At 51.9% G+C, this 70,147-nt stretch overlaps 2 protein-coding genes across 4 annotated transcripts in view; both read right to left on the minus strand.

Annotated features, from left to right (window-relative positions):
• Positions 1 to 265: 265 nt before the first annotated feature.
• On the minus strand, positions 266 to 17,753 carry PTTG1IP (PTTG1 interacting protein). The gene is made up of 6 exons (XM_070795887.1): positions 17,482 to 17,753; positions 9,883 to 9,935; positions 7,888 to 7,996; positions 4,491 to 4,662; positions 3,770 to 3,816; positions 266 to 1,980 (listed from the first exon to the last, which is right to left on the minus strand). Exons 1-6 carry the CDS (start codon positions 17,579 to 17,581, stop codon positions 1,934 to 1,936), a joined length of 528 nt encoding a protein of 175 aa, XP_070651988.1. The 5' UTR covers positions 17,582 to 17,753; the 3' UTR covers positions 266 to 1,933.
• A 28,826-nt stretch (positions 17,754 to 46,579) lies between these two features.
• The window catches only part of ITGB2 (integrin subunit beta 2), a 29,297-nt gene continuing 5,729 nt past the window's right edge, over positions 46,580 to 70,147 (minus strand). For 2 of the 3 annotated variants that reach the window (XM_019963288.2, XM_019963289.2), the window contains exons 2-16: positions 63,623 to 63,683; positions 63,198 to 63,286; positions 58,222 to 58,402; positions 57,073 to 57,243; positions 56,672 to 56,913; positions 55,663 to 55,818; positions 54,620 to 54,715; positions 52,811 to 52,900; positions 51,965 to 52,105; positions 50,317 to 50,504; positions 49,991 to 50,235; positions 49,595 to 49,814; positions 49,209 to 49,411; positions 47,233 to 47,399; positions 46,580 to 47,046 (exon numbers count right to left, since the gene is read on the minus strand). In XM_019963288.2, coding sequence (XP_019818847.2) covers positions 46,984 to 47,046; positions 47,233 to 47,399; positions 49,209 to 49,411; positions 49,595 to 49,814; positions 49,991 to 50,235; positions 50,317 to 50,504; positions 51,965 to 52,105; positions 52,811 to 52,900; positions 54,620 to 54,715; positions 55,663 to 55,818; positions 56,672 to 56,913; positions 57,073 to 57,243; positions 58,222 to 58,402; positions 63,198 to 63,286; positions 63,623 to 63,680 — 2,310 coding nt within the window. In that variant the 5' untranslated portion in view covers positions 63,681 to 63,683 and the 3' untranslated portion in view covers positions 46,580 to 46,983. The remainder of the gene's footprint in view (positions 47,047 to 47,232; positions 47,400 to 49,208; positions 49,412 to 49,594; positions 49,815 to 49,990; positions 50,236 to 50,316; positions 50,505 to 51,964; positions 52,106 to 52,810; positions 52,901 to 54,619; positions 54,716 to 55,662; positions 55,819 to 56,671; positions 56,914 to 57,072; positions 57,244 to 58,221; positions 58,403 to 63,197; positions 63,287 to 63,622; positions 63,684 to 70,147) is intronic. The other variant, XM_070795906.1, reaches the window with a different exon arrangement.

A 70,147-nucleotide genomic window follows, 5' to 3' on the forward strand; every position in this document is an offset into this window, starting at 1 on the left:
AGTGGGGGACGAGGCCAGGTGTCTGCGCTGGCCACATGTCTGAAGCAGGGGAGCTGCAGCGGGAATGAACGCATCGCAAGGCAGGGCCTGGGGACCACTCACCTCGTGGTGTGGAGGCTCCCTACCGGCCTGGCGTTAGGAGCACGCTGCGTACTCGTGCCAATGGGTCCTGAAGCCCGTCTTAGACTCCAGCAGCCCTGCTGCCCTTGCTCCCCAAGCACTCACGTCCACAGCCCCCAGAAATGAAACACAAGGACGCAAGGCATAGTCAACAAAAGCATGTATTAATCAGCTGATTGGAAACTGGTTAAAGATTAAGGCACTCAGACTCGTGGTTTCCTTGAGGTTACAATCTCTGGCTGCTCTTGGTGCTGCTTCAGAAGAATGTGAGACTGCGGAGCTGCTCCCAGGAGGGCTCTGTGCTGTGTGGGAGGGTGGCACGTGCACCAGCAACCCCGCTCTAACAACCCGTTTTATCTACAACCCGGCTCTGCTTTCAGCTCAGCAGCCTCAAGTCAGGAAAGAGTGATTTTACATCCATACTATCAAGTTAATACAAAGTTCATTAAAGTCTACTACAAAGTTTATGAACAAACAGCATAAAGTAAAAATTTGCAGACTGTTATATTTAGGAATGTTTCATAATACTTTCATTGCTATCAAATGCCCAAGAAATCAGAGAAATAAGACAAAAGGACTTTGTTAAAGGTTGTTTCTGGTCTGTGAAATGTGAGGGTGGAACTGAGGTCAAACACAGATCCATGTGGCTAACCAGGCACATGTGGCCGTGTGACAATGCCCTCTGACCCCTGGATCCGCATGGACGCCCCTACCTATTGTGCACGTTCACCTTCCTTCCCAAAGCTCAATGTTTTTCTCGTTTAAAACAATCTGGCAACTAGGACTATTTTCAGATTTTTTTTAAGAAAGGCTGTTCACAGTGACTTCACCATCTGCTGTCCCTGCCAGGAAGTGCAAGGGCTACTGACTGCAGGCTCGCATCTTGATCTGGAAAAAAGGAACCCCAAGGGCGGCACCACCGCACCCAGCGCCCGTGAGAAGCCGCCTCTGTGGGCGATTCCCAGGACAGGCCGAGACAGACGACGGGCAGGGAGCTAGGGTCGGTGGACAAGCGGAACAGCCGCCAGTGCCTATGTGTGGAGATCCCATCGGCAGCCCCTCCTCTCGAGGGAGGGCCTGTGGTCACCTGCAAGCCCTGAGTGACCACCAGAGACAGCAGGGAGGGTCTGACTCAGGAGACCCCGAGGCTGACGCTCAGTGGGGCTGAAGAGAAGGCAGGCAGAGCCTCAGGAGGCCCTCCCACCCCCAGGACACAATAGCACCTGACTGACGACTGCCTGACGACTGCCCATCGAAGGTTTTATAATTCAGATGAACACTAGAATATCTTGATGTACCGGTAAAGACACAAACTTGAAAAATCACCCCATAAGCAGTCTGAACTCTGACAATAAAGCTTTTTGGGAGAATCTTTTGGGTGGGAAAATAAAATCCAATAATAAAAAAAGGTTTACAGCTCAATGCTATTTGGTGTGGGTCAGGTCAGACTGCATCCTGGGCCCCGAGATGCAGGGGAAACGACAGGGGTTGGGGAAGTCCCAGGACGGACTGCACCGCTCTGCTTCCTGCACGTGGACCTCGTGGGCCTGGATGCAGGGCCGTCTGCACTGGCTCACAGACGAGCGGAGGCCTGAGGTGTGCCGCTTCCTCCCCAAGTGGACAACAGAACAACAGAGAAGCCCTGACAGCCTTCGTGTCTCAAGTGATTAAATACAGAAACGAGAGAAGAGGAAACAGAAGCTCCCAGGCCTCAGCCCGAGGCAGCTTCCTTCCCTAGGGCAGGAGGCGCACGGGCGGCGGGTCCCTGCTGACTACAGGCCTGGAGACTGCTCGCCGCGCCACCAAGTGCGTCTCAGTTGTTTTCGAATCTGGCATATGGGTTTTCTTCTTTAAACAAACCTGAAAACAAAACAAGCCTGATTAGAAATACACTCGGCCACAGGCAACAGGAGCCAGAAAACGGCACGTGAGGCTGTGTGTGAAGGTTTCCACAGAAGCCCGTATGAAGGTTTACTGAAGCCCCAAGGAAGACAGGTGTGCAAGGAGCTCAGACACTACCCTTCTGAGAAAGTCACACCACTGGCGACTTTAAAACCAAAGTGAAATTTATTGGAAACAATACTTCTAAGAAAAATAGGTCCTAAGCACAAAAGACTTGTTTGCTGATCCAGAAAGAAATAAGAAAGCAACTGTGTCATCCCTCTGTGGCTGGCTAAATTATATATAAGAAAACAAAAGCGCCATACTTGAGATGCTCTATATAAATCCTGATTAATTTTTAGAATTAAGATCACAGGCAGAAGGTGACTTATCAGTTCAAAAGTGAAGGAGCTAAACACTCGAAGACCAGGAGTTGCCTGTATGAGAAGCATCCTCTCCTCTTTAAACAGCTGGAGCCACTGCAAACCCTCCTCCCCGCAGGGCTTGGGGCGTGGGGGATAATGGGGCCAGGTGCGGGTAGAGGGAGGGTGCTGTGTGTCAGGGGAAGACAGTGAGCTCAGCTGGGGAGAAACGCACGGCTGGTTTGGGGTAGGGAACTGTCATGTGCCAAGTACAAGCAGTACTGTTAAGGTCCTGCTGGAAAAAATACCCAAACCAGCTCCTGGCGCTACTTCTAGTTTAGAGGGAAAAACAGACGGAAGCTGCCTTGTGAGAAGGAACCCAAAGGGGAGGGGGTTTCATCTGTGCTGTGTCTTGTGTGTCAATCAGGCTCAGCCCTAACCCCGCCCCAAATTCTTCCCGAGATCGAGGCTTTCCTTCCACAGTCCAGGCCATTCAGAGGGCTTCACACAAATGCGCACAAGTTAATTCCATCAGTGCAATTACAGGGCAACTGATCAGCTCCTTGAAAGGAATACAGGGAATCTCTGACTGCTCCAGAAAAGGCCTTGTGCAGGTTGGGCACAGGTCCAAGTGTGTGTGTGTGCTCGCATACACACGCATGCGAGCACACACCCACCTGTCTCTGTCTCTTATTTACATTAATTTTAATCAGATATCAAAAAGCTGAGTGTGTGTGTGCGTGTGTGTATGAGAGCACACACCCACCTTATTTACATTAATTTTAATCAGGGGTGTGTGTGTGTGTGTGTGTGTGTGTGTGTGTGTGTGCGCGCGTGCACACCCACCTGTCTCTTATTTCCATTAATTTTAATCAAATGTCAAAAAGCTCCTTTCTACAATTTCCAATTTCGTAGGAAACCAAGCGCAGAAAACACCAATGACCTTGGTGGTTTGCAAATCAGCACAGAACCAACTAAACACAGGAGCAGGGTCAATGCTCCTAACACCAAAGAAAACAGTCCCTCCATGGAAAACCTCGCCAAGCAAACACTGGAATAGAACAGGACACAGCTCCCAGGACAAGGCCTGAGTGTGGCCACTGCCGAGAGGGTGGGAAGTCAGGCCAGGAACAACTCCAGCATGAGGGTGGGGGACAAAGGGCCCCGCAGCTCAGGAGCTCCCCGACTGGAAGGCAAATCAGAGCAAAGGGGAAGGGAGGCAGCACTTCACAGGCACACAGGTGCCGGGAAGGCCAACGGATGCACAAACACTCGGGGGAACCAGTGGTCAACCGTGTGCTCCTGGAGAGCCACCGCACACACAGCAGAGACTGCCCGGCACTGAACGTGACCGGGAAGGCCGGGCCAGCCCCTGCCAACAGAAATGGGGAGCCCATTGCTCTTACCATATTTTTTTCTGATTTCATCATGTCTCAACTTCATCTCCACTCTCCTAAAACAGAGAAATCTGGTTTAGCACCAAACTACAGCGTAATTCTAACAGCTGTGCCTCTCACATCCTCTGGCCTGGAGCCAGACCGGGCAGGACAGCTTGGCTGTGGCCATCCCAACCAGGATGGGCAGGTGTTAAGCACGCACTCAAAGCTGCTTTGATGGCACATCATTCAACTCTTCCTTTCGATAAAACCAATTCCAGTGCCCCTTACTGTGATTTTAGAAAATGTTCTTTTCACATAAAAACAAATCAGCAAAGATCTTCTCCTTGGTTCTGAAGACAGTGGGGAGTACATGGGTCCTGGCCCCCAGCAGCCGCAGGCTGGCAGGTCAGCACCCCCAATCCTGGCCGTACTGCACACACTCGCCAAAGGGCTCCAGGACCAGGGACACATGGTCACCAGAGCACTGGCCACACAAGAGGCCCAGTTAGGCCTCAGACGGACAGGAGACCTAGTTAAATGCCTTCCTCCCGCTGAGCCTCTGCTGGCTCAGGACTGGACCACCCGCTAGAGGCCATGCCAGCCCAGCCCCCACACCCAGCTTCCCACCCTCCACACCACCCTGAGAAAACCCTGTGGGCACTCCATGTGGTCCTGCTCTTCAGACGTGGAGGAAGCTTGGGCAGCAGGAGCACCCCACCCTGCTGCCCCCAATCAGGCTGGGCCTCACCGCTCCTCCTGCCGGACCCGGCGCTCCTCGCGCTCCCGGATGGCCTTCTCCTCGCTCTTGTCTGGCCGTCGGCTCCGGCTCCTCCTGCAGCAGCAGCAGCAGCAGATGGCAACCCCCAGGAGGAGGGAGCCCCCGATCACCGACATGGCAATGATCAAGGCCTCGAAGTTCACTGCAAGTTCAAAGGCACAGAGTTAGGGCCTGACCGCTTCTGGCAGCACCCCTCCCTGTGGGGTCTCCAGAACCGGGGACGGCCCTCCTCGTGGGGTCTCCAGAACCGGGGATGCCCCTCCTCCTGGGGTCTCCAGAACCGGGGATGCCCCTCCTCCTGGGGTCTCCAGACCGAGGATGTCCCTCCCCAAAGGGTCTTCAGAATTGGGGACGGTCGTCCTCGTGGGGTCTCCAGAACCAGGAGCGCCCCTCCTTGTGGGGTCTCCAGAACCAGGGACGCCCCTCCTCATGGGGTCTCTAGAACTGGGGACACCCCTCCTAGTGAGGTCTGCAGAACTAGGAGCGCCCCTCCTTGTGGGGTCTCCAGAACCAGGGACGCCCCTCCTTGTGGGGTCTCCAGAACCGGGGATGTCCCTCCCCAAAGGGTTTCTAGAACTAGGGACGCTCCTCCCCCATGGGGTCTCCAGAACTAGGGACGCCCCTCCCCCACGGGGTCTCCAGAACCAGGGGTGTGGTGGCAATGCCCCACCTTCCTCCAGCCTGTTTCTGTGACTGAGTCACCAGTTTCCATCAACTTCAAGCAACAGGTAAGTTTCCTCACCACCTGATGCTGGAGAGATGTTTCCAACCTGAGGAAAGCTGACAAAACCAGGTAGACCGGCCCTGCTCTGACGACCTGAGTCAAAGGCCAGCAGGAGGCATGTCCGCCTGTGCAGGCCAAGGGCCCGCCAGAGCCACGGCCCAGGTCAAGGGACACCCAGGGGCTGCAAAGCGGCACTGCCGCCATCAGCTGACTGTGGTTTCCTGCCCAGACCTAACACAGTTAGGACAAATTCCAATTCTTCCCAGCTTCTCTTGAGGGTTTACAAATTAAAACCAGCCACTCAGTACTTTTCCACTTCATTCTCACACCAGAGCCTCTCAGAGGACAGCCTGGCACCGTCCAGTCAGCCCGGCCCCGCCCTGTACTCCTGGATGGTGGTGGGACCCTCCCAGGACAGCTTGCAGCACTGGGCTTGCCTCACAGAGCTGATCACCTTCGACCCTGCCAGTTTCTTGGCTGGCGGTGGGGGAGGCAGATGCCCACCGCCCCGGTGCCCCCACCCCAGAGCCACCTCAGGCTGCCAGCGTGACAGCACTGGCCATGAATCTTGTGGTTTTTTCTCCCCTGACCTATCCCGGAAGTGCCAGAAACACAAGAAATAGAAGTAACACAAGACCCTCGCAAGCAGAGGATGTAACTTTTGGATCAGAGAACTCCCAATCAATCAACTTTAGAAACCAGTCAGACTGAGAAGACCGTGGCCCTAAGACACACCTGCCCCCACCGGAGCCTTTCTTGTCAGCAGCTAGACCCAGTTATAAAGCAGAAACAGAAACCTCACCATGATGGGGAACAGGACGTATTAGACCTGAGCAGAGAGAGACCTGGTCCTGGACAAAGGGCCAAACGATAGAGACTTCGCTGTTCTCCAATTGAATGTATACACTTAAGGTTGTCACAGTCACAAGCCCATACGATTATGCCTAGAACTGAATAAGATGCCCCTACAGTCACCTCCAAGAACAGAAAGCACCTGCGGTGCAGGCCTGTGTGAGAGCGAGGCGTGCTGTGACCAGGTGAACCTGGAGTGTCTCCAGGGGCCCCTGCAAGGCTCCCCCAGATGAGATCCCAGCTCCCTGCCTGCCTGAGGATGAGCCCAAATCCAAACTGTGGGCACTCCACCCTCCTGTTACCACAAAGACTGCCCCCCAGCACCCCTCACCCAGTGCGAGCCTGCGTGGAGTGCAGAGCCCCCTCCCCAAACTGCCCAGAGCCAGATGTCCTGTGTCAGCCACACTCACAGCCCCAGGGCGGGAACCTCACGTCACAGAAAAGGACCGACCAAGGCCCCACCCTGCCTGAAGCAGCGTCCACTGGGGCGGCCACTTCTGAGAAACGTGTGGCCGACAGGCTAAACTGCTGGTGTGAGCCAGCAGTCTGCTCCTAAGGGCATGCCCAGAGCGGTGGGTAGCTGCGTTCAGCCCACACAGGAGCACATGGCAGCCCACATACAGCCCGATGTCCACCAGCGCGCCACAACAGCCGCCCGTGGGGTCCCAGGGGACAGGCAAGCACTGGATGTGGTCTGTGTCTTGCTGAGTGGCATTACCTGCAGGCTCCTGTGACAACCCACTGAGTACACAAGTGTGTGTATGTCTGTCCACACACGTGCATGCATGTGTGTTTGTCCTCTAGAGTACGAGTGTTTGCACACGCGTACGTGCATATGTGTGTGTGCCCTCTAGAATACGAGTGTCTGTACACACACACGTATGTGCACACACATGCATGTACTCTAGAGCTCAGGCCTGGAGGGGTGAGGGCTCAAGTGTGCACTGTGTTAGGAGTCACGCTTCCAACTGTTGAAAGCACTTTAACGGTTCAAGCCCAAGATGCCCACGGTTCCCTGGAGCCAGAGCCGTCCCTGCAGAACAGGTGAGAGGGAAGGTCCCGGGGAGACAGACACCAGGACGACACATACGCTGGCGAGGCCCAAGGAGCCTTTCCGGAGTGAGGGTGGCCAGGAGGGCAGCCAGCTGCGTGGACGTCAACAGGCACGTCTCCACGTGTACGTGCACACACACACACTCACACAGACACAAACTTCTGGGTCCCCGAGGTTTCAGCGGGTGAAATCAGAAGTGAGTTGTTCAGTTGAAGGCTGACAGATTCTGGGACAGAAATTGTTTAGAAAAAAGGTAACACAGAGAATAAATTGCAGATGAACCGAAAATGCAAACACACAAACAGACCATCACAACTCCCTGTGAGAGCATCAGCTCCTACAATCTGCAGCCAGGCGGGCCTCTGGAAGGCCCCAAGCCTGAGCCACTAAGCAAAGGATTAATAAGCCCAACTCATAAAAATGAGTTCCAGGTGGCAGCATGTACCACCCACCAACTGATATGGCCACTAGAAACCAGCCTGGGTCTCACCGAGTGCACGTCTCCCTAGGAGAAGCACCGCCACCCGGACAGGAGCTGACACCACCTGCATGGCCCTGGGATGTGGGGAGACGCCTGCAGAACAGAGGCCATGGCCGTCAAACCCGGGCCACCCCTTTCTCAGACACCAGCACTCTCACCGGCCATCCCCACTTCTGGCGTCTTCCCTTCATTGAGCACAACCAGAATGTTCAAAACGACACTGGTTTTGCAAGAAACAAAGAAAGTGGTGACTTACCCCAGCACACGCCCCAGCGTGCGGAGCTTAGCCGGCAGAGGGAGCTGGGCGGCAGGACTTTGGTCACTGGGTAGTCCAAGCACATCTTGTTCGCATTGCACCAAAGGCACTGGAAGAGGACGTCAGACGTCAGACGGGCCAGGGTCTGCCCTGCGCGGCCCCCACCACTGCTGTTCCCTCCTCAGCCCCCTCCCCAACACAGCAGCTCAACTCCACCCACCCACCAAGGCCCTCCTCACTCAAACCTCCTCCACCAGGCACCCACACGCCTCGTGGCTTCCTGCAGCACTGGCAGGAAGGCAGGCGCTCTGTGCTTCCCCACGTCCCTCACTGGAGGGTCCACATCCCCTGCAGGAGGGACCAAGCCAGGCAGTTGAGTGGTGTCCACCTAGGGTTATTACCCACTTGACCTCTACAACTCCACCGAGTGGTCCATTTTAAAGACAATGCAACTGAAGAGAAAGTGCTGCTAGTGAACCTGAAGCCATGTTGCCCGTGTCCCTGGAACACGTGGTGGGGACCTGGCTGGCACACCAGGCAGGGGCCTAGAGCCGGGCACGTGCTGGCTCAGATGGGAGGTTTGAGCCACCTAACAAGCCCACCCAGGTTGGAACATTGTGGGTATTTTTATGCTCAAAAGTAAAGATTTCACTAAGTTGTTTTTCTTACAGGTTTTAACAGGATAGAAAACAACGTTATTTTTCCATCCCAGGTTAGGGTGAGAGTCTGTTACCAAAAAAATGTCGCAATGAAACCTGGGGTCCCAGGACCACCGAGGCAGTGTACACTCTGGTGCCTCATGTTCAAAATGACAAACAGCAGCAAGGCCCTCTTCGTTTTTGCCATTTGAGGATTCCTTCCATTTCAGTGGTTCTTTCCTGAGTTAAAAATTGGGGGGAAATCCTCCATTTTAAAACCGTCAAGTTTTAAACATCTCATCTTCCATTCTTCCCCTGCAGTTTTACCAAGAGCCCCTGGAGCGCACTGCGCTAAGTTCTCCTCCACGGAAGTTCTGCCACCATCTCTCTCCTGTTTTTAGATAACGAGGTACAAGCACGCGGTGAACCACGCGGGCGCTGGCAGGCTGCAGGGGCCTATGGACCCTTCCAGCAGCTCCTGTGCTTCGAGGAGTCACACACTGAGGGCCTGGCTTTCCTCTGCACTCTTTATTCTTGGTTGCACTGGTCTTCACTGCTGTTCAGACGTTTTCTCTAGTTGCAGTGCGTGGGCTTCTCATTGTGGTGGCTTCTCTTGTCACAGAGCACAGGCTCCAGAGCACAGGCTCAGTCCTTACAGCGGAGGGACTTAGTTGCTCCGAGGCATATGGGATGTTCCCGGATCAGGGATCACACCCATGTCTCCTGCATTGAGCAGGTGGATTCTTCACCACTGAGCCACCAGGGAAGCCCTCCCCTGCCTGAGTTCAGAGCGGGAGTCAGGCCTTCAGAGGACGTGTGTACCCACTGTCATCTGGGCAAACCTAACCAGAGACGAGAAAGAACACGGGGAGCTCTGTCTCAAGGACCCCTCAGCAGGGGAGCTGACGCTCAGCACTGGGTAAGAATGGGGGGCTGGGAGGACCCCAGGCACGCCGGCCATGTCTCAGGGCCCATGTGTAGAACAGCCCAGCCCCTGTCCCAACAGGCCTGCAAGGTGGAATGACACCCAGGAAGCCCTGGACACAGGTCGACAGTCACAGACTAGGGGCTAAACATGTCCCCCCAACTTTCAAGCACCTGCCCTCACCCAACACCACACCTGCAGGCCCCAGGGCTCATATGCATTCATGGCCGTGAGCCAGGGGCTCAGGTTTGCTCTCAGGGGCTGAAGCAGCACGTTAATAACACTCAGTGGTGTGTGCAGCTCTCCTGACAGTTTAAATCGCCCAAGAAAAGCTGTTACTGACCGCCCTGAACCCCCTACCATGCACACGGCCCCTGGAGTCAGAGCTGGCCAGTGTGCTTCTGCATCATGCGCCGACCACATACCACTTACCGAGACGTTTTTCAGGCATTCTTCACAGGTTCTGCTTGTGTTCTGAGAGCAACCTGCAGGGAAAGAATGAACATCACTGAGAATCCTGCAGTGTCAACACCAGGAGGCCACAGCGAGTCATGCTCAGAACCTGGAGGGGGACACCCAGCCTTTAAGGTGCACAGCTGAGCCTCTGTAAGTGGAATCCTGTGGGGACATGCCAGCAGCGGGCGTGGTCCTGACCCCAGGGGTCTCCCGGGAGACGGTCACCTGCTTCTTGCCTGGGCACCAATGACCAGCTCCTCAGCAGACACTCTGGAGCCGAAGACCACAGCAGCTCCAGGCTGGGCTTGAGCCAGGCCTCAGCCCCTGGCTGGTTCCTCAGGCAGGAGGGAGAAGCCGTTTCAACCCCGTGGAGCACCCTGCACACCCCCTGCCTCTTGGGCATCTTCACGAGACAACCACTACAGGAAGGACTCAAAGCTGAGCAGCTAACAGCTCTGGAACTCAAGCCAGTCAGGGGAGAGCTGGTGCACGAACAGACTCTCCAACCCACCATCAAGCAGCTGCTCTTCACCCCAGGCTGCCTGACATGTGCGCACACTCAGAAGAGGCCTGAGTACAACCCTCAGCTACTAGCAACGGCTCAGGAGTCACAGTCGGGTCCCACTCCCCACCCACCAGAACTGAGGATGTGAAACCGCGGTGAGGTCAGGGGCTCTCAGCATGTCAGCAGGTGCGCACAACGGCTCAGCCACTTGAAACAAACAGATGCTGTCCGGGAGCGCTTAACAGGAGGATTCCTACACACTGTTTCTCACAAGTCCTTTGATTATCTTCACGAGGAGCAGCACGCTGCTCCCAGGAACTGAAGTCATTGTGTGAGACAGGCTTGAATCTCCTTCAGTAAACATTCTCTTTACGACAAAACTGCTTAGTCTCGATCCCCTTTCTTGAGATATGGATCGTCTCCTGACCTTGTGACCATGATTAATCCCTTGTTCCCTTGGTAACAGCTGCTGTATGTTTGGTTTTCTGATCTTTACCATTGTTGAAAGAAGGATCTTGTACAACAGCCTATATATACTCACAGAAAGACCATTAAAGCACCTTTGCTCCATCAGAGCTTAGGTCCCCGTGTCGTTTTTGTTTCTCTCTCTCTCCCCGCCCTGGCTAATTCTCTGGAGTGTAGAGACCCGCCATGCTCACTCTCCTGCCCGGGCTTCTCAGACCCCCTCGAGAAGGTGCCCTGTGCCTTCACTCCCTCGAGAGGGCACCTGGTGCCTTAGTGAGTGATGCAAGCTCTGTGTCAAGAGCTTTACTGGTTATCTGCGTAAACCAGGGAATATCAGCCTCTTTCTCTCTTTCACTTTCTTATCGTCAACTCCGGACCACCAGGTTCCAGTCCATTAAAGGACCCCAACAAGATGCTCCTCCGAGACTCAGCAATTCCACTCTCAGTCTTGTGTGTCCCAGACACACCAAGACCCCCGTGCACAGGAGAGCTGACAGCAAACTTTACATATGGTAACAGCTGAGAGTTGAACACGGCCCAGGGGTCCAGGCACCATGCGTGCCCCTCGGCCTCCCTGCAGGTCTGGAGAGCTGCCAGGTGGCTCCTCCTGCCTAGTGGGAGCATGCTCCCCTCCCAGCACCACCTCCTCCTCACGTGCAGTGCCTGGGGGGCAGGGGACAGAGGTGACTGGGGAGTCCTGCAGTGGGACACTCTTCAGCCCCCAAAGAAGCAGGCCTGCATACAGATGACTACAGACCACGAGGGCCAGGAGAGGCCCCCACAAAGGCCCACAGCACAGGGTTCAGGACAGGTGAGACTCAACTGCGGGGGGCAGGTCGGACTGGGTGGGGCCCCGACTGCTGGAGATGCCTGTTCTGAGGCTGGAAAGAGGTCAGGGTCGAACAGGTGGAATGCACTCCATAGCACAGGTAGGTTCCTGCATCTCACTGCACAAAGAATGAATGGATCTAAGAGGAGAGGAACACTGAGCTCTTGGTAATGACGTGTGCAGGGAGGCGTGGGGGCGGGGGTGTCTGTAATTTCAGAATGTGACAAACCCCACAGTGGGCAGAGGAGTGGTCACCACCTGGGTCCCACAGCTCCCTGGACTTCCTGAGATTCTCATGATGAAATGTGAGGAAAGGGAGCTTTAGGTCTAAGTCACAATCTCATTCATAACGTTTGCTGACCAGGACCTGTACTAAACTGCTACCTGAGAGGGCTGGGGAGCGCTTCTCTTCAATAGTGTAGCTCTTGTACATCCCATTTTTAAAAATAAAAGCCCATTTCTGTCACAACATACCATTCTAAGGCAATCACTATTAAATAGCATCCTTCTCAGAGCCTCCAGTAGCGTGCTGTTAGCTTTGTGTTGAAGCTGATTTTAGACTACTTTGACACATTCAGCCCAGGAGGGCAGAGAAAGCTGACAGCCCCCAAACGCCTCTCACAGCAGGGCCGAGAGGGCAGGGTTGCCACAGGTGTTCGGAGCCCCCTTACCCACAGGCCTTGGATGGCAGGAGGGGGAGCCCTGCGGGGCTGCCGTGAGGACGGCTTCACTTGAAAGCTGAATTCTGAGTTCTGTCCACCAAGGAGCCTAGGGTAGATGATACTGTCCCCACTACAAGGCACCAGGCTCCGTGCAGGACAACAGCTGGCCCCACAACTGGGGCAGAGACGACACGTTACCTCAGACAGCCTGTTGCCTCCGAGAGTGCCACAAAGGCCCAGAAGCCAGTGTGTGTGTGTGTGTTGGGGCGGGGGGGGGGGGTCCTCCTTGCCAAACGGCACGACTTAAACATCAGAGTAATGGACTCTCGCCTCCTGAATGTTCATGATTTCACACCAGCATGGAATAAACAAAGAAGGACAACCAGCTGAGAGTCTCCATCGCAATGGACGCCAAGACCACCGAGCCATCTGCGGAGGGACAAGAGATTACACACGGTCTCAGAGCACCCCCACCCTGTTCAACTGCACTCAGGAAGACAAAAGGCACCCGAAGAGTGATAAAACGTATTGCCACGACGACCTATGACCACAAGACCACAGGACCAGTGGCAGAAGGTGCCTCCGAGGGTGCAGGAAGGACAGTTATCCAGTGGCTGAACGCTCCCCACACGCACTCGAATCAGATCGGAGGAAACTGACAGGACCGCAAAGAGGCCTCTGAGCCCAAGGACAGGCTGAGGGGCTGCCCCAGGGGAAGGCAGGCTAAGAGATACCACAGCCAACAGCAACACATGCGTGCCCGGGGTCAGCGGCCGGAGGACGCCACTGGGTAACTGGTGATCTGTGTGCACGAGGTGTGTGTTAAATCAAGTGTTCAGCAGCATCCTAATGGTCACCATGCAGACCTGACTGTCACGTGCTGCTGATATCTTCCTTCTTAGGAGATACACCCTGGCGAACTTAGGGCAAACGGCCACATCACAACTTGCTCTCATTGGTTTGGGTAATCCAACTTTCCCGGCGGTCCAATGGATAGGACTTTGCACTTTCACTGCAGTGGCCTGGGTTCAGTCCCTGGTCAGGGAAGTACAGTCCCACAAGCCATGTCACACAGCCAAAATAAGCCATCCCAGGCAGACACAGACAGGAAGGCAGAGTACACATGGCCAAGGCTGCAAGAACAGACAGGGATTCTGGAGTTCACCGCATCATCTTTCCTTCAACTTTCTCTGCAGCTCTGAACTTTTTCTAATAAAGCGCTGGGCAGGGAGGCACGGTAGGGATCTATCTGCATGACACTCTCATCTGCATATCCACTCTCGATTCCTTCTGAAAAACTGAAGCAAGCCTGCACTTCCTTGTCGTCAATCTTAACAGCAGCCAAGACAGAAACAGTAATAAAGCACAGGAATTCTTCATGGAGAATTTCCAATGCAGAAGCCTGTGTGACAACTGGTCCTGCAGGAACTAGCAAACCCGTCCAGCCCAGCGTCTCCAGGTCACGGGCCAACACAAGTCAACAGAGAGGCCAGGAGCAGCAGGCTAAGGGGACTGCCTCGCCCTGCTGCTCCTAGCATGGCCTGGAACCACCGGGCAGGTTCTCGGTGCAGAAACACCAACGTTACACAGCCCTCACAAAGTCAGCACAAAGCCCTTGAAAACACCAGGGCACAGTAAGAAAGGGAAACATGTTAACTATTTACATCTGATTCAGAGACCAGGCACTCTTGGTCATTCAGGGCATTTTCTCTCATCACAGAAACAGGAAATCTGGAGCCAAAAAGCCCGCCCAAGATCCCAAGCTTGAAGGGGCAATGTCGCTGAGGCCGGGCTCTCCAGCTTGGACTCTGAGCCACTGACTAGAGAACTTTAAGTCTTGTGCTCTCAGGAAAACTAAACTAAAGAAAAAGGGTTCTCAAGACATACCAGCCATGATACATGTGATTTCTTTCCTACAGTTTCAGGTGAATCCTGCTTAACCATGGAAGAACACACACTACGTGTATGAAGAGGCATGTTTTCTAACAACAAGGAAACAAGTAAGCATATTGCCTGTGGAACATAACAGACCAGAGGGCTGCATTTGGCCATGCCGGCGGCAGTGGAAGGTCCCCAGAATCAGGCACTGTGGCCATGGCGCAGGGCAAAAGGACACGGGGGCAGGGGGTGCTGTGGCTGTCACCTTCCCAGGAGAAGTGCGGCGGCAAGTTCATGTAGACAGAAAGTCCTGGCTGTCTTACCACCTCGGCAGAAAAGGGGGAAGGAGAGTACAGAGCAAGGCAAAGGCTCAGACCCATGCACACACCCATTGCCCTGTGACCTGCTTGGGAGCCCCCCGTTTTCAGCAACAGGACCGCAGTGCTGCTGGACTGAAAGCGTGCTGAAGGAGCCCCACCTCCACCCCCACAGCTCCTCTGGACCCCTGTTTAGGACAACAGCCTGAGGTCCTTTCAGGGGTGGCCTTCCCTCCAAAGTAAAGATGAAACTCAGCTGGAGTCTGACCCCATACACAATTAAAGTGGGGTCCAAAGCCCATGAAACTTCTTCAATGAATTTCTCTCCAAAGCTCTTCAACACCTTGTGGGTTCCTGATGCCTCCCTTCTACCCAAGTGCACAGCAGAGAAGACATGGCTGGTTCTGGATTGCTGTGATGGTCTTTGAGTTCACACACCTGTGGTGCTTAATATTGTCCGTCAATTGTCTGCGCTAAGGGATGCCAAGAGAGCTGGTAAAACACCGTTTCTCTTTTCCTTTTTACGAAGATTTTTTTCTTCTTCTTGGCCATGCCTCATGGCTTGCAGGATCTTAGTTCTCCGAGCAGGGATGGAACCGGGGCCCCTAGCAGTGGAAGCACCGAGTCCTAACCACTTGACTGCCAGGTAATTCCCAAAAACACTTCTGGTAGTATCTGTGAAAGTGTTTCCAGAAGAGATTAGCATCTGAACGGGTGGACAGATGAAAGCACTGGCCCTCTCCAGGGAGGTGGGCATCTCCCAATCCACTGAGGCCCTGACAGAACAAACTGCAAGGCAGCACGAATCTGCCGTGTGATCTGAGATGTCATCTCCCCTTGCCAGTGAGGCTTAGACTGCGCCGTGACTCCCTGGCTCCCTGCTGCCTGGCCTTGAGGTGTGGACTAGACCACACGCCAGGTCTCCCTGGTTGAGCAGACAGCGGCTCGTGGGGCTCCTCAGCCTCACGGTCCTGTGAGCCAGTCTGTCATGTGAAGTGAAGTCCCTCAGTCGTGTCCGACTCTTTGTGACCCCATGGACTGTAGCCCACCAGGCTCCTCCATCCATGGAATTTTCTAGGCAAGAGTACTGGAGTGGGTTGCCATTTCCTTCTCCAGAGGATCTTCCCAACCCAGGGATCGAACCCGGTCTCCTACATTGCAGGCAGATGCTTTATGGTCTGAGCCAAATAACTCTACATATATCCTGCTGGTTCTGTTTCTTTAGGGTAATTTTTCCTGACTAATACGCACAGCATCCTTGCAAGGAATGCAAAGTATCATAGATGGTGTAGTCACATTCCTATGGCATGACAAGCAGTCAAACCACACAGCAAGCCCAGCCTCTGTGGGAAAGGGGCACCTCAGTGCTCAGTGTGGCTAGAAAAACTGCGGCCTTTCTCCTGAAATACTACGCCTGGTTTCATTCCCAAACTGTCACAGGACCCGCCCACTCAGCTCACAGGGGTCTCTGGTGGCTTCAGAAGTCCAGGGCCAAGCCAGCATGAAAGGCAAGCAGCCAAACACACAGGGGGCGTTTCCTGACACACCTACTCTAACAATGCAAGAGCGCAGGCCCTTCAGCCACCCAGGAGAGACTCTTGGGTGATAGCAGATTTGGTTCTCATCCAGCCTGTTTAGTAAAAAGCACTCCCAGGTCAAACAGACCAGCTCACAGGGCTCCTTGGACCCATGGTCGTGGGAGCCAGGTCTTCGTAACAACACTTTCTCTACAGCTACATATATCCTGTTGTGCTGAAAGTTCACATTTGTGCTGAAAAGTCAATTTCAACCAGAAGTTCCCTATTCTGTGCAACTCCACTGCTGCACTGACAGATAATGTCACAAGTGTGCACACAAGTATGTTTAGAAGGAGAATGAAGAGACTCACGCAGTGCTGCACGCAGACACCCGCTCAGGCCACATAGAGGAAAGGTGCCTTGCAGTGCTACAGAGTTGATGCAACTACAGCTGACCAGAGCTGAGAAACGCCCTGGCCCCTCAGGCTGGCCCAGGTGGGTGAGGTCACCAGCCAGAGGCTCTGTTTTCCACACTGGTGATTACCCACCCCCCCCCACCCCTTGCACGCCACACACAGCTCCCCCATCAAACCCTCCAAGATCTCCACCCACCTGCAGACCACCCACAGGACGCTGCCCTCCAGCAGCCCCTTTTCTGGAGCTTCTGAGCTCTTAGGTCATGCACTCTCCTCACCCCGCTATCTGCTATTTCCAGGTCAGGCAGCCCAGGAACTCAGCGCCTCCATCAGCCAGTCACCATGTAGGCTCAGCACCAGGCACAGGTGGTTACTGAGAAGTGGTGGGATAAACAAAGAGGGCCACCCAACCTACCCAAGTAGGGAAGGTCTGGAGAGCCTAGAATCTGCCCCAGCAGGGCAGGCCAAGTTCAAGCACTGGCCGCTGACCCTGGAGCTCCTCAGAGGGGTCTACTCTGCACAGTGGGCGTCGGTGGAAGGGCTGCACACAGGTCTCCTCGAGGGGAGCAAAGCCCCCCAACACACCAGCCGTGCCCACACAAGGGCCAGGCCCCTGGACTCCAGCCGCTGACCTGCTGTGGGTCAGGCAAGCTCTCCAGCTCTGCTTCTGACCCCGGGTCCACACTCGACAGCTCTTTCCCAGGGTAGCGGGGACATTAAAGAGGGGACAGCGCTCTCGGCCAGGCCGCCCCCGCGGTCCCGGACCACCCCGAATGCTGAGCCAGGACAAAGGGCCGGCCCAGGCCACCAACGGACACTCGGGTGGCCCCCGGCCGTCCCCGAAAACCGCGCGGGCCTGGAGCATCCACCCCGGGCGGCTGCGACCCCCTGCCCTCCGCACTCCTTGACCCCGACCCTGCTCCCCCTGTCCTCACCTCGCCCGGTCCCCTCGACCCCTTGACCCTGTGCCCCCCGACCGCCCTCACCCTGGGCGGCGGCCGCCGGGAGGAGCAGCAGGAACAGCGCAGCGCTGCCGAGTGTCGGTCCCCAGCGCGGCGTCGGCCCGCGGACTCCGCTGGACGCCATGGTCGCTGCAGCCTTGACGGTCGATCGTTGGCTCCTTCGTCGTCTGGACTAGCCACACCTCGGACCCAGGCCAGGCGCCTTCGCCCGGAAGAGCAGCACGCCGGAAGTGGGCGGGGCGACGGCCAAGCAACAGGGGCCCAGCCCATCGCCCTCCGGCCTGCTCCCAGCCGTTCGTGATCCCGCCTCCCGGTGCGCGGCTTAGTGCGCCTGCGCAGCAGGAAAGCGGCAGGCCGCAGGATCCGTGTGACCCAGTGCGCCTGCGCGACATCAAGGGCCTGTTCGGCTGCGGCGCCCCCGCGGCCTTGGCCCACAAGGGGTGCAGCAGCTTTCCAGGAGTCAGGAAGTGGCGCCGCTTCCTGGATTGGTCTCGCAGGAGGTGCAGAACCAGTGCGCTAGGCCCCCATTCCCGCCCCGACACCCAGATCCTCGCATGCCCCTCACCTCCCCGGAGCTCGGCCGCGGCTGGCTCTCTCCTGGGAGGTCTGCAGGCTGCAGCTCCGGCCCCGACGGCCTCAAGAAACGATAAAAAAAAATATGTATTGCAAGAGTCCAGTTGCTTTCTTGTGTTTGATTGTGTTCGAAAAAGTACAATGTGGCTTCGGGGATGGTACAGGGAAGCCAGAGACCCATCTCCTAAGCTTCCGGGGTCCCTGACTTGTGGCTTCCTGGACTAGTCTGGTAAGACCACCTCCCCTGGTAGAAGCAGTGCTGAGATCAGGGGTGGAGCTTCTGTCACGGGGTGGAGTGGGGGGTGTGTGGGGTAGGGTCTCTGTGAAAGAAAGAAAGTGAAAAGTCGCTTAGTCGTGTCTGATTGTTTGCCACCCCATGGACTCTAGTCCACGGAATTCTCCAGGCCTGAATACTGGAGTGAGTTCAGTTCAGTGTAGTCGCTCAGTCGTGTCCGACTCTTTGCTACCCCATGAATTGCAGCACGCCAGGCCTCCCTGTCCATCACCAACTCCCGGAGTTCATCCAAACTCTTGTTCATCGAGTCGGTGATGCCATCCAGCCATCTCATCCTCTGTCGTCCCCTTCTCCTCCTGCCCCTAATCCCTCCCAGCATCAGAGTCTTTTCCAATGAGTCAACTCTTCTCATGAGGTGGCCAAAGTATTGGAGTTTCAGCTTTAGCATAAGTCCTTCCAATGAACACCCAGGACTGATCTCCTTTAGAATGGACTGGTTGGATCTTCTTGCAGTCCAAGGGACTCTCAAGAGTCTTCTCCAACACCGCAGTTCAAAAGCATCAGTTCTTCGACTGGCTAGCTGTTCCCTTCTCCAGGGGATCTTCCCAACCTAGGGATTGAACCCAGGCCTCCCACACTGCGGGCGGATTCTTTACCAGCTGAGTCACCAGGCTAGCCTAAGAATACTGGAGTGGGTAGTCTATCCCTTCTCCAGCAGCTCTTCCCATCCCAGGGATTGAACCAGGGGTCTCCTGCATTGCAGGCAGATTCTTTACCAGCTGAGCTACCAGGGAAGCCCAGGGTCTCTGTGATCTTTGATCCAATTCAGGATCCAAGCATAGCTTACTGGGTCGTCTTCCACCACTGTCCCACACCTACCTCAACCCTGACTATTGCTGTGAAATCTGGGGCAGGGGCTTTGTAGTCCAGCTTGGAATCTAGCTGACACTGGGGAAATAGGTGGGATGCAGACAGATGGCCTGCTAGCATTTGAAGCAGGGTATATCTGTTTCCTGCCAAAGACTAAAATGGAGCCAGGAAGGAGGGAGCGCTGAGTTTTAGCCACTAGACCACCAGGGACAGCAACCAGTGACAGGGCCCTCGACCAGCAGCTGTGTAAAAGGAATTTCCACATAGAAACAGAAAATAGTGAAACAAGTCTTTATTAGAAGGAGAAAGAGTATGTGTGGATGGACACACAGGCAGGCTCAGAAGGAGATCTGTGGCCTTGAGGTAGCTTAAATCACTTTTATGAGTGTTTCTTCCTGAATTTCCTTTAGCCAATCATCTCGCTTTGCCTGCTGCTGAGTCCATATTGGGTTTACCTCAGGGTGCTCCCATGTGTGCACACCTCTTAACCAAAATGGATTCCAGCAAAGAGGCCTGTGGGTAGGTTGACATCACGTGCTATGGGTGGCACCCCCTCCCTTTTTGACCTCCACCGAGCCTTTCTGTACATGTCTAGTGGGAGAGTTCTTAACTTCGAGAATGAGGAATATGTGATCATTTATCTTGTCCTCCATCATCCTGCTGTTTTGCCAAAAGCTTCAACTTCCATTTCAGGTTCAAAGGATTTGTCAACCAAAGAAACTCGTTATACACAAATAAACAAATTAAATATTTATTATCTAACTTACTTTCAATATACTGTTGAATGAAAAGATGCACAATGTGAAAGTTATGAATTAAGTTTTATTTGGGGTAAAATGAGGACTATAGCCTAGAAGACAGCACCTCAGATAGCTCTGAGAGACTGCTCCAAAGACGTAGTTGGGGAAGGTCAGTACATAAGATTTTGGTGAATGAGGAGTTCAGTGCAGTCAAGTGCTTACTTTACAAAAGGTTTTCTACTAGGCACGAGGAGCCAATGTCACCATGAAGGGATTCAGTGCTTTTCTAAATATGAAGAGAGTCAAGGACTGGGATCATGAAATCAGTTTCTGGAAATACCTCACTATCTAAAGACCTGTTCCATCAATTTCCCTGGAGCCAGAGTGCCTCACTCTCCACTGTAATACCCTTCAGAGGGTGTTGAAGGTCAGCAGCTGCAGCAGCACAGGGTTCAATCTCTGCAGAGGTGGATGGCAAATGCCCTCATTGTTATCGTTGTTGCTCAGTTATGGCAAATGTTCTTGGCAAGTGCCAATTTGTAATTGACAGGGCTGTCTCATGGTCATGCTGCTGTTGCTGCTGCTAAGTCGCATCAGTCGTGTCCAACTCTGTGTGACCCCAAGACGGCAGCCCACCAGGCTCCTCTGTCCCTGGGATTCTCCAGGCAAGAACACTGGAGTGGGTTGCCATTGCCTTCTCCAATGCATGAAAGTGAAAATGGAAAGTGAAGTTGGCCAGTCGTGCCCAACTCTTCTCAACCCCATGGACTGCAGCCCACCAGGCTCCTCCATCCATGGAATTCTCCAGGCCAGAGTACTGGAGTGGGTTGCCATTGCCTTCTCCTTCTCATGGTCATAAATTGGACCATACTTTGGGAGGGATTTCATGATCATTTCACCCCCACGTTGCTAGGAAGCCTCATTCCTAGTTCTGGAGAAGATTTTGCTGACAGGCCACTCAATGTGCTTTTACTGGACTAGGTCTTAATAGTCAAAGATCTCTGAACACCTGTCTTCTAGTTATGGTCCAGGAAAGTATACCTTCTCTGCATCTTCCCATATTACGAGTTACCCTATTATAATCACTGATCACATATGTGAACCGTGAACTTCCAGATGTTCAAGCTGGTTTTAGAAAAGGCAGAGGAACCAGAGATCAAATTACCAACATCTGCTGGATCATCGAAAAACCAAGAGAGTTCCCGAAAAACATCTATTTCTGCTTTACTGACTATGCCAAAGCCTTTGACTATGTGGATCACAATAAACTGTGGAAAAGTCTTCAAGAGATGGGAATACCAGACCACCTGACCTGCCTCTTGAGAAACCTGTATGCAGGTCAGGAAGCAACAGTTAGAACTGGACATGGAACAACAGACTGGTTCCAAATAGGAAAAGGAGTACGTCAAGGCTGTATATTGTCACCCTGCTTATTTAACTTATATGCAGAGTACATCATGAGAAACACTGGACTGGAAGAAACACAAGCTGGAATCAAGATTGCCGGGCGAAATATCAATAACCTCAGATATGCAGATGATACCACCCTTATGGCAGAAAGTGAAGAGGAACTCAAAAGCCTCTTGATGAAAGTTTGAGAGTGAAAAAATTGGCTTAAAGCTCAACATTCAGAAAACGAAGATCATGGCATCCGGTCCCATCATTTCATGCCAAATAGATGGGGAAACAGTGGGTGACTTTATTTTTCTGGGCTCCAAAATCACTGTGGATGGTGATTGCAGCCATGAAATTAAAAGACACTTGCTCCTTGGAAGGAAAGTTATGACCAACCTAGACAGCATATTAAAGCAGAGACATTACTTTGCCAACAAAGTTCCGTCTAGTCAAGGCTATCATGTATGGATGTGAGAGTTGAACTATAAAGAAAGCTGAGCACCAAAGAATTGATGCTTTTGAACTGTGGTGTTGGAGAAGACTCTTGAGAGTCCCTTGGACTTCAAGGAGATCCAACAGGTCCATCCTAAAGGAGATCAGTCCTGGGTGTTCATTGGAGGGACTGATGATGAAGCTGAAACTCCAATACTTTGGCCACCTGATGCGGAGAGCTGACTCATTTGAAAAGACCCTGATGCTGGGAAAGATTGAGGGCAGGAGGAGAAGGGGGCAACAAAGGATGAGATGGTTGGATGGCATCACTGACACAATGGACATGAGTTTGGGTGAACTCTGGGAGTTGGTGATGGACAGGGAGGCCTGGCGTGCTGCGGTTCATGCGGTCGCAAAGAGTCAGACACGGCTGAACTGATCACATACCGAGTTATACATTTGATCAGCTTCTTCAAGTCTAGCCCTCGTTATTTTCATTTGTGGCTCAGTCATACACTTGGTAATACAAGAAAAAAATAATCTTGTAAAACAGGAAAGTTACAAATAATATAGCTAATAGCATTAGTGGAATTATAAGTAAATATTTCAGCCATGAGTCTCCCACACCAAACCTGTCATTTTGCTAATCTTTGTGAAGCTGTCAGGCATCCCATTAAAATATTTATCCAAAAGTCCTTTCTATAAATCTTCTTGAAGAGAAAGCATTTTTGCAAAAATTGGTTACCACTGTGACAGCACTTTTAAATAGTAACTAGAATTATGACTGATAACATTTTACGAGGACGTATCAGAATTTTAGAAACTAGGACTTCCTAGATGGTGCTAGTGGTAAAGAACCCACTTGTCAATGCAGGTAGGTGTAAGAGATGTGCGTTTGATCCTGGGTCAGGAAGATCCCCTGGAGGAGGTCATGCTAACCCACTCCAGTATTCTTGCCTGGAGAATTCCAAGGACAGAGGAGCCCAGCCGGCTACAGTCCATGGGGTTGCACAGAGTCAGATACGACTGAAGCGACTTAGCAGGAACATAATTTCTGGGATATTTGTATTAGTAATATTTACCACACTATAACCTGAGGAGATTTACTGCTCATTTGACAATACTTCCCATATAATTCGACATACCAAATGAACCTAATTAGTTTAATATCTCTCTTTGGCATGTTTCAGGGGCCCTCTGAAGCATCCCAAAGTTAGCGAGAAGTCAAAAGTGTTTTGTTAGTTTTTGATTTGGGAAGTTTTGTCCATAAATATCAAAAGAGTTTAGAACATTCGGTCAGATAGGATCATAGGTCATGGTGACAATAGCTATTTACTTGGCCAAAGTAACCAAAAAGGATTTCAAAGGCAAATAAAGAACAGATTATTTAAGAGGTAAAGAAACTTAAATCTGTTATCAAAGGTAGTTCAACATCTGAAGAAAGCATATCCTCTTAATGGAGGGAAAAGTCAAATTCAAGTTTTTACACCAACTTAGTTTTAAGTTCATTTAGAAGTAAACTTAATTAAATTTATTTTAAACTTAGCCGTCCTGACCCTGCCCAAAACTCTTTGCTCAGAGTCCACTATCCACAAACCTTCGTATCATTTTCAGTATACATTGATTGTTCTGACATCCTGAAACAGCCACTTGTAAGTCAGACATACTTCCTTTTCCCTTCATAAAATGTAATCCATTCCTCATACCCTCTTTACCAAAAACACACAACCTACTTTCCTTAAGCAACCCAAAACTGACCTTAATATTAGCATTCTATAGATTGGTGAGCATAAATGTTGTTGTTGTTCAGTCGCTCTGTCTTGTCCAACTCTTTGCAACCCCATGGACTGCAGCGCACCAGGCTTCCCTGTCCTTCACTGTCTCCAGGAGTTAGTTCAAACTCATGTCTATTGATTCAGTGATGCCACCCAACCACCTCATCCTGTGTTGCCACCTTCTCCTCCTGCCTTCAATCTTTCCCAGCATCAGGGTCTTTTATAATGAGTTGGCTCTTTGCATCAGGTGACCAAATTATTGGAGCTTAAGCTTCAGCATCAGTCCTTCCAATGAATATTCAGACTCGATATCCTTTAGGATTGACTGCTTTAACCTCCTTGCTGTCCAACAGACTCTAGAGAGTCTTCTCCAGCACCACAGTTCAAAAGCATCAATTCTTCGGTGCTCAGGCTTCTTGATGGTTCGATTCTCACATCCACACATGACTACTGGAAAAACCATAGTTTGATTATACAGACCTTTGTCAGTAAAGTGATGTCTCTGCTTTTCAATACATTGTCTAGGTTTCTCATTGCTTTTCTTCCAAGGAGCAAAGGCTTTTAATTTCATGTCTGCAGTCACTGTCTGCAGTGATTTTGGAGTTCAAGAAAATAAAATCTTTCACTGTTTCCACTTTCCCCCCATCTACTTGCCATGAAATGATGGGAGCAGATGCCATGATCTTAGTTTTTTGAATGTTGAGTTTTAAGCCAGCTTTTTCACTCTCTTCTTTCACCCTCATCAAGAGGCTCTTTAGTTCCTCTTCACTTTCTCACATTAGGGTGGTATCATCTGTATATCTGAGGTTGTTGATATTTCTCCCTGCAATCTTGATTATACATCTTGTGCTTCATACAACCTGGCATTTTGCATGATGTACTCTGCATATAAATGAAATAAGCAGGGTGCCAATATACAGCCTTGGCGTACTCCTTTCCCAATTTGGAACCAGTCCTTTTTTCCATGTCCAGTTCTAACTGTTGCTTCTTGTCCTTAATACAGGCTTCTTAGGAGATAGGTAAGGTGGTCTTGTATTCCCATCTCTTTAATTTGTTGTGATCCACACAGTCAAATACTTTAGCATAGTCAATGAAACAGAAGTAGACTTTTTTTTTTAAATTCCCTTGCTCTTTCTATGATCCAACGCATGTTGTCAATTAGATCTCTGGTTCCTCTGCCTTTTCTAAATCCAGCTTGTACGTCTTGAAGTTCTCAGTTCACTTACTGTTGAAGACTGTCCTGGAGAATTTTGAGCATGACCTTGCTAGCATGTGAAAAGAGTGCAGCTGTGCAGTAGTTTGAACATTCTTTGGCATTGTCTTTCTTTGGTATTGGAATGAAAATGGAACTTTTCCAGTCCTGTGGCTGAGTTTTCCAAGTTTGCTGGCATATTGAATGCAGCACTTTCACAGCCTCATCTTTTAGGAGTTGAAATAGCTCAGCTGGAATTCTGTCACCTCCACTAGCTTTGTTTGTAGTGATGCTTCCTAAGGCCCACTTGACTTCACACTCCAGGATGTCTGGCTCTAGGTGAGTGATCACACCATCATCATTATCTGGTTCATTAAGATCTTTTTTGTACAGTTATTTTGTGTATTCTTGCCACCTCTTCTTAATATCTTCTGCTTCTGTTAGGTCCATACTGTTTCTGTCCTTTACTGTGCCCATCTTTGTATGAAATGTTCCCTTAGGATCTCTATTTTCTTGAAGAGATCTCTAGTCTTTCCCATTCTACTGTTTTCCTCTATTTGTCTGCATTGATCACTGAGGAAGGCTTTCTTATCTCTCCTTGCTATTCTTTGAAGCTCTGCATTCAGATGGGTATATCTTTCCTTTTCTCTTTTTGCCTTTTGCTTCTCTTCTTTTCTCAGCTATTTGTAAGGCCTCCTCAGACAACCATTTTGCCTTTTGCATTTCTTTTTCTTGGGGATGGTTTTGATCACCACCTCCTGTACAATCTTACAAACCTCTGTCCATAGTTCTTTAGGCACTCTGTCTGTCAGATCTAATCCCTTGAATCTATTTGTCACTTCCACTGTATAATTGTAAGGGATTTGATTTAGGTCATACCTGAACAGTCTAGTGGTTCTCCCTACTTTCTTCAATTTAAGTCTGAATTTGGCAATAAGGAGTTCATGATCTGAGCCACAGTCAGCTCCCAGTCTTGTTTTTGCTGGCTGTATAAATGCTAGTGATAATTTCTAAAAAACCTTTGCTTTCTTATAGAAAGCGTCTCAGATGGCACCAAGCATTTTTCATCAATAGCTCAAAGTTTCTCTGTAAGAGGAAATTAGTTTTCAAGAATCAGTGTTTCAGAATCTTATTTTATTTGGAAATGACCTAGCTATTCAATAAGCTTTTATCACTCAGTTTAGCATAACCCTAGAAATTCAGGTTACCAAAATCTGCAGAGACCATTTTAGACAGATATTTCTAAAGTATAATTATTCTTAATAGAGTTTATCTAAAAGCTCCTATCTCATTTACATTCTTTCCTGAGAGGTTTCTTGAGTTACTTTCCTTGCTGATAAACTTGTAACAGATATAACAATATTTAACATATTAAACCTATGCACAATTAAAATATTGTGCTTAATGTTAATGACTCTTAGACATGTCTGTATTAGTTAGATCAACAAACTAACATTGACACCGGGTATTAACTTAATACTGAACATTTCCCAATTCACACGGACCTGAAATTCATTTAGGTTGATTTCTCTTATATTTAGAATTGTTTGATTGTGCTTACTTTTCTTTCTGCTGAGTAGATTGTAGCTCATTTACAAACTAACCTCAGCAATCACCAATATTATCCAAAGACAAAGCCACGAGCCGAGACACATGTACATCCAAACAGACACGAGAGACCTCATAACTTTGTTTTCCAAACCTGGCTATGAGTCAGGTATCACAATATAAAACGCACTACTTGTAAACAGCAGTTGGAATAAAAACATTTTTAAGGCTTCATTCCCTTTTTTTCCTTCAATTTCAGGAATTAGAGATGGTCTAGATAAGTGATCCAGAGAGCTCTGGTCTCAAGGCATAATAGGAGTTATTTCCTCAGGGCAAGGATTCTAAAGAGATAATTTTCCTTTCAAACTTTCTCTGGAGGCTAAAGACGATTGTGACCACACTGTCAAAAAGCATATTTATTTTCCTGTGGTCATAGTTTCAGAGCCAAATTTTAGGCCAGATAGTGCTCAAATTGGCCCTAACTGGCTGATAAAATGTCTGTCCCAGAAGGGATTGTCCCTCTGAGAGATGGGGGGTCTTAGTTAGATCAGCTCCAGGCTGTTGAATACAGGAGTAAAGTCTTAGACGTAAGGGAACTTCAGTCTATTTTCCCATCCTATGGCAATAAAGATCTAATATTAATAGGCCATTCTTCCTTGTCATTGGATCATAATGTATGGGGTGATCAGTCATTTAAAATCGTTCCCAAAAGGCTCCCAGGTGAGAGGTAGGCTTCCAGTTTTAACTTGAGCAGTTTGTACAGGGGTCTGTGTGCTCAAACCAAACCAGAAGCTTACCAACCAGAAGTCACACTTCAAACAAAACAAAAGGCAAAGAGATGCCCAAGAAGTCAATAGCCAAATGGCATAAATGTCAAATGTGAATTATCAGTCCCATTAGACCTGTGACCTGGCAGAGTCAGGGCTAGGTGGCATTTTTTAGTTCCGATATACTTTCAAGCAATTTCATTTGATTTCCTGCAAAGAAGTTACTCTGTTGTTCCCTCTTTTAGAACCTTCTAGATACTAAAGAAAGCATTCCATTCAGTCTGTTTGATCTTATGGCCAGCATTTTCTAAGTGTATGCAAAAATATCAATTTTGGAATATCAAAAGAACTCCAAGTTGGACATTTTTGTTGAGAAGTCCTTTAGTATGATTTCTCCAATTAACTACATCTGTTAGTCACCCAGTCATGTCCAACTCTTTGTGATCCCATAGACTGTAGCCCTCCAGGCTCCTCTGTCCATGGAATTCTCCAGGCAAGAATACTGGAGTGGGTTGCCATTCTCTTCTCCAGGGGGTCTTCCTGACCGAGGGATCAAACCTGGGTCTCCTGCACTGCAGGCGGATTCTTTACCATCTGAGTCACTAGGGAAGTTCAGTTAACTAGGTACTTGTAAGTATATAAGTCTGTATATATTGCACATAAATCTAGTTGGAATGTTAATCAGAAGTTGACTTTCTGATGCCCTTCATTTCTGTTTTTGAGATACTGTTTCCCATTTTAAGATGAATTTGTCAGGGACAAAAAGGAAAATTGTGTGATGGGCCTGTGTGCTGCTTGTTAGCTTAACTCCTCCAGGAGTCATCCCAAAGTTGTTTCAGCCCATCTTACTTGTCTCAGATTCTGCGTCTGGCAATCCAAGATGACTGTGGCTGCTCAGGTTGCTAAATGGCCAATTCTTATTGTGACCCCTGGACGAGCAAGTGTTTTAATCAATGAATGGGTTTCCCTAAGGGACCACTGCATGGTATGAGGACTAGGCCTCCACTACTTCTATAAATTTCTCAGTCACCTGAGAAAACTGTAACCAGCTGGGAGGAGACTTGTCCCTTTTCTTCATTCCCCTCACTTTTATCCTGACAAATTCTATAAAGGCAGCAGAATTGAGGAAAAGTGACAGATCAGCCTCTTACCTAACCACTCAGTCCTCTGCAGCAGAGCGATGTTGGTAACTTTCAGCCAAGCCCCCAGTATCCCTGAATTTTTTTCAGTTGAGCCCCCCGACCCAGTACCTTTCCACTGGGTGGGTATTCCCATGGTATCTTTCAACCAAGCCCCACACAGTGTCTGGACTATGAGTGGGTATTGTTCTTGTTCAGTTGCTAAGTCATGTCTGACTCTTTGCAATCCCATGAACCACAGCACACCAGTATTCCCTGTCCTTCACTATCTCCCAGAGTTTGCTCAAATTCATGTCCATTGAGTTGGCGATTCCATCCAACCATCTCATCCTCTGTCATCCCCTTCTCTTCCTGACTTCAATCTTTCCCAGCATCAGGGTCTTTTCCAATGAGTTGGCTCTTTGCATCAGGTGGCCAAAGCATTGGAGTTTCAGCTTCAGCATCAGTCTTTCCAATGAATATTCAGGGTTGATTTTCTTTAGGATTGACTGGTTTCATCTCCTTGCAGTCCAAGGGACTCTCAAGAATCTTCTCCAGCAGCCCAATTCAAAAACATCAGTTTTTGGGTGTTCAGCCTTCTTAATGGTCCAGCTCTCACATCCATACATGAATACTGGAAAAACCATATCTTTGACTATACAGACCTTTGGTGGCAAAGAGAACGTCTCTGATTCTTAATACACGTCTAGGTTTATCATAGCTTTCCTTCCAAGGATTGAGGGTCTTTTAATCTCGTGGTGGCAGTCATTGTCCACAGTGATTTTGGGTATTAGTGGATGTGCCCCAGCATATTTCAACTCCCCTCCCTCAGTATATTTCAGCTGGCAGGGGGATCAGGTAACCTGCTCCACCACCAAATAAAACTCATGATCTCAACCAATACAGGATATCTGAGAACCAGGAGAGTTCCCATCTGCACTCCCCAAGGAGGCGGATGGGCACAAGGGTCCCAGCTGCTGCTGGTACCAAAGCTCCAATTCCTCATGAAGTTCAGGCGGAGGAGGGAAGTCGACTTAGGTCATTTCATTGGCCACCATAACTGTTGACTAAAAAGGTGCACAATGTGAGCGTTGCAGGTTGAGTTTTACTGGGGATAAAATGAGGACTGCAGCCCAGGAGATAGTTCTGAGAGACTGCTTCATAGAGGTAGTAGGGATGTAAATATTTAAGATTTTGGTGAAGGAGGGATTCATTGCAATCAAGTGCTTACTTTACAAAAGGTTCTCTGCTAGTCATGAGGAGCTGATGTTACTATGAAGGGATTTAAGGATTCTCTAGACATGAAAAGATACAAGGATTGGGATCATGAAATCAGTTCCTGAAAATAATCTAACTATCCAAAGGCCTGTTACACCAGATTCTCTGGAGCACAGAGTCCCTCACTCTCCACCCTGATCTCCCTCAAGGGGTGTTGAAAGTTGGCAGCTGCAGCAGCACAGGCTTCAATCTCCACAGAGGTAGATGGGAAATGTCCTTGTTGCTGTTCAGTTGCTGGCAAGAGCTCTTGGCAAGTGCCAATTTGTGGCTGACAATACCATCATTGGAAAAGACCCTGATGCTGGGAAAGATTGAAGACAGGAGGAGAAGGGGATGACAGAGGATAAGATGGTTGGATGGCATCATCAACATGATGGATATGAGTTTGAGCAAGCTCCAGGAGTTGGTGATGGACAGGGAAGCCTGGCGTGCTGCAGTCCATAGGGTCACAAAGAGTCAGACATGACTGAGCAACTGAACTGATACAAACATTTAGAAAAGAGAGAAACTGTAGAGGAGAGTAAAAGCACATATATCACCAAACTGGGCCAACCAACATCCAGACGCAAACAGTGTGGGAAGTCCCATGTAGTAGCAATCTGGAGTCCCAATTGGGAAAGTTCTTCCACCCCATGGGTGAGACTTGAAAGTTGTAATTTAGGGGCTTCTGATTATAATCCCAGGCCACAAACTGATCAACAGTTTGCAAGCAGAAATGTAGCTCTGGTTTCATGTTAATCTTTTTACAATGCTATTTTTCTTTTATCTTGTAAGTGATAAGATTGCCAGACCATGGGGGATTGGCCAGATTCAGGGGCTCAAGAGAATTCCAGGACTCACTCCCAATCTTATCTACAGTGCCCCTGGCTTACAGGTAACAACTGGTGCCCTCAGGAGCAGACAGATAGTCAGGGTAGTGTCCAGGCAGGCCTGCAGCAAGGTTGGAGGCCTGCTCTGCTTCCTTGCTTCTGAAGCCTGAACAAGACTACTTCCATTAAATTCCCCTAATACCTGCTTTTATGGAGTTTCTGCTATTAGGGTGCTTCTAATTGTTCAGAAATTGTTCAGCCAGGGGCCCCATCTACCTCTTGCCTCGAAGGCATCTCCCCAGCACCCCAGCATGCTAGGACTCAGTGGCCTGGCCTTTAAAATCTTCCACATGCTCTCCCCAAGACAGTCCCATCTGGTTGGAATGTAACTGGCCCTCAACCCCTAGGGTCAGTGTGGAAAAACTTTTCTTAGTTAAGAGGACGTGGTTGGTGGCCTTGTATCTGTGCCTCTTCACGTACAGGGACTAAAGACACCATGACCTCATTGTGCCCACTGCCGGGTGGGGAAACCTGGGCCCAGCATGGTTCCTGCAGAAGGCCCCAAGCCAGGAGAACAGCGCATCAGGGCTGTGAGCCGACATCCCAGACCCGCCAGTTCCTGCCTCCATGACCTCAGCTGCCATGAACTTTAGTGCCACAGCTCAGCACACTCCTGACATCACAAGGTCACAGGGTCACACACTGAAAGGACCTGAGGGCCACAGGTCAGAGCCCAGAGTTCATGTCCCTGCCGGTCCCTTTCAGGACAGCCCTGAGCGAGCCTGGGTCCTGCCGCTGCTGCTCTTTGGTGCCAGGAAGGAGCCTGGCCCTCCCGCACACAGAGACCAGGTCACAGACCCGCACAGGTCTCTGAGGTCACATCAGTGTGACTGTCGAATGTTTTAACAAGACTGTCTTCAACTTTGCTCTGGCTCTTTGTAGAGGGGCAAGGTTCCTTCCTGCCCGTGTCAGGCAGCAAAGGGCCCTTGACTGCAGTAAGCTGTGTCTGCCCCACCTCTTCCAGTTGTCGATTTAAAGAAGATGCACAATGTGAGAGCTGCAAGTTAAGTTTTATTTGGGGCAAAATGAGGACTGCAGCCCAGGAGACTGCCAGAGATAGTGTTGCCAAAATCTTGGCTCTCTGTGCACCAGGGCCAAACAGAAATATGGAGACAGAGTTATGGAGGAGAAGGAGAGACTAGCTTTATAACTTTGCCAGGCAAAGGGGGAACAGAGTAGGCTAGTGCCTCAAGAACTGTGCCCTCCTCCCTGGTGAGCAGGGAGAGGTTATATAGTCAGGCAGGAGTATGTGATAAGAATTAAGACAGTAACAGGCTATTCATTCTTCTGCAAGATTTCAGGGGCTTCCCTGGTGGCTCAGATGGTCAAGAATATGCTTGCAATGTAGGAGACCTGGGTTCAGTCCCTGGGTTGGGAAGATCCCATGGAGGAGAGAATGGCTACCCACTCCAGTATTCTTGCCTGGAGAATTCCATGGACAGAGGAGCCGGGTGGGCTACAGTCCATGGGGGTCACACAGAGTTGGACACAACTGAGTGACTAAGCACAGCACAGCACAGCAGAGTTTAGAAAAGGCAATGTTGCTGACAAGATGAGGGGTGTGCAGGGTCTCAGGTGGTCTGTCTCCTGATCTTGATGAATCTCTCTGGCCCTTCAGTCTGGGCTCAGGTGGTTCATTGCTGATCCTCCTTTGATTAAGAACTGCTCTGCCTCTTGGAACTGAGAGGTCATGAAGGCTCAAGTCTTACCTATAGGAAAGGCGGGACAAAAAGGCCTCTGTGTCCAGGAGTCCCACAGGGCACTGCTTTGCATCAATAACTAAGAGAAACTGCTCCAAAGAGGTAGGTGGTAAGGTCAATATATGTGATTTTGGGAAAGGAGTAGTTTGGTGCAATCAAGCGCTTACTTTACAAAAGGTTTTCTGCTAGTCACATGGAGGTGATGTCACCATGAAGGGATTTAGCACTTTTCTATATATGAGCAATAGAATTCCAAAAAAACATTTACTTCTGCTTCATTGACTATGTTAAAGACTTTGACTGTATGGACCACAACAAACTGTGGAAAATCCTTTAAAGAGATGGGAATACCAGACCACCTGGTCTGCCTTCTGAGAAATCTGTATGCAGGTCAAGAAGCAACACTTAGAACCAGACATAGAACTGGTTCCAAACTGGGAAAGGAATGTGTCAAGGCTGCATATTGTCATCCTGCTTATTTAACTTATATGCAGGGTACATCATGAGAAACGCTGGGCTGGAGGAAGCACAAGCTGGAATCAAGACTGCTGGGAGAAATATCAATAACCTCAGATATGCAGATGACATCATCCTTATGGCAGAAAGTGAAGAAGAACTGAAGAGTCTCTTGATGATGATGAAAGAGGAGAGGGAAAAAAACTGGCTTAAAACCCAACATTCAGAAAATTAAGATCATGGCATTCAGTTTCATCACTTCATGGCAAATAGCGGAAACAATGGAAACAGTGACAGACTTTATTTTCTTGGGCTCCAAAATCACTGCAGATTGTGATTACAACCATGAAATGAAAAGATGCTTGCTCCTTGGAAGAAAAGCTATGACAAACCAAGACAACATATTAAAAAGCAGAGACATCACTTTGCCAACAAAGGTCCATCTAGTCAAAGCAATGGTTTTTCCAGTAGTTATGTATGGATATGAGAGTTGGACCATAAAGAAAGCTGAGCACTGAAGAATTGATGCCGTTGAACTGTGGTGTTGGAGAAGACTCTTGAGAGTCCCTTGGACTGCAAGGAGATCCAACCAGTCAATCCTAAAGGAAATCAATCCTGAATATTCATCGGAAGGACTGAGGCTGAAGCCAAAACTCCAATATTTTGGCCACCTCATGCAAAGAACGGACTCACTGGAAAAGACTCTGATGCTGGGAAAGATTGAAGGCAGGAGGAGAAGAGGACAACAGAGGATGAGATGGTTGGATGGCATCACCAACTCAATGGACATGAATTTAAGCAAACTCCAGGAGATGGTGAAGTACCAGGGTCCAGCCCCGGTAGGATCCAGGGATTCCCTCGGGAGGACGGCATTGGCGAAAGAATAGATAAAGAGATGAGGAAAGAATTTTGAAGTTAAGAAAACAGAAGAGAGAAAAGAGGCTGATATTCTTTGGTTTACGCAGAAAGCCAATAAAGTCCCAGCACGGGACTTGCTCTGTTCACGTAGGCCGCAGGCGCCCTCTCGAATAGCTGAAGGTGCCCCACATTAGGCACCTTCTCGAGTGGGTCTTAGAAGCCCAGGCAGGAAAGTGAACGCAGAGAGCCCCTGCGCTCCATGGAATCAGCCTGAATAGGAAAAGGAAAGAGAAAGAACGACATGGGGAGACCAAGCTTCAGTGAGCAAGGCCCGCACTTTATTTTCCAAAGTAGTTTTTATACCTTAAATTGTGCATAGAGGATAATGGGGGAAGGGGTAGAGTCATGCAAGGTCAGCAGTCCTTGACCCTTATCGAAGCCAGGCTTTCTTTCTGCAAACTTATCATATGCAAAAGTTTTTAGGTGATTTACATCATCTTCTGGCCAGGAGGCCTGTTAACATTTTATGACCCTTTCTTCAGAAAACTGATTTTTCTCTAAAGGTGATTATTCTAAAGTCAGGCGCCACCCTCCGAAAGCATGAGATAAAGTTGCATTCCTATAGGGTAAAAGTGTGGTGGGCTATAACAAGAAAAGAATTAACTCAAGGGTCCAAGGTTACAAACATTAAAGCTACTACTTACATTTCTATACACCAACTATATTAATCAATACACTCCCAGGGACACAGTAGGTAAGGGATATGGAAACTTGGCAGCAAGCATTAGCTCAATAAAGAAATCCTCTACTAGTTCTATTTTAACAATTTTAATTCTCTGAGAATCTGAACAAACCTGTCAGGCAAACTAGAAAGTCATCAGAAGGGTTTGAATTGAAACACTCCTATTATGCCCAGGAGATTTATTAACTAGAGTTTTAAGTTGATTTTCTTACAGAGAAAGGTGGTAGGGGATAGCCCCCCATTAATGTCAAAAGAGTTGGTGAAAGTTGTGAAATAGTAAAACAGATTCTGGTTTGGGGGTAGATGCTCAGGCAGGCCCAGAGGGGCACCCCTCGAGTTCTGGCTTGCCTTGCCCACCAGAACTCTCCCACATGACCTTGTCATGGGTGGGGACTCCCATGCTGGCTCCCTGCAGGGAAGGCTGGTGTGCTGCAGATCATGGGGTTGCAAAGACTTGGACACAACTGAGCGACTGAATGAAATATGAGCACCTCTGCATTCAGATGGGTGTATCTTTCCTTTTCTCCTTCGTCTTTCACTTCTCTTCTTTTCTCAGCACTTTGTAAGGCCTCCTCAGACAGCCATTTTGCCTTATTGCATTTCTTTTGTTTGGGGATGGTTTTGGTCACCGCTTCCTGTAGAATGTTACAAACCTCCGTCCATAGTTCTTCAGGCATTCTACCAGATCTAATCCTTTGAATCTATTTGTCACTTCCACTGTATAATCATAAGGGATTTGATTTAGGTCATACCTGAATGGCCTAGTGGTTTTCCCTACTTTCTTCAATATAAGTCTGAATTTTGCAATAACAGTGAGCTCCAGGTCTTCTTATTGCTGACTGAATAGCACTTCTCTGTCTTTGGCTACGAAGAATACAATCAGTCTAATTTCAGTATTGAGTATCCGGTGATGTCCATATGTAGAATTGTCTCCTGTGTTATTGGAAGAAGGTGTTTGCTATGACCAGTGTATTCTCTTGGCAGAACTCTGTTAGCCTTTGCCCTACATCATTTTGTACTCCAAGACCAAACTTGCCTGTTACTCCAAGTCAGGTTACTCTTGACTTCCCACTTTTGCATTCCAGTCCCCTATGATGAAAAGGACATCTTTTTTTCTGTTAGTTCTAGAAGGTCTTATAGGCCTTCATAGAACAGAAATAGAAGATATTAAAAAGAGGTGGCAAGAATACACAGAACTATACAAAAAAGATCTTTATGACCCAGATAATCACGATGGTGTGATCACTCATCTAGATGCAGACATCCTGGAATGCAAAGTCAAGTGGGCCTCAGGAAGCATCACTACAAACAAAGCTAGTGGAGGTGATGGAATTCCAGTTGAGCTATTTCAAATCTTAAAAGACGATGCTGTGAAAATGCTGCACTCAATATGCCAGCAAATTTGGAAAACTCAGCAGTGGCCACAGGACTGGAAAAGATCAATTTTCATTTCAATCCCAATGAAAGGCAGTGCCAAAGAATGCTCAAACTACTGCACAATTGCACTCATCTCACACTCTAGTAAAGTAATGCTCAAAATTCTCCAAGCTAGGCTTCAACAGTACGTGAACTGTGAACTTCCAGATGTTCAAGCAGGATTCAGAAAAGGCAGAGGAACCAGAGATCAAATTGCCAACATCTGTTGGATCATGGAAAAAGCAAGAAAGTTTCAGAAAAACATCTATTTCTGCTTTAGTGACTATGCCAAAGCCTTTGACCATGTGGATCACAATAAACTGTGGAAAATTCTGAAAGAGATGGGAATACCAGACCACCACCTTACCTGCCTCCTGAGAAATCTGTATTGCTCAATCTGTATTGCTCTAACTGTTGCTCAAGAAGCAACAGTTGCTCAAGAACCTGGAACAAGGGACTGGTTCCAAAGTGGGAAAGGAATACATCAAGGCTGTATATTGTCACCCTACTTATTTAACTTATATGCAGAGTACATCATGCAAAATGCCAGGCTAGATGAAGCACAAGCCGTAACCAAGATTCTCAGGAGAAATATCAATAATGTCAGGTTTGCAGATGACAAGACCCTTATGACAGAAAGTGAAGAGGAATCAAAGAATCTGTTGATGAAGGTGAAAGAGAAGAGTGAAAAATCTGGCTTAAAACTCAACATTTGGAAAACTAAGATCATGGCATCTGGTCCTATCACTTCATGACAGATAGATGGGGAAACAGTGGAAAACAGTGACAGACTTTATCTTCTTGGGCTCCAAAATCACTGCAGATGGTGACTGTGGCCATGAAATGAAAAGACGCTTGTTCCTTGGAAGAAAAACTATGACAATCCAAGACAGCATATTAAAAAGCAGGACATTAGTTTAGTGACAAAGTTACTTTACTGTCTAGTTAAAAGTATGGTTTTTCCAGTAGTCATGTATGGATGTGAGAGCTGAACCATCAAGAAGGCTGAGCACCAAAGAATTGATGCTTTTGAACTGTGGTGTTGGATAAGACCCTTGAGAGTCCCTTGGACTGCAAGGAGATCCAACCAGTCAATCCTAAAGGAAATCAATCCTGAATACTCATTGGAAGGACTCATGCTAAAGCTGAAGCTCCGATATTTTGGCCAACTGATGCAAAGAACTGACTCACTGGAAAAGACCCTGATGCTGGGAAAAATTGAAGGCAGGAGGAGAAGGGACAACAGAGGATGAAATGGTTGAATGGTATCACAAACTCAATGGACCTGAGTTTGAACAGGCTTGGGGAGTTGGTGGTGGACAGGGAAGCTTGGTGTGCTGCAATCCATGGGATTGCAAAGAGTTTGATATGACTGAGCAACTGAACTGAACTAACTTCCAATAAAAAATTTTAAAAAGCCACATTTGCATTCTTAGTGGAGTACATACCATCCTCGGCTTAGAACTATGTCCCCAGATAGCAACATTTAAAAAAATTTTATTTTATATTTTTGGCTGCACTGGGTGTTCATTGTGTCAGCAGCAGATTGCCAGCGCTTGCCAAGGGCACTTAGCATCTGCCTCTGTGGTTTACTGAACCCTGTGCTGCTGCAGCTGCTGACACCCTGTGAAGGGAGTTCGGGGAGGAGTGGGGCACTCTGTGCTCAGGAAACTGGTGGAATGCATCTTTAGATAGTTAGATATTTTCAAGAACTGATTTCCTGATCCCAATCCTTGCACCTCTTCATATCTAGAAAAGCACTGAATCCCTTCATGGTGACGTCAGCTCCTCATGACCAGCAGAGAACCTTTTGTAAGATAAGTGCTTGATTCCATGTACTCCCTCTTCACCAAAATCACGTATAATGGCCTTCCCCCCCTACCTCTTTGGAGCAGTCTCTCATAACCATCTGAGGTGCCGTCTCCTGGGCTGCAGTCCTCATCTTTTTAAGTCGACAGTTGCTGCACGTGAGTTTTCTCTAGTTGCACCGAGCTGGGGCCTCTCTCTAGTTGTGGTGCTCAGGCCTCTTCTTGTGCTAACTTCTTTTGTTGCGGAGCATGGGCTCTAGACTCCTGGGTTCGGTAATTGTGGCACACAGGCTTGGTTGCTCCTTGGCATGGGGGGGTCTTCCTGGACCAAGGATCGAACTGGTGTCCTCTACATTGGCAGGTGGATTCTTAACCACTGGATCACCAGGAAAGTCCAGAAGGCAACATTTTTTTTCATTCTAACAACCACAGGACAGCCATGTGCTGGCTCTTGAAAGACACTGGGCATTTGTCACATTAACCAAGACACAGTGTTCACGGCTGCATCTCAAACGCTGCCCTCAGCAAAGGCATTTAAAATCCAACTGAGGTTTTGGGATAATTAGATAATGAGGAAGTTTAAAAAATAGTAACTAGAGCCTTAGTCCCTGTTTGAAAAGGTGGAGGTGGTGACAGCATTATTAAACTTGACGCATTCAATTGTCAGAGAGCATCAAGCTGATGAAAAATGTGAAATACAGCACTTTCTGGAGAAACTGATTGTTGTTTGCAATGTGAAATCTGTTTTTGCAAGCACAATGGTTAAGGAATTATACTGACACAATCACAGTGGAGTCAGCTTGGGAGAAATAATTGCAGCACCCCAGCAAGATGGAGCAGGCTGTCCACAGACAGAGCAGACCAGTCCCAGTGGGCGGTGGCCTAAGCCCTGGTGGCTCTGGAGCGCCAAGGCCCCCTCCCCAGGAGTGTGCATGTGGGAGTCACTCAAGTTAGGCATTTTCACCTGAATTTCTTGCAGGAAAGGGGACCCCTCAGGGCCTGAGAGTGGGCAACACTCAGAAATGAATTGTCCAAGTAAACAATAGCTACCGACAAGCAAGAGACTGCGTTGAGAAGGGGCGCTCAGGCAGAGAGCAGCAGGGTAAGGGAACCCAGGAGGACCACTCTGCCATGTGGCTCAAAGTCTCAGGTTTAATGGTGATGGGATTAGTTGCCTGCTTGTCTCTGGCCAGTCATCTTGACTCAGGGTCCTTCCTGATGGTGCACACGGCACTCAGCCAACACGGTACCAGCAAGGAGAATTCTGGGAGATTGGTGGGACACGTGGGCTTGTGTGTCCTCTCTCCTTTTGACCTTTCCCGAATCCTTCCAGTTGGTGGTAGCTTGTTGGTTCCGAGTTCCTTATCGGGACCTCCTGTTGTAATATAACCCACGCAAGTGGTTACTATCAGGCCTGGTCAGGACGGACGACTTCCATCAGTGATTCCTGTAACATGTCGTTTTTATTAGGTGGTCGAGCGTGCCATTGATTTTCTCATCATTGTTAGTATATTCTATAGAAAGTTAAAGAATGACTTCCAGAAAGGCTGTGTGAAAAGATGAAAGCTTCTACCCAGACAGGTCGCATTTTAACCCCTGGGATTATTTTCAGTTCAGCTGAGGACAAGGGAACCCTTGAGCACTGGGAGGGATCTGGGAAGGTCTGCAGGGCTCTTAGATAGGCAGGGGTCATTGGGAGGGATGGACAGAGGCAGAAGACTGTGCTGAGTGCCTGGAGCCCACTTTCCATGGCTGGATTGAGAGACGGTATGGGCCATGCATGCACCCCCAGGTATGAGGATGGCTCCAAGGAGGGCTGCAAGCAGGAAGGCTCCCCAGGCCCTGGCAGGTCGGGCCTCTCAGGGCCCTAGGATTTGTCCTGGACTGAAGCAGGGGTACTCTGCTACCCATCTCTTCCCACGTGGGCAGTCAGGATCCTTAAAGCAAGGATTTAAGGATTTGTCCTGGACCAAGGCAGGGGTACTCTGCCACCCATCTCTTCCCACGTGGACAGTCAGGATCCTTAAAGCACTTCCTCTCAGGGACAGGAAGGGGGCGCTATGGACCCCTCCACCAGTACCTCTTTCTTTTTCAATTGAAAAAAATTAGAGGGCCATGCTATGTGGCATGCACACAACACTTCTCTGACCAGGGATGGAACCCGAGCCCCTGCATTGGAAGTGCGGAGTCGTAACCACTGGACTGCCAGGGAAGTCCTCCGCCTGCACTTTGACAAAGCAGAAAACAACTTTTTCCCAGGTCATGCCAGGGAGGCAGGTTGGGCCTGAACCTAAGGGTTCACCCCGAGGGTCCACTCTCCTTCCTGGGGTCTCCATCCTACCAGGAGAAGGTGGAAACATTTCAAAAGGATTATTTGCAAACTAGCCGAAATAAGTCACAAAAACAGGAAATGGACTGAGTCTGCTGTTCATAGTCCTTCAGGCTCCTGATCCTAGCCACTAGACCAGTGGTCAGTGACCAGGGCCCTGGCCCTTTAGCTTGGCTGAGAAGAATTGCCATAGAGATGGAAAGAGGTGAAGTAAGTATTTACTAAGCGGAAAAAGAGTGCAGTACAGGGGGTAGACACACAGGAGTTCTGTACGTGTGGGTGGACACACAGGGGTGTGATACGTGTGGACAGACACACAAGATACAGTTCAGGTGGACAGACACACAGGCCGACTCAGAGGGAGAGCCCTTGAGATGCAGACTTGCACCCTCGTGGCAGATTAGGTTACTTTTATGAGGCATTTCTTCTGGGCTTCCTCTGACCAGTCATTCTGGTTTCTCTAGTTCAGTTCTTTTCTGGTATATCTCAGGGCGCTCCCACGTGTGCACACATCTCTCAGCCAAGACGGATTCTATCACAGAGGCATATGGGTGGAACATCCCATGACATCCCTCCCCTTTGACCTCCCAGGAGCCTTTCTGAGCGTGTGTGGTCAGGGAGGTCTCCTGACCTCAGGAGTGAGAGATCTGTGGCCTGGGCAGGGCCCAGCCTCCTCTTTTAATTGTCCTGCTATTCTCATCCTGAAGTTTCAGTCTACAGGGAAAGAACGTTCAAGGGCTTTACCCTGGTGGGGGTGGCATCTACCTCCCGCCTCAAAGGCATCCACTATTCTAGTTCCTCACCTGCCCAGGTCCTAGGTCTCAACAGTAAGAGGCCCTCAGCAGTTAGAGTTTAAAATAAAAGTAGATGACTCAATGGACCTGAGTTTGAGCAAACTCAGGGAGATAGTGAAGGACAGGGAAGCCTGGCGTGCTTCTTGGGTTTGCAAAGACTTGAAGACGACTTTGCAACTGAACAAAAGGGACCAAAAGCCAGATGCCCTCTACATGTGTCCCTTTGCAGGTCTGCTTGGGATCCCGAGGATTCTGTGATACTGTGATATAGTAAGAAATATATGTTTGTTCAAGGCACAGAGCTCCTAGAACTCTTGGAATTTCCTGAGTGATGAGTGAAAAAATATGTGTCTTGGTTACTCACAACAATCCCCTTTCAACCACATCAGAGTTTGTTCAAGCTGTGACCTTTGAAAAGTAGCTGTGGATGGGGGCTGGTTGCCAGGAGAATTTCCAGTCCCCTTGGCAGTCCGACCTCCAGGGAGGGGAGAGGGGCCCAAGTGATATGATCAACCATGCCTAGGCCTATATAATAGAAATATTATGGGAACCACCTATCAAAACTGCCTGCCCTGGCCAGACCTGAGAGTAACCACTTGTGTGAGTTATCTTACAATGGGAGGTCCTAGTAAGGAATGCAGAACTAACAAGATACCACCAATCAGAAGAATTTAGGAAGATTAAAAGGAGAGAGGAGTCACTAGCCCACATGCCCTACCAATCTCCCAGAATTTTCCTCGCTGGTACCATCTTGGCTGAGCATGCGTGGGCCACCAAGAAGGACCCTGAGTCAGAATGACTGATCAGAGACAACCCGGAAACTATGCCCATCACCATAAAACCCGAGACTTCAAGCCATATGGCAGAGCAGTCCTCCTGGTTTCCCTTAACCTGCTGCTCTCCGGCTGGGTGTCCTTTCTCAATAAAGTCTCTTGCTTTGTCAGCACATGTGTCTCCTAAGACAATTCATTTCTGAGGGTTACACATGCAGGTCCCCCCTTCCTGCAACAGAACCTCCATAGAAACCCCAAAAGGGCAGGGTTCGGGGGGCTTCCAGGGCGAGGAGAGTGGGCTCAGAGAGCACAGAAACCCTGCAGCCCTTCTGGCTGTTCATTCATTACAAAAATAAACTGGTAATCTAGTGAATAAATTATTTTCCAGTTCTGTGAGCCCCTCTGGCAAATTAACCAGATCTCAGAGCGATATAGCTGGTCCATCAGAAGCACAGGTGGCCTGGGACGGGCAAGGATGGGGGCGGTCTGGTGGGACTGAGCCCTTATATCTGTGAGATCTCCAGGCAGATGGAATCAGAATTAAGTAAAATTTGTGGGACGCTGGTCAGTGTCCTCAGGGAACTGAGTTAATTGCTTGGTTGTGTGGGAAAGTGCAGATAGCAGAAGTGGCCCACTGTCCAAACTTGCCCAGATGCAGGATTTCCCAGGATAAGGAAATCTGAAGGTTAAACCGGGTAATCCCTTTGGACATCCCTGGTGGTTCAGTGGTTGGGACCCCGTACTTCCACTCCAGGGCACTCAGGTTCATCCCTTGTTGGGGAACTAAGATCCCACATGCCATGTGGCTCGGCCAAAAAAAAAAAAAAAAAACCCCGGACATTCCAGGCCACCCTGGATAGTTGGTCACTGGGCCTGGCTATGAACCATGCCCCCACATCATTCTGATACCCTCCCTCCCCCCTTTTCTCCTCCCTCCCCACCCTGTGTGTGCCACCTGCCAAGGGTCACGACCTGCCTGTATGGGAACCCAATCCTAAATTATCCATTTGGGCTGTGTGCTTGCTCTGCCATGGTTCAGAGCTTTTCATAGCACAATCCCCTGGTAGGGGCAGGGGGGCAGAGGTTGAGGGAGGGCCCCCCTGACCTGTGGTCCTAGCAGCATCTAGCTCCTTCCCCGGTGGTATCGGTGCTGGGATGGACTGGCCTAAGGAGACAGGATGGTGCACGATGGAGGTGACATTGTTAAAGGATAAAACAAACCCACAAAATTAGCTTGTTGAAATGCACCCACAGTCTAGAAACAAACATCTGAAAGGTTGTCGTTGAATGAAAAGACTGCTGGGATTCTTGGCCTCCAGAGGAGAAGAATTCAATCCGGGGCCAGAGACTTGATCTGAGGCTTGATCGCTCAGAGCTTTGCGTAATAAAGTTTTATTAAAGTATAAAGGAGATAGAGAAAGCTTCTGACATAGGCATCAGAAGGGGGCAGAAAGAGTACCCCTCTGCTAGTCTTCAGCTGGATGTTATATAGTCACTAGCAGTCTGTTAATGAAAGAAAGGAATGTCTTAAAACTCAGAATGGCACCAGGCTCCTCACCCATAAGATGCATTTTGGGATAATCTTGGCACCAAATGGTTCATCCTGGGCCATAAAATGATTAACTTGAATCTTGTAGAAGGACAGATTACCATACAAATAGCTTTGTTTACATAAATTGGGGGAACAATATCTGAGTATAACATACTGGTTTGTCAAGTAGGTTCTGAGCCATTAGGCAGAACGACTTGAAGAAAGAGTCTGGAGTAAATGCATAGCACGTTAACATAGCTTAAGACAAACATTTCCATAAGAAAAATGCATTGGTTATCTCAAGGTTTGAGAATAGTTAACTTCAGGTGAAACCAGGTGTCATTTTGGCAACACAGTATTTTAAGAGAAACCTCCTTTTAAATTTGTATAGAGAAGAAAAAAATATGCTAGTTTGTTTCCTCCTGCCGCTTAAGAGAGATAAAAATGTCTGACACTTGCAGGCTATTTCCTCCATTTGGAGACCCCTGGCCTTCCTGCCTGTTACCCTCTCACATCCGCGGAGTTGCTTGTATAAGCGAGGTAGGATTGTGACCCTATCTGAGTCTAAACCTGTGTTTAAAGCAGAGAGTGAAGGAGAACACTACAGGATCTGGAGGGTGAGGCTCCAGCTGTTTTTTTCTGGTCCACAGGCTTGTGCTGCCAGGAGGAGGTTTAGCTGGAGGTTTGGGGACCAAATACCCATAAGGGACAGCACCCTTATGGCAGAAAGTGAAGAGGAACTAAAAAGCCTCTTGATGAAAGTGAGAGTGAAAAAGTTGGCTTAAAGCTCAACATTCAGAAAATGAAGATCATGGCATCTGGTCCCATCACTTCATGGGAAATAGATGGGGAAACAGTGGAAACAGTGTCAGACTTTATTTTGGGGGGCTCCAAAATCACTGCAGATGGTGACTGCAGCCATGAAATTAAAAGACACTTACTCCTTGGAAGGAAAGTTATGACCAATCTAGATAGCATATTGAAAAGCAGAGACATTACTCTGCCAACAAAGGTCCGTCTAGTCAAGGCTATGGTTTTTCCAGTGGTCATGTATGGATGTGAGAGTTGGACTGTGAAGAAAGCTGAGCACCGAAGAATTGATGCTTTTGAACTGTGGTGTTGGAGAAGACTCTTGAGAGTCCCTTGGACTGCAAGGAGATCCAACCAGTCCATTCTGAAGGAGATCAGCCCTGGGATTTCTTTGGAAGGAATGATGCTAAAGCTGAAACTCCAGTACTTTGGCCATCTCATGCGAAGAGTTGACTCATTGGAAAAGACTCTGATGCTGGGAGGGATTGGGGGCAGGAGGAGAAGGGGACAACAGAGGATGAGATGGCTGGATGGCATCACTGACTCGATGGACGTGAGTCTGAGTGAACTCCGGGAGTTGGTGATGGACAGGGAGGCCTGGCGTGCCGTGATTCATGGGGTCGCAAAGAGTCAGACACGACTGAGCGACTGAACTGAACTTGGGGACCAAGGGGTCACAGCGTGGAGAGGACTGCACCTTGTTGTGAGACAGGGAATAAGATCACGACTGCCTGCCTGTGTAGATGCCAATGCGCAGCAAGGGCAGGGGGACCCCACCCAGGAGGGCCCCAGAGGAAGGAGCCACTTGGGGGAGATGCCAGACGGACTTGCCTGTCTGACACTGGGGGGTGGGGGTGGGGGCGTCTGCAGGGCCTCGAGGCTGGAGTGGGGCCCCTCAGTGTGCAGACCAGGTGTGAGGAGGGGCTTGCCTGCCAGGGTGGCAGGGAGCGTAAGGTCAAGACCAGGCACACGCAGAGCCACCCACATAAACCAGGTGGGGAGCCGGGGTGACCTCCGGCCCAGCGTTGTCTGCAAGAGAGTTCATGTTGTTCAATTGGGTTTTAACATTTTGGAAAACCAGCGCCCGGTTCTCCTGGGCGCGGAAGGATGCAGCACCACGAAGGTGGTAGAAGGTTGACCTTGGGCTGCTCTGTATCAAGCCCTCGTACTTATGAACAGGGTAGGAAGGAGAGACGCCTGGGCGCTGGAGCGAAGGCTTCGAGGCGGGAGCGCGCCTGCGCCCTCGGCCACGTTCTGTGATTGGCGGCCGGATGGCGAGGCGGCAGAGGCACTAGGTGGGAGGGGGAGCTCCCCCTGCAGGAGAACAGGCAGCAGTGCAGGTTACTAGCGGCAGAAGCCTAGTGGGTGAAATGTGCGTGTGTGCTCAGTCGCGTGCAACTCTATGCAACCTGATGGACTGTAGTCCGCCAGTTTCCTCCATCCAAGGGATTCTCCAGGCAAGAATACTGGAGTGGGTTGCCGTTTCCTCCTTCAGGGGATCTTCCGGACTCAGGGATCGAATCGGTGTCTACTGAGGCGCCTGCACAGGAACCCTCCCTCTAGTGCCACCTGGTGGGCGACATGGGCACTTTTATTTCTTTAAACCTTGCTCATTAGAAAAGACCCTGACGCTGGGAAAGATTGAAGGCAGAAGGGGACGACCCACTCCAGTGTTTTTGCCTGGAGAATCCCAGGGACTGCGGAGCCTGGTGGGCTGCCGTCTATGTGGTCTCACAGAATCGGACACGACTGAAGCGACTTAGCAGCAGCAGAAGGGGACGACAGAGGACGAGACGGTTGGATGGCATCACCTACTCAACAGACAGTGAGTTTAAGCAAGCTCTGAGAGATGGTGAAGGACAGGAAAGACAGGTGTGCTGCAGACCATGGGGTTGCGAAGAGTTGGACACGAGTGAGTGACTGAACTCAGTTCTGGACTGCGTGCCCTTCCCTCTCAGCGTGCATCCTTTATCATTTCATACCGGCAGGGAGGCTACCCTGCGTGTACCTTCGTGAAGGCAGTGAGCGTCTCTCCTTTGCCCAATCTTCTCTGCAGTGACTGGCAAAGGCAGAACTTCATAAGTGCTGTTTGAATAAACAGGATGTTCTTTTTAACAAAGCATTATGCTGGGGTTTTAATAAAGAATTATATATTTTAGGGAAAAATAAGGACAAATTTCATCTGAAACTATGTCTAGGCATTTGAATATATATCACAAACATGCACTCCATACTCAACATCTGTCTGCCTCTCTTAGGCCTGTGTAACATGAAGAGAGCCAGCACCAGCCGGGTTTCAGAGGATGTATTTTTTTTTGCTGTTTTTCATTTTTGGCTGTGCTGGGTCGTTGTTGCTGCCCAAGGGCTTTCTCTGGTTGCCCTGAGCAGGGGCTGCTCTCTCTCTGCAGTGAGCTTGCTTCTCTTGTTGCACAGGCTCTAGGGTGACCAGGCTTCAGTAGTTGCGGTGCACGGGCTCAGCTGCCCTTTGGCATGTGGGATCTTCCTGGAGCAGGGAAGGAACCCGTGTCCCCTGCACTGGCAGGCGGACTCCCAACTCCGTGACCAGAGAAGTCCCAGAAAATCTTAGTTTACGGGAGTACGGCCCTTCCTTGGGGATCCAAGGACTGCCCCATCCTCACGGGCTCTCACTGGCCACACCTGGACCCTGACCCATACCAAGCGTACTGAGACTGGCAGATACACACAGGTCTCAGTGATCACGGTGGGACCTTCCCTCTGCTGTCATCACACATCGGATCAACGTGACCTCCAGGTCACTCTAGAAAACAGCCCACAAGAAACACACTCAAACTCTGTCCCATCATTAGCCGAGAACAGGTGTAGACAGTGGAGAGGGGGACAGACGCCCACTTTCCCATCTTGCCTCAGCCCTACTCAGGCTCCACAATGGGACCCCCTTGTGGGGGTCTGCTCCTTCTCAAAGCAGCTTTTGAGGGGGACCCAGGTAGGGACAGAGAGAGGCTTGCATGGGCCACAGATGAGGAAGGAGAAAAAGAGAACCCCATGCCCTGGCCCAGAGGCCACACGGACCCTCAGAGTGCAGTGGCAGAGGAGCAGAGCCTGGCTCCCATGAAAGCTTCTGCACAAGAAGATTTTATTGATTTTTTTTTTTATTGATTGGGGGCAGCATAACCAAGGGGATGTAACTTCATACCCTGAGAAGTTCACACATAAATAATTCTTCATCAGACTGCTGTGCTAATTTTTACAAAGGACCTGTGTGTAACCATACAAAATGTAGGCAATTCCTTCTCTGACTTGCTATCAAAAGTCATTCATATCAGAAGGGGTAGGCTGGCCCTTACCATGAGCCCATAGAATAACCTGGCCACGCCCATCATTCTGGGGCAGAAAAAGCAGTGCATTTTTGGTTAACGGTGAAGTTGTCAGCCACGTCCACGAGGCAGCGGGGTCACGGTCAGCCTGCTGGAGGGGACGTGGAGAGGGGGTGTTCCCATCTGGGTGGTGCAGAAGGCCTTGTCTTCACCGGGCACCCCTAACTCTCGGCAAACTTAGGGTTCATGACTGTCGTGGTGGCACTCTTGAAAAGAGGGTTATCCTGGTGAGAAAAGCAAACGTGGCTTGTCAGCACAGGGAGGAAGGCGCTGGGCTCTGGGCCACAACAGTGTCCACTGGGGGTGGACGAGGTTCAGGGGCGGGGGTGGGGCAGGCGCACACGCCCGTGGGGACGCCTTGGCTTGGAGGGTAGGAGGTGGGCCTTCGCAGGGACCCTGAGGCCACTCACGTTGTTCCACTGGGACTTGAGCTTCTCCTTCTCGAAGCGATGGTACTCCCTGAGGTCGCTCAGGTGTGTCAGGGCCTTCCAGATGACCAGCAGGAGGATGCCGACGAGCACGACGCCCCCCACGGTGCCCCCCACGATGGCAGCGATGTTGGGGCCCTTCACACACTCTAGGGCACACATGTGGTGTCAAGGCTGCCCCGGCTCCCAGGCCCCGGGTGTCAGCCCTGTCCCTGCACGGTGTCCAGGTCCCACTGCCAGATCTCTGTGGCAGGTAGTAAGCAAACCAGCCCTGGCCCCGGCCCCCAGCCCAGGAGAGCCCAGAGCTGAGCACAAGGCCAGGCTCCGCGGTTCCCAATGAAGTCGAGAGGGCCCTTGTTTACAGAGAAGGAAAGGGGGGCCCGGATTGCCAGAAACCAGGGCCAGACTCTGGCCTCCCACCCAGACCACACTGTATCAGAGTTTAGGGGGGACTCTCCTCATGCAAGCATTCCCGGGGAGACTCACAGCAGCAGCCTTGGGAATGGGAGGCAGGGTCCCAGTGCCCAAGGGGGCTGCACCCAGCCTCCTGCTGAGCTCAGGTGGGGGTCTCTGGACTGCCACATGCCCACTTTGGCTGCCGACAAAGGCACCGCACTTGGTGCAAGCCCCTCCCTGTCTGCCTGGCTGAGGGCACCGGAGTCCGTGGTGGCACCGCACTTGGTGCAAGTCCCCCCGTCTGCCTGGCTGAGGGCACCGGAGTCCGTGGTGCTCCCTCGTTCATCACCCTGGCCTTTCCAGGGAGCCTCATGTCCTTAGAGACTAAACACCGTAGCCACAGCTGCCCCAATCCAGACCTGACGGCACATCTGCTCTGAAAACCCAGGGAGAGCCATCCACCCCAGCAGGCTGGGCTCTGCAGCCCTGGGGATACACAATGGACTGGGCCCCACATGCCTTCCTGGGGGTCCTTTCCTGGGGAGGGAGAGCGGGAGCAGATCCCAGTCTTGCAAGAACCTGGGTGGACAGCTGCCACATGTCTGCTGCGGTCACCCTGGAGGCTGGCCTGGAAGCCTGTGCTCGTACCCTCAGCCTCTCTGAGTGGGAAGGGTGGGGTACTCAGATCTGGTGTCCAGATGGCTCTGGGTGCTGCTGCTCCAACCCTTACACTCATTCCCTCAGGGGTCTGTTGTTCTAAGTCCCTCCATCTCAAAATGTCATCATCACTCAATGTACCTCCTTGAAACTGACCCACCCTCTGCCCCCACTCATCACCTGTCCCTTTCGATCCTGCCCAGAGTTACATTCCAGAGCAGGCTCTGTCCACGCCGCCCCCAGGGCCCCAACCCAGCCCTGCTCAGTGCCTGGGCCGGGCTGTGGCCCTTCCCAGGTGTGTGTCCGGCTTCTGAAAGCTCCTCTGAAAGCTGTTGGCAGCCTCCTTTTATGTCTGGGAAAAGACCTAAGGCTCCCCTGGACTCTCAGGGGTCCAGTAAGTGCCCAGCCCAGCACCTGAAACCTTCTCCAACTATCTGCAACTGTCCTCCTTAGAGATACCTTCTGACCTCTGACCTCAGAAACAGGCCCCGCTGGAGTCTTTGCCCCTCAGAACCTGCTCATATGTCCCCAGACTATGTCATGGGGGGACCTATGAAGACTGCTCTGGTCTCTGGGTCCTGGGCAGAGCCGGGTGACTGGAGGGTAGTGGGCATCTGGGGAAGAGAGCAGCAGCTCTGCAGGCCCCTCCAGGGCAAGGGCTGGACTTGGGTCTGGAGGTCCCCACGATCCCCTCCGCCCGGCTCTCAGGACCCGCTCGGCTTGGGGAAGCTCTACTGTGGGACAGCCCACCGCCCACAACGACGGGGGCGGGCTGAGAGATGAGGTGGGGGCGGGGTATGGTGGGGGTGCGGCGGGGGCGGGTTGAGAGATGCAGGGCCCCGGGGTGGAGAGTAGGGGCGCGGAGGGGACTCTTCCCGACACCCCCACCCCCACCCCGGGCTCACCGAGCATGTCGTCCACGTGCACGTCGTATCTGTCCCGCCCGTCGCGCTGCACCAGGGTGTAGGTCATCCAGCAGCCCTCGGAGTCGCGCTCCTTGCACTTGCGGCCGGGCACCGGGCTGGACAGCAGCTTCGTCTGCCCGCACGCTGCGCTGCAGTTCTTGGCGAAGGGGCCCTTGTCGAACTTCAGGCACTCTGTGCAGGGGCTGCGGGGAGCCGGGGCGTGAGCGCGGGCGGGGTTGGGAGGAGTGGCCGCCGGGAGCGGCGGGTCTGTGCAGGGCCTTCTGGGGAGGGCGGGCCGCCCGCGCCCCCGCCCCGCGCCCGGGGCCGGGCAGTGGTTCTCCCCATCCGCAAGGAGGTGCGAGCCCGGCGGGGCGGCGGACACTCACGCGAAGCCCGCGCAGGGCACGGGGCAGCCCGGGCACTCGCTGCACAGGGGCGGCTGGTAGCCGGGGTCGCACTGGCACACATTGCAGCGGCATCGGCCGCGGCCGCTGCACTCGACGCCGTCCAAGTTGAGGCAGCCCTGAGTGGACTTGAGGCACTGGCATGCCGAACCCTCATACTGCTCGTCGCACCTGCAGGTGCCGCAGAAGCAGAGCCCCCTCTCTGGAAGACAGCGCGGCCGCGGACTCAGTCCCGCCCCAGCCCCGGCCCGCTCCGGACCCCATCCCCGCCCTGGAAGACAAAGCCGCCTCGGACTCAGTCCCTCCCGAGCCCCGCCCTGGCCAAAGCCCCCGGCCCCATGCGGCCGAGGCTCTGTCCCGCGGCCCCCCAGCACTCACTTTCGCCCCCGCAGACTTGGCCGTCGTAGCGTTCGCAGTTGACGTTGTCGCACTCGCAGAACTGGCCGTAGATCTTCTTGTTGGGCACGTCGCTCGTGTGGCACACGCACTGCCCGCAGATGCAGTCCCCCAGCCCCGAGCAGATGATGGAGCTGTTGTCCTTGCGGCAGCTGCCCTCCAGCTCCTGGCTGCTCCGGCCCTGCGTCTGGCACTCGCAGTTCTTCCCGATGTAGCCGGCGTCACACCTGCGGGAATGCGGGGTCAGAGCCCTCCGGAGCGCACCCTGCTTCCGGGCGCCTGCGCCGGGGGCGGGGCGGAGGCCTCACCTGCAGACGCCGCACTCCATCGAGCCTCTGCCGCCGCAGATGCTGCCGTCCCTGCTGGCGTCCCGGCATTGGCACTCGCACTGGGGGAGGACCCGCACGGTCACCGTGTCCGTGAAGCCCAGCGCCCGGATGGTGAAGGACTGCTGCTGGATGCACTCGGTGGCTGTGACCTTCACCTGGAAGGTGATCTGTCATGGGAACGTAGAGCTCAGGTGAGCATGGGACCCCAGGCTCATGACCCTGCTCTGATCTCCTCTGGGCAGCATGAACAAGGGCACAGCCTAGAAGGGGAAGGGCCACCACCCTCTGCTACCAGGCTGGTAGGGTGCTGCCTCTGCTGGGCCAGGGAAGGAGTGGATCGCGGTGGGAGAGGGAAAGGACAGGGACATTCCAGGTGGCTCCAGGGCTCAGGAAGGGAGATGAGGGAGAAGATGAGAGCTGTAAACTCGGACATGCTGGAACATGCACCCCCACCCAGCTCCCCCCACCCTCCATCCTCAGGTGGCCTGGACTTGCGCGGAGGTGTCTTTAGAATTCTTTTAATCATGCATCTCTTAAAGGGATTTTAAAGTGACTTCGTATTAATAAATGATGTATATTTTCTCCAGGTATTTTGTCCTGAAGCCCGGAGGCTAAGATGTCAGAATACCATAGGAAGTCCTAGATTCTGCATCTGAAGGTGTATCTTGAGCCTGAATGCCCCAGAAGAACTGAGCTGGCAGCACAGAGCCCCACCCCCACCCCCACCCCACCCCACCACACACACACACACACTGCTCTGCTGCTCAGCCCTCAGGGAGCTTCAGGGAGCACCCGCTCAGCCTCACTGCCGGTCAACGTAAGTGAGTCTCCACCCAGTACATGAAGACAGAGCAGAAACATCAGGGAGGAATCAGGCAGTCAACACTGAGTACATTCGGCTATGGATCCCCCAGTTAGAGGGGCAGAGATTTCAGTCAAAGTTCACATGCACTTAGTAAGTCACATATTTGAAAGAATTTCAATGTCATTCAGAAATAAAAGGAAGTATTTTGCTGAATATTAATTCACAGCTGGTGAAAGGAAACGTTGAATCACTCCTGGTCATGACAAATTTAAACTATTAGAGAAACAACTCACTGCCTGCTTGTAATCATCTGTGTGGCCCCTGCTTTAATGTCTTTGTCAAAAAACAGGGACTTCCCTGGTGGTCCAGGGGTTGAGAATCTGCCTTCCAATGCAGGGGACTTGGGTTCCATCCCAGGTTGGGGAACTAAGATCCCACATGCCAAGGGGCAACTAAGCCCGCTCACCACAACTGGAGAGCCCATGTGCCACAACAAAGATCTGATGCAGCCAAATAAATAAATTCATAACAATAATAACAATAAACAAAACCACAAAAATCAGGAAAATCAAACCAAAGCAGATGCCCAGAGGGGAAGGAATGCCCTTTTTAGGCGTGTGGTGCTATGCCCAGCATTTGCCACCAGGGGGCGCTGGGGTCTGTCCACATCAGGCCACAGCGTTTGTGGATTTTAAAAGGAAGGAACTGGACCGAAGGTGGACAGGCCCAACCTCTTAGCTGATCCCTGGTAGGCCATTGGCCAGGGCACACCCTCTTGCTGTCCAAGGGGAACCCCTTCCAGAGGCTGGGAGGGAGCCTCACCGGGACGTTGATCTGGACGCCGTCGCAGTCCCCTCTGGGCTGGTCCACCTGCGATTTCCCGTTACTGCAGAAGGAGTCGTAGGTGACTTTCAGGGTGTCAGGGAGGGTGCTGTGATCCAGGAAGACTCTGGAGGACAGTTTCTGTGGGGAGACAGTGGTGCCATCAGACTCATCTTCCAGGCCATGGCTGGCATGCCTCTCACCTCCCCCGCCACCCACCACACATCCATGGAGAGCTCTGTGGGTGCCAGGTCACCCACGTCACGCCCCTCAAGACAGGCCAGTGGAGGGTACGGACGTGGAGACAGGCCCCAGCCCCATGAGAAGAGGGGCTCAACTCTCCACTCACCACTGAAACCCCAGTGCCTGGCACAGGGCAGGAGCTGGAAAAACTGTTTAAGTGAATGAGAGAGACAGACACAGAGAGAGAAAAACAGAGAGACATAAAGGTAGACAGAGAGGTGAGACAGCCCCTCCCAGACAGCATCTGGAGTTTGGGAGGGCCTGCTGGGGCTTAGGGCTCCAACAGGGCAGGAGCAGCAGATGGAGCTCCCCCACAGGGCTCCGAATTCACCCAGTGCTGCCAGCGCTTCCTGGTGTGCCCAGCAAGCTGAGCCCGTGAGGCCCTCAGGCCCTGCGGCTGTAAGAGGGCTTGACGCTCATGCTCCAGCCAAGTGCAGGAGGGCCTGGGGTGGCACCTACCGCGCCATTAACCAGGGAGGACATTGCTCCCCAGTGGAGGCGCCCGAGGGTGGCCCAGACAAGGCCGAGGCTCTCCGCATCAGATCACCCTCCTGTTGACCTGCAGTGAGGACCCCATCTTCGCTGACTGCCCGGGGGACTCACATTGTAGGCATTCTTAATAAGCTCCACCACGTTCCTGGAATCTTCAGACAGCTCCCCGACTGCAGACTTGGGGATGATCTCTGTCAGCTTCTGTCAGGGCAGAACACAGGTAGCCGTGGCCAGAACCATGGGGCTGAAGACTCCTCAGTGTCCACCCAGTTCTGTAACACCCCTGAGGGTTTCCTTCGTGCTGGTGAGATGGCCCAGACAACCCCCCACTTGACTTCTTACTGTGTGCATGGTCAGTGTTGTGTGGGCAGACATTTGCTTGGTAAAACTACTTCCCCCTGGTTATTTCAAGCTGGTCACTGAAAGCAGAGCCGGGAAGACGTGCCACAGCTGGGGGCCCGCCCCACCTCGCAGATGTGACAGGCACAAACAAACCAAGGGCACGGGTCATCGTAAAATGTGGCATGAAGTCAGGAAGCGACGTGTACCGAGCGTGTGAATGAGCTGACATAATTTCAACAATGGCTGCGTTAAACAACAGCGTGCCAGTTGACTCTGGCAGGCAGGACCACATCCAGTCCAGGTACATCTCTTCGTAGGCAGGCCGGAGCACCGGGTCATGCAGGCAAGCCTGGGGCCAGCCTCCAGGACCATCTGTGCCCTCTGCCGCCGCCTCTCTCCCGCTTAGCTTATCTTTCACAGGAAATTACACCATCAGTTTATCTTGCAGAGCCGAGGGCTGGGCCATGTCCCTGCCCCCAACCCTGCTGTGATGCCCTTGAATGGAGTCCAGTCCCCTCCATTTGTGGCTTACGAGGATCATCACAACCTGGCCACCCACCTTGGGCCTCCATCACCGAGCAGGTGATGCTCCTAGCTCCTAGCTCAGGACCCCGCTGGGGCTCGGGAAGTCCTCCAAGCCACCTGCTCTCCACTCAGAGCAGAAACATGTACTGAGGAGGGTCCTGCGTAAACTGTCCACACAGACCCTGGGCCTCCTAGAACCCCCCAGGAGCTCCAGGAATGGGGGTCAGGAAGCTGAGACTCAGCGAGGCCTGTGACTGCCCGGGGCCTCGCCCTTGCTGGGGTCCACGTATTCCATCTCCAGCTCCTGCCCTCTCACCACACTGCCTTCTGGGACACGAGTGTGCTGGGACCCATGCTGCCACTCGGTGAGGAGAGACTGTCGCATCCGGTAATTCGGTTGGGGACGTGGTGACTGGAGGTCCTGACCTGCCGGTGCTCAGGCAACTTGTGGGGCAGTGGTCTCTCAGCTGCACCCCCTTGCCACTGCACCCACCCTGGCCACTTGTCCCTCCTCCCTGGATGCCCCCTGCATCCTGTGCCCGAGGTGGGGCCCCGAATGCTGACGGCGGGTGTGGCTGGTCCCACCGTTGGGCCTGCAAGTGTCCCGCACAGGCACAGCAGGTCACAAGCAAGAGGAAGGAGCCTGGGACTTAGAGGAGGAGAGGGGCCAGGAGGCGCCCCCAGCCCATCACAGCCAGAGGCCGCCACGCTGAGCCCAGCAGCGAAAACACAAGACAGCAAGTAAAACAGCCCTCCAGTGACGGGCAGAGGGGAGAAGTGCTGATGTGCAAATGTACTTGGACACAAAACAAGGAACTTTTCCTGATGTGAAGAATGGGACCTGCAGACTCAAAGGGTTTGCTATGTTGTAGCAAAACCACGATCACTGAGCCACAGGGACCTGTCAGCTCCTCCCTCCACAGTGCTCACTGTCTGGGGCCGCCCACATGGCCTTGGCCAGCACACCCAGTGCAGAAGCAGCACTCAGTCTGATCACCCCAGATTTTGTCACTCTTGAGCTGCAACACCTTGTCCTGCCTCAAGCCCACTTACCTCGTACGTTTTCACCATCTTCTTGGTTACTGCAAAGATGGGCTGGATGTTGCTTTCTGCCAGTTTGTGTGCCAGCTGGCCCACCGATGGGTAGTCCTAGAGAGGAGACCCCCAGTCAGATAGCCCTGAGGCTGGGGACAAGCCATCCAGGCACCCGTCAGCCCCTACAGGCAGAAGTGACTGCCCAGAGTGCAGAGGCTCCGCCCTGCTTGTGCTGTGATGGGGCTGTTCCCAGTGATGTTTGCAAACACGTAAGAGAGTGGGATTAGTAGGGAAATGGACAATACTGAAATACACTCAAGAAAATATTAAAAGTTGTGGTGTGCTTCTTGATCAATGCACCAAAAAAGAAGTCCAGTGGCAAGTAACGGCTCACAGACCCTCAGCGTGGAGATGAGTGAGCAGCACCTCGCTGTGTCTGAGCTGTAGGGCAGAGATCACAGACGCTGCACGCCAGCATGCGTAGTCACTCAGTCGTGTCCAACTCTGTGTGACCCCATAGACTGTAGGCCGCCAGGCTTCTCTGTCCATGGGATTCTCCCGGCAAGAATACCAGAGTGGGTTGCAATTTCCTCCTCCAGGGGATCCTCCCAACCCAAGGATCGAACCCGTGTCTCCTGTGTCTCCTGCCTTGCAGGTGGATTCTTCATCCGCTCAGCCAGTGGGGAACAGCACAGTGGCACTATTTTCATAGCTGTCTCATGTACAATTTCAGACAGAAGCTCACAGGAACCTCAGATGTCACCTTCATCCTGTCCCAGTCGGTGGGCCCCTGAGAGCTGCCACCACCACCTCCCGCCTCAAGTCTGCAGGCTGCAGGTGGAGGGCCCCAAGGGTCCCATCTCTGAAATCCTCTGCAGCTCCAGGGATTACAATGCCAGCAGACCAGGGAATTCTACCCTCTCGGTGCCATCAAAGCACCTCCCTGGGATCGAGGGCCCCTTCTCGCCCCTCTGGACTCCGGGCTGGGAGTGAGCCTGCACCCCCGCTGCCCTGGGGCAGACCCACACCCTCCCACCTCCCACCCAGGATGCTGAACTCACAAATTCGTTGCTGCTTTTGTACAGGTTGTCTTCCAGGTGGCAGCGGCCGTCATTGGGGGTGAGGATGGCACCCAGCTTTCCATCGCCCGCAAAGTGGAACCCATCGTCCGTGGCGAACACCAGCAGCCTGGTGACATTGCGCCAGCCGATTTCCTCCTGACAAAGAGACGGTGGGGATGACCTGCCTCGGTTTCCCCAGTGGGGCCCCCACAGACTGCAGGAGCCAAGGCTGAGCTTGCTATGGGGGCCTTGTGTGCCCCCAACACCTGGGTTTTCTAGGGAGCACGGGGAGCACAGAAGGCCTCAGCTGCTCGACTCAGGGTCCTGTGTCTGCTGCAGATTCCAGCGCTCAGGGGAACCCGAGAAGTGTCTGCAGGGTGACAGCCTCCCCGATGCCTGGGCGGGTGTGGGACACCGAGGGGATAGGAATGCACATCTGAACACTGCATCCTCCATGCCCAGTCAGCTCAGATCTGGGAGCACCTCCTAAGGAGATACTCCCAAAGAAGAAAAAATACTTAGAAATGTTTATCTCAGTGGAAAAGCACTGCCAACACAGGAAAGCGGCCATGGGCACTGGGGTGAGGAGGTGATGGAGGTGGGCACGTCAGCAACACGTGTCATGAACCATGATAATCACACAGACGTGAAAGTCTGGGTCTATGAGGCAGGGCGGTGTGCCCAGGGACCAGAGCACCTGGAGGGCTGGGATCCCATCTGTGAAGGCGACAGGACTGCGTGGCTAAACAGGATCGACACGCTGTAACACTGACGTCACAGATACAGTGCAGCACAGGACCACGTGGGAGGGGTCAGCAGTGGCCGGGGAGTGGCCGGCACTGACACTGAAACCACATAACTGTGGGCGAGCCTGGCCAGGATGACCTTATTCTCTGAGGGGCTCTGGAAGTAGGGGGACTACCAGGATCGGGCGGCAAAGGGGTCTTGCTTTCCAGGGTCATTTCCTCTTATTTGGGCTTCAGAAGGCTTGCTCAGGACGGAGCCTCACCGGGCACGCGGCCACCTGCATCATGGCGTCCAGCCCACCCTCAGGGGCGTCCAGGTTCCCCGAGATCAGCTGCTTCCCGACTTCTGTCTCGAACTGTTTGGAGTTGTCAGTGAGCTTCAACACGTGCCTGAAGGCGAACGGGGGCTGGCACTCCTTCTCCTTGTTGGGGCAGGGGTTCCGCAGCTTCTCGGGGTGCGTGTTGACGAAGGGGAGCACCGTCTTGTCCACGAAGGACCCGAAACCTGGGGGACAGTGAGGGGTCATAAGCCTCTTACCAGAGCGGGGTAGGAAGGCCCGGCACGTGGGGAGGGGCCTGGCGCCCTGCCCTTGGGGTGCAGAGGTGCAGAGGTGCCTGGGACCGGGGCTTGGGGTTTCAGGGGAAGATGGAGTAGCTGCCTCACCAATGCGGCCCGACTCGGTGATGCCATTGAGGGCCCGGAGCAGGTCACCCCCCAGCTTCTTGACATTGACGAGGTCATCCACCATGGAGTAGGAGAGGTCCATCAGGTAGTACAGGTCGATGGGGTAGCCCTTGGCCCTCTGGAAGGTCACGCTGAACGAAGCTGCCTGACCTGCCAGGATTTGGGAGAGAGTCAGGGTGTACCACCTGGTCTGGGGATGAGGGGGTTCGGGGGCACTGATGCCTCTGCAGGCCTCAGAACCCTCAGGACTCCCCCATTCTCTGAGGCTGGTGGATAGGATGCAGGACGCCTATTCAGATTCCGATTTCAGGCAAAGCACACGTTCTGACATAGAAGACCATCTGGATACAAGATGTGCTGGATACAAGAAGATATAAGAAGTGGTCATTGTTTATCCAGCACTGTCGAGATTCAGTTCTACCTGGATCTCTCTGGGTCTCCCTGGTAACGCCTTCTCTACCACCAGCTGCTAAGCAAACCTGCCAGGGCCCAAAAGGGCTCCCTGGCCATCCTGGGGACACCCCCCCCACTTCCTCAATCCCAGCTGCCCTAGTTTCTGCTCCTCGTCATCTTAATCACCACCTGCACTTGTAACGACTTCTTTCCTTGTCAATACAAATAGCCTGTGTCCCCAGCTCTCAGGTAGATGCCTGGTGCTCGACAAAGCCATGACCATCAAGTCCCCTCTGCCAGCCCACCTTCCAGCATCAGCTCCCCCATGTGGCTACCCCAGCCCTGCCCAGGGCCGTCCACCATAACCCCCTGCTGTTCCACCAAGCCACCTTCCTGAAGGATGTTTCTTGGAGTGCTAACAGAGAGCTGTGTCCTATACCTGGGTCTGTGGTTAAGTCAGGTGGGCAACATTGATTCAAAGGTTTACTTGGGTTCCTAGTTTACAGGCCTTATCAGAGCCTTCACTCAGCCAAAAAATACCTCATCTTCTGAGAGAGGGATAAGGAGTGTTTTCCAGATGGTTTATTCTCCCTTTTTTTTAGGACGCAGAACTCAGCGCTAAAAGCGAGACTAGGCACCAGCTGCAGATGGGGCGTTGGGGACATCCTCCTGGGGCAGGGACACATGGATACATGCGCCATTAGGGCCGGCCCACCCCTAGCCAGCCAAGCCTACCTGGTCTCAGGTAGAGCGTCACTTCCTGTGGGGACAGCTGCTTCCGACTGCCCGCCTGGCTGTCCCGGGTCTCAGCGAGGCTCTTGGGTTCCATGATGTCATCAGCTGGGCAGCCCTTTGACAGCAGCTCCGCTCGTGTGTCACAGCGAATGGAGTCGGGCTCCCCTTGCCCTGTGAAGTTCTGGGGGAGGCAGGGGTCAGGGGTAGCACAGAGGAAATATGGGAGCCCATGCTGTGGGTGCTGTGCCAGGCTGACCCCCTCATCTGCTCCACTGTTCAGGAAGAGGTCCCTGGGGGGCGGGGCGGGGATGGGGGGGGCTGGGCAGCCTCTTCACAAGGCTCGGGGTCGCAGGAGAGCCTGGCGCCAGTGGGCTTCTCCCCACAGCCTCCAGCAGTGGAAGCAGCTCAGGGCCAGCATCTCAGCTCCAGGCAGACCCATGGGTACCCTCCATGGCCCATCGAGCAGCTGGCCCAGGTTTTCAACCCCTTCCTCAGCAGTGCCTTGCTGGCAGGGAGTGGCTCTCTCCTGAGGGACACGGGTGCCCCTCTTGGCCTACCAGTTAATGCCCGGGCACCCCGGGAACCCGGAATAGAGGCCAGGGCTCTGGGCCAAGTAGATCAGAAGGAAAAGACAGGGGGGAGCGTGGGGGTCCTGGGTCCAGGGCACTTTCCTCATGACCACCCTGCCCCCATGAAGGCCCCCTGGATGTCGCTGCAGCAGGGAGAGCCAAGGGGCCGCGTTGGTGGGTCTGGCTTCCTCCCACAGAGGGAGACTAGGGGATAACAACCAGACAGGCCTGATAAGAGGCACTCAACATGCTGGCAAATTTGGAAAACTCAGCAGTGGCCACAGAACTGGAGAAGGTCAGTTTTTATTCCAATCCCAAAAGGCAATGCCAATGACTGTTCAAACTACTGCACAACTGCACTCATCTCACACGCTAGCATGGAGAAGGCAATGGCACCCCACTCCAGTACTCTTGCCTGGAAACTCCCATGGATGGAGGAGCCTGGTAGGCTGCAGTCCATGGGGTCGCTAAGGGTCGGACACGACTGAGCGACCTCACTTTCACTTTTCACTTTCATGCATTGGAGAAGGAAATGGCAACCCACTCCAGTGTTCTTGCCTGGAGAATCCCAGGGACGGGGGAGTCTGGTGGGCTGCCGTCTGTGGGGTTGCACAGAGTCGGACACGACTGAAGCGAATTAGGAGCAGCAGCAGCAGCAGCCCATGCCAGCAAAGTAATGCTACAAATCCTCCAAGCTATGCTTCAACAGTACATGAACTGAGAACTTCCAGATCTTCAAGCTGGATTTAGAAAAGGCAGAGGAACCAGAGATCAAATTGTGAACATACCTTGGATCATAGAAAAAGCAAGAGAGTTCCAGAAAAACATCTACTTTTGCTTCATTGACTACACTAAAGCCTTTGACTCTATGGATCACAAAAAACTATGGAAAATTCTTAAAGAGATGAGAGTACCAGGCCACCTTACCTGCCTCCTAAGAAGTTTGTATGCAGGTCAAGAAGCAACAGTTAGGACCAGTCATGGAACAACAGACTAGTTGCAAATTGGAAAAGGAGTATGTCAAGGCTGTATATTGTCACCCTGCTTATTTAACTTATATGCAGAATACATCATGCGAAATGCCGGGCTGGAGGAAGCACAAGCTGGAATCAAGATTGCCGGGAGAAATATCATAACCTCAGATATGCAGATGACACCACCCTTATGGCAGAAAGTGAAGAAGAACTAAAGAGCCTCTTGATGAAGGTGAAAGAGGAGAGTGAAAAAGTTGGCTTAAAATTCAACATTCAGAAAACTAAGATCATAGCATACAGTCCCATCAGTTCATGGCAAATAGATGGGGAAACAGTGACAGTCTTTATTTTCTTGGGCTCCAAAATCACTGCAGATGGTGACTGCAGCCATGAAATTAAAAGACACTTGCTCCTTAGAAGAAAAGCTATGACTAGACAGCATATTAAAAAACAGAGACATTACTTTGCTGACAAAGTTGTGTATAGTCAAAGTATGGTTTTCCCAGTAGTCATGTATGGATGTGAGAGTTGGACCATCAAGAAGGCTGAGAGCTGAAGAATTGATGCTTTTGAACTATGATACTGGAGAAGACTCTTGAGAGTCCCTTGGACTGCAAGGAGATCCAACAGGTCCATCCTAAAGGAGATCAGTCCTGGGTGTTCATTGGAGGGACTGATGATGAAGCTGAAACTCCAATACTTTGGCCACCTGATGCGGAGAGCTGACTCATTTGAAAAGACCCTGATGCTGGGAAAGATTGAGGGCAGGAGGAGAAGGGGGCGACAAAGGATGAGATGGTTGGATGGCATCACAGACTCAATGGACATGAGTTTGAGCAAGCTCTGGGAGATGGTGAAGGACAGGGAAGCCTGTTGTGCTGCAGTTCATGGGGTCACAGAGTCAGACATGGCCGAGCCCCTGAACAACCAACAAGGAGGCCAGAGAGCTGGGGGGCAGGGCCAGACTAAAGGGGCGTGGCCACTAGAGGGGTGGTGCTTCCTGAGCTGCCTCTGTACTGGCTTCACTTTTGAAACCCTATTAAAGATTTTACTGCTGCGTGCCTGCGAGCTGCTTAGTGGCTCAGTCGAGTCTGACTCTTTGCGACCTTATGGGCTCTAGCCCGCCAGGCTTCTCTGTCCATGGGGTTCTCCAGGTAAGAATACTGGAGTGGGTTGCCATTTCCTCCTCCAGGGGATCTTCTTGATCCAGGGATGGAACCTGCATCTCTTGCATCTCCCGTGTTGGCAGGCAGATTCTTTACCACTGAGTCAGCTGGGAAGCCCACTTTAAGTGTTAGGGAAATAAAATTAACAGGAATGGGGAGGGGGAAAAAATCCCTAAAATGGAATCTGCTCAGAAGCAATTTAGCCTAACTGCATTTCAGATGCAAACCAGAAGCTCACAGGAGGGAAGGGAGAAACCCACCCTGAGGAGGGACTTTGCAAGCTGGACTGTGACTGCTTGCCAGCAGAAGAGCATGCAGACCACACCCATCTCCTCCCTGCAGTGCTGTGGTAGCAACTCTGTAACCACTTCCCCAGAGTCAAAGGAGGAGGAAATGTGGAAATGTATTGTGGATGTTGGGAGCCTGGCTTCTCATGAAGGGAACCAGGAACCCTCTGGTGGTGGCCAGGCAAGTGCCAAGGGGCCAGGAGCGCCTGCTGATTCCAGAGAGAGAGCTCAGGAAGTGATGCTGGGGTGTGCTAGTCGGGCACAGGGCTAGCCCCAGGGCTCCCATGGCCAAATGGGGAACAATTTGAGCTTCAAAATGACAAAGTGAAAGTGATACCATATAAGCTACGGAGTAACAGAAACATCTATGGGTCCACACCGATGAGAAAGAGAGAGGGAGAGTGCAGGAAGGAAATATTCCTCTTACATTAGGAGGCATTGGAGGGAGTCATGAACAGGAATGTCACCATTCTGCAACCATCCCAGTGATAACTGATTCAGGCTCCCATCAACCAATGGACACTAGAGTGAGTGGGTGTAGGCTACAAGGGAAGCAGAGTGCTTCCTGGCTTCAGAGCATCTCCCCACAAATTACTTACTAATTGCAAAGGGGAAATACTGGCATCACCGTGGAGAGTCTGGCAGATGATTCCCTCAGCTGAGTGGTCTAGGCTGTCATCGCCCGTACTAGGACAGAATGACAGCCGGAGCCCTGGGGGTTCCTGCTGAAAGGCCCACCCCAGGCTGTGTCAGAGGGAATGCCAGACAAACCCACACGAGGGACATTCTGCAGAACTGCTGTTCTAAACTCTTGAGGAATGTCAAGGATGTGAAAGACAAAGATATCTGAGGAAAGTTCCAGGTTTGAGGAGATAAAGAGACATTCGAATGCAATGTGCAATCCTGGATTATAATATTGATCAGTGAGGCAGGGATGATAGCAAAGACATTATTGGAACAATTGGCAAAATTTGTACAAGGTGTGTAAATTTGTCTTTTTATTTATTTTACTTATTTATTATTTTGGCTGCACTGGGCCTTCGCTGGGCATGGGCTTCAGTAACTGTGGTGCAGGGGCTTCGTTGCTCCACGGCCTGTGGGATTTTCCCAGACCAGGGATTGAATCTGTGTCCCCTGCATTGACAGGTGGACTCTTAACCACTGGGCCACCAGTGAAGCCCTGAGCTGTGTAAATTTGATCAGAGTAAAGTACTGTGTTAAATTTCCAGGCTTTGATAAATGCATTGTGGTTTTGTAAGTAAATACCTTGTTTTTGAGAAAGTCCCTGGAAACCTTAAGGGACAAAGGGGCTCGTGTCTGCAACCTACTCTCAAACAATTGAGAAAAAATAATAATGTGTGTGCACGCATGTGTTTCCAAACAGACCTGCAGTGTCTGAACCTCAGGGGTCTCCAGGAGGAGGGAATGGTCAGTATCTCGGGGGTCCCCAGGGAAGGGGTCCTCCCCAGGAGGAGGTGGAGTTCCCCTACATCCTGGCTGTCCTGGGCCTTTGCCTTTTTCCCCAGAGGGTCTTGCAAGTAAAACATGAAGTAAGGACAGCAGAGAGTTCAGGACCCAGTAGGGAGCTTCCCCACTCCTCCTGGTTCTGGGAGTGGATGGCTAACAGGGAACCCGGGCTGCAGCAGCTCTGCCCACATGTATCTCTTCCTTGTCTTGCCCAGGCCTCCTGCCTCCAGGGCCCAACGAGCTGCACCTGGCCCGACCCAGTGGTTTCACTTAGATCTGCCTCTGCCAGGCTGTCTGGGGACACCACTGTGTCTGCCTGTCTGTCTGCCTCTCTGACAGCGCTGCGTCCCTGGCCTGCTCCTGCCCCACTGGGAAGCAGAGTGATAGTGCTTCTGGGGGCCGGCAGTTTCAGAGGCAGAGAAGGGGCTCCAGCCCAGGAGGAGGGAAGAAGGGAAGGGCAGGCTGGGTGAGAGGACCCTCAGGGTGGCTGACACCATTCAGCGAGGCTCTTACCAGTTTCTGGCACCAGGCGCAGCCGGGGCCCGACTCGATGCAGTCCCGGCAGGTGCTGACCTTGTACTTGGTGCACTCCTGGGACAGGACTGGGAGAGAGACACGGGCTGGTGAGCCGGCGCCGGTCGACCCCCCTCTCCCAGAGATGGTGGGCCTTCCAAGGGCAACAATGAGGGGCTGGGGGCTGTGAATGGATGACCAAGCCCGCAGGCAGGGGTGGTGGAGAACGAGGGCCAATGGGAGGATCAGGAAGCAGGGAGGAAACCAGGGCCCACGGGATGCTGTCTTCAGGGGGGTGGGGCCCAGGTCAGCCCCAGGTAGAGGGGCAGGGGAGGGCAGAGCAGGGCCTTTCCTAAGGCCCCGCCCAGGAGGGTGTGAGGGTGGGTCCCGCTGTTCCCGGGAGGAGCCACCCCCGTGGGACTCACCGGACTGGAGGGCAAGCAGGCCCGCTAGGAGCAGCAGCTGGGGGCGCTGGCGCAGCATGTCCTGAGGAGGGAAGGGGCAGTGACATAGCTTCAGACCCCAGACTCTGGGCCTGGAGACACAGAGTTGGGAGGCCCAGTCCCTGCTGCTGAGGGCTGCTCAGCGGTGGGGTGGGGCCCACACAGGTCAGTCTCCCTTACCCCCTCACCCAGGCTGTGTGACCAGCAGGGGAGGAGGCCTGAGCTGGTCATGTGCTCCACTCCGCTGAGCCATCCTGACCTCCAAGGGTGAGCAGGGAGTGGGCCTCCTGCCAGTGACACACATACACACACACACACACACACACCACACAGGTGTGCCTGAGGGGTGGCAGGCTCTGGGTCAGGGCCCTGTGTCACCTTTGTGGCCCTGAGTCCTCAGCGAATTGAGCTGAGCTTGGAGCAGAGACTCGGTGTGCCCAGGCCTCCTGGCAGGAGGCAGAACCAGGATTGTGCTGGCTGCCTGCTGGACGCCTGCCCCCAGGGCGAGGAGGTGTGACTGGACAGGCCCTGCCCACCCCATCCTCTGCTTGCCTCTTGTTTACAGAAAAGCTGTGGTCTCCCAGGCCTGGCTGGGGAATTATGATCAAAGGATGTGAATGTGTAGTAACAGTGGCAGTTGGGCCGGGAGAACTGGTAAGAATTTAAACAGTAATTCAGCCATGTGGCAGTCACAGAAGCTTTAGTTTCTCCCTGAAGTACCTAGATAACAGTCTCTGAGATACATTTCCTAGGTTGTTTTACAGAAGCTAAAATCCCCACCAAACAGAAGAAGCTGACTGAATGATGACCATGAACACACGGCCCCGGGACCTACTGGATCCTGAGGACTGATAATGTTAACCCCTGTGATCCTGCCCTATTACCTCATCATCAACCAATCAGAGAACTGGACACAAACTGATCACATACTCTGCTAAGCCCCCTCCCTCCTTTTGGCTTTAAAAATGCTTTGTCGAAATCTTCGAGGAGCTCGGGGATATGGGGGTGGGGCCTGAGCCACAATCTCTTTGCTCGGCCCTGCAGTAAGCTTTTCACTGCTCCAAGGTGTTTCGGTTTGTCTGGCCTCACTCTGCGTCGGGCACTTGAGCTTGGGCTAGTGGCCAGCACACAGTCCTGCAGAGCCACCACCTGCCTTACCTGCAGCCACCAGCTGTAGGCCACTGCCATTGTGTTTTTCTTATTCCACACCTGCTGTCCTTAGAAACCCAGCACCTGGAGTGAGGCCTGGACCGGGCGTTGGGTCATCACTGACTGGTCCTGATGCTCCCCAGGCACTGTGGCGGGGGCGGGGCGGGAGGCTGGTATGCTGGTTCTGGCATTGGGTCTTGGAGGTGGAGGCAGCACCTTCAAACCCACTGCCTGCTGCGAGGGACCCAGCCAGCCAGCTCCGCCCTCAGGGAGTTGCTGCCCACCCCCTCCCTGGAAGTGTCCCAGGGACCCAGATCCAGCCCAAAGTGACAGACCTCCTCTAGCTTAGCTTCCAGGAGGGATGGCAGGGCTTCCTGGGCACATGAGCCCCCAGGTCTGAGAAACCTGTAGGGCTGTGGCCTTTTAATCTGATACTAAGAGAGTGGAGAGAGTGCTGAGAAGCCAGCAAACCAGAGGCAGCGGACAGGAAGTGGCTGTGTTTTATCAGAAACCAAGATCAAACCAAGATGAACAGGCTCGCCCTGAATACCTTGCCCAGTGCACTGCTGATGGTGTTGGCCAGCACGGTGGCCTCGGGGTCCCAGATCTGGGCCCGCAGAGGCTCCGGCCCAAGGTGTGCCTGTGTGGCCGGCCACGTGGTCCCTGCTGTGGCCCCTGCTGTGGCCTGTGGGCTCTGGGTGCCCGTGGGGTGGGTCGTGCCCGAGCCTCTGCTCTCCCATAACCTCTGCATGTGTACCAAAGGCTCTGGGTGGAGGAGGACCCCAGGGTGCCCCTGGGAATTCCCAGTCCTTTTGAGTTCCACCCAGCCTCACCCTGCTGTCTTTTCGGAGGGACCTTGCTCCCTGGTCCCTGCCAAAATTACAATCAGGAGCTAGAAGTGTCAAAATGGAACCGTGGGTCCTTCCTGTTCAGGTCAAAAGCAGAACTCATGCCCTGCTCTGGCCTCCAGGGTCACAGAGTGGAACTAGGAAGAAGGTTTCAGTTCACTGCATGCCCACCCATTTGTGAAAGCCCGGAGTTGCCCCAGAGTTCTCCCAGTCCTTTCAGGTTCCACAGCCGGGTGGCCTGTCGGGCCAGTGTGTGCCCATGACCTCAGCTGATCCGGGCGGCCTCAGGAGAGCACCCCACATCTGAGCCAGAAGTGGCTCCAAGTAGAGGAGGGGAACCCCCCATCCCAAGTGCCCCAACCATGCATGTGGCCTAGTAGGGGGGCTATAACCCCAGCTCTCCATGCTTGTTCCTGTGGCCACAGATGGAACCCCAAAGGGTCAGCTGGCAGGTAACCCCATCCTGGCCTATGGAAGCTAAGGCCCCTCAGCACCAGGCTGCGGACCCTGAGCTGCTCACAGCTGGAGCCCCTCCCACACAGGGGGGATGGCGAGGGGCGGGGAGAGGGGAGGGGAGCCGATCACAGCTGGAGTGGTACCCCTGGAGCCCCTGCCACCTGGAGGGAAGGGAGTGTACCTCGGTTAGGCAAGACAACCCACAGGCCGCAGGTCCTTCCCTTGACCGCAGGAAGCTAGTAGGGGGGGTGGTCTGTCCCCACAAGTGTCGTCCCCACTCGCTTCCTCACTCAAGCATTGGGACAGCCTCTGCCAATGGCTCCAGCCTGGCCCCAGTGTCCACAGCCCCTCAGGGACAGGATACCTGGACACACGGCAGCTCTGGGAGCTGAGGGCGGCCAGCCGGGAGCAGAGGCAGGGCCTGCAGCCAGCCCTGCGCTCAGCTGCAGGCAGAGGTCACAGCACCCGTGCCCCGCAGCCAGGACTGGCTACCGGAGCCTTGATGCCTGAAACCAGCATCGCGGGGCTTTGCAGACTGAGACCCCTCTGGGTGCCGACGGCTCAGGTCAGTGTCAGTCCGGGTCCCCCAGCGACACGCTCTGCCTCAGCTCTCTGTGTGCCTGGAGGGGCTTGCAGGCCTGGGCCAGCTTGAAGAGCCCTCATGTACTTGGGGCGCTGACTCAGCTGGGACAGCTGGTCCAAGAGCAAGGAGGAGGCGCTCCAGCCGGCCACCCGAGCCCAGGTGTGTGGTGCCTCCCTGATGATGTGCCAGCCTGAAGGCTGCACTGCACGCTCCTCAGATCAAAGGGCAGCCCAGCACCAGGACTCAAGGTGCAAAACCCCAAGTCCAGGCAGGTTCAGAAACCCAAGGCCACCCCCACCCCACCCCCACCCCCCAACCCACTGCCACTGGTAAGGATTTTGCATCAGAGTCACCCTTGAGCTTGCCCTTGCCCAGCAGGGGGGCGCTGGCGCAACTGAGTGCAGCCACAGAAGTGGTTCATCTGGAGACCCCGGGCGCCCTGAGGATTACCCTTCACAGTGGACAGAGCTCTGAGCTTCACGGACTGAGACTCAAAAGAAAAACTGAATCTATTCCTTTCAAACCCCACACACACCACAAAACCCCATAGTTCATATTTGGTAAAAGACAAGAAAAAGAGGAAACATCAACAAAGGGAGAAAAGTTTGAGCAAGAGGCAGTGGGAGGCCCACATCCGAGGCAGGGCGAGCTGATGTCAGATCAGCTTCCTGTCAAAGACAAAGCCTCTGCCAAAGTGCAGACCCCTAGATGAGGCCCCTCTGACTGCCATCAGAGCCTGCCGTAAACCCAGAGGCATGGCCAGTAAGTGACGAGGAACAGAAGCGCCCTGGGGAGGTTACAAGAGGAGAAGGCAGTGTCCAGATGCACCCTGGGAGGTGAGGATTCAAGCCTCTTTCATGTAGAAAAAGTGTTTACATCAACCTTTAAACAGGTATCAACCTTTAAAACCAAAAAGACAAAGTTAAGATGTAGTTGTGCCTGCTTTATGTAAAGACAAGAAAGAATTGGACAGAAGCAGATTGCAACAGAGGCTTGAACCCCCACCTCCACTCCAGGACTTAGAGTTTCAGAGAGACCAGGGAAGAGGAGGAAACCACCCACCGATTCTCCAAACCCACACATTCTCAGGCCCGTGAAAACCCACCATACACGTTCACCACTGCTCAATTCACTGTCCATGGCAGAAATTTTCAGGGCCATAGTTTCTGGCCAAATGGAAAAAAAAATTGATGCCCCCCCACACAGTTGCTAATTGGAACCTTTAAGGCACTCTGCTCAACATCACTTGAGTTCAAGAGGAAATCAAGTTTAATGTTTACAGACACGTCAGAAAGGAGAGCGCACAGTGCTCACTGATCAACATGGTGAAAACCTCTGTCCCTGCAGAGACAGAAGCCTAAGGGCCTGGGTGGCTTTGTGCCAGATGAAAAGGAGTGATGACGCACACCTGCAGGACAGAGAGCTCGAGGCGAGAGAAAGAGCCAAGGGCTCAGGAAGTGAGGTGAGGGAGGGAGGAAACAGACAATAGAAGAAGCTGGAGAGTCTGAAAACAAATGCAAAAGCTGCAACTGATAATTACACCGAAACCCATTTCTTTGGAAAAAGCAATCCAGTAGGTCTCATCTGGAAGAGAGTGTGTGTGGCAGGTGCCAGGGAGCTTAGAAAGGGAAGGGGCAAGGTGGCTGCCAGCTGGGCAGTGGCCTCTGAAACTCATCTAGAAGCTTTGGGACAGAGTTGGTGCCGCCCTGAACCTCAGACCAATGGCCAGGAGAGAGAAGTGAGCAGCAGGACTCTGGCCTTGGAAGGTGCAGGGCAGAGCACGTTCCTGGGGAGATGCGCCCCCTTCACATCATGGGCCAGGTCAGCCCAGGTGCAGGAAATGAAACGATTAAAGGAATGAGAGACTGCGTATTTCAGAGTAAGGATGCTGAGCATAAAAACTAAGGGAGAAGCTGTTAGAAGATAGACTCTGAGACGAAAACCCTAATTTGAAAAGACACATCCCAGTTGTTTATTGCAGTGCTGTTTACAGTAGCCAGGACATGGAAGCGACCTAAATGTCCATCAATAGAGGAATGGACAAAGAAGATTTGGTATATATATATGATGGAATATTACTCAGCCAGGAGAAAAGTTTGCCTGGAGAAATGTCAATAACCTCAGATATGCAGATGATATCACCCTTATGGCAGAAATCGAAGAAGAACTAAAGAGCCTCTTGATGAAGGTGAAAGAGGAGAGTGAAAAAGCTGGCTTAAAAAAACATTCAAAAAACTAAGATCATGGTATCCAGTCCCATCACTTCATGGCATATAGATGGGGAAACAATAGAAACAGTGACAGACTTTATTTTCTTGGGCTCCAAAATCACTGCAGATGGTGACTGCAGCCATGAAATTAAAAGACAGTTGCTCCTTGGAAGAAAAGCTATGACCAACCTAGGCAGCGTATTAAAAAGCAGAGACATTACTTTGCCAACAAAGGTCTATATGGTCAAAGCTATGGGTTTTCCAGTGGTCATGTATGCATGTAAGAGTTGGACCATCAAGAAGGCTGAGAGCTGAAGAAATGCTGCTTTTGAACTGTGGTGTTGGAGAAGACTCTTGAGAGCCCCTTGGACTGCAAGGAGATCCAACCAGTCAATCCTAAAGGAAATCAAGCCTGAATATTCATTGGAAGGACTGATGCTGAAGCTGAAGCTACAATACTTTGGCCATCTAACCCGAAGAATTGACTCATTAAGAAAGACCCTGAAGCTGAGAAAGATAGAAGGCAGGAGGGGAAGGGGATGACAGAGGATGAGACGGTTGGATGGCATCACTGACTCAATGAACATGAGTTTGAGCAAGCTCCGGGAGATGGTGAAGGACAGGGAAGCCTGTTGTGCTGCAGTCCATGGGGTCAGAAAGAATCAGACCCGACTGAGTGGCTGAACAACAACATTACTCAGCTGTAAAAAGCATGATATAATGCCATTTGCAGCAATATGGATAGACCTAGAGATTGTCATTTGAATGAAGTAAGTCAAAAAGAGAAAGACAAATGATATGAAACCATATCATATCACTTATATGTAGAATCTGAAAATTGGTACAAATGAATTAATTTACAAAACAGAAACATATTCACAGACATAGAAAACAAACATCTGGTTACCAAAGGGGAGAGAGTGGGAAAGGATAAATTAGGAGTTTGGGATTAACATTTACACACTGTTGCTGCTGCTAAGTCACTTCAGTCATGTCCGACTCTGTGCGACCCCATAGATGGCAGCCCACCAGGCTCCGACATCCCTGGGATTCTCCAAGCAAGAACAATGGAGTGGGTTGCCATTTCCTTCTCCAATGCATGAAAGTGAAAAGTGAAAGTGAAGTCGCGGGCTCCTCCATCCATGGGATTTTCCAGGCAAGAGTACTAGGGTAGGGTGCCATTGCCTTCTCCAAACATTTACACACTACTATATATAAAATAGATAAATAAGAAGGACCTACTGTAGAGAACAGGGAAGGG

The sequence above is a fragment of the Bos indicus genome, chromosome 1 (assembly GCF_029378745.1).
Source record: "Bos indicus isolate NIAB-ARS_2022 breed Sahiwal x Tharparkar chromosome 1, NIAB-ARS_B.indTharparkar_mat_pri_1.0, whole genome shotgun sequence".
NCBI lineage: Eukaryota > Metazoa > Chordata > Mammalia > Artiodactyla > Bovidae > Bos > Bos indicus.

Excerpts from the sequence above, each read along its gene's own strand:
- PTTG1IP (XM_070795887.1), bottom strand. The coding sequence starts at position 17,581 with ATGGCGTCCAGCGGAGTCCGCGGGCCGACGCCGCGCTGGGGACCGACA. Across the intron at positions 9,936-17,481 it reads CCCGGCGGCCGCCGCCCAGG|GTTGCTCTCAGAACACAAGC; the intron begins GTGAGGGCGGTC and ends CTTTCCCTGCAG. Across the intron at positions 3,817-4,490 it reads CGGGTCCGGCAGGAGGAGCG|GAGAGTGGAGATGAAGTTGA; the intron begins GTGAGGCCCAGC and ends TCTCTGTTTTAG.